Raw genomic sequence first — 71,488 nt, forward strand, 5'->3', positions numbered from 1 at the left:
AGAAAACCTCAGTAAAAACAATAGCCACTTTGGTACATAGTGGGTAATGTGACAAGGACTGTTGGGATTCCCATAAAGAGAACAGAGATGAAATTACATGTTCAGAGGATTCAGTACCAAACATTTCCATTGTTTTGGGGCTTGGTTTTGTTTGGTTTGGGGTGGGTGTTTTGGTTTTTTTAAATGATTGCTTCCTCTTATACTGTTGGCAGAGAGGTAAGTGCTGGAGCCATGAGCAGAGAGGACCAGTACCTGGCACCTGTGCTCCCACAAGCCAAGCTGCAGGTGCCCCTGGCTGCACATCCACTGACTGCCATGGCTGGGGGGGCAGGCAACACCCAGGCACAACCCCTTTGCAGCCCTGGTGAAAGCTTTAAAAATGCATCATCAAAGACTAAAGACTGGGCGACAGAGAATGAAATAACAGATTTCAGGCACAGAGAAGAATCTATAAAGGGAGGGGTGAAAACCGATGCAAGGATCACTAATAGCAGGTGGAAGGAGCTCCTTGCAGCAACTGGAGAGAGTGAAGCAGAGAGGGTTGCAGTATGGAAAGGCGAGAGCTACTGTGACCATCCTAGGGCTACACAAAGAGTCAGACAAGTAGGAAGGAGCATCAAAGGAGACAAACATCACTGAAATTTCGACTACGACCTGGGTCAGAACTGGGCTCACGTCATGGGTTGTCAGAAAGCAAGAACTCCTTAGTTGCAGGAACAGATATTTTGATATCTTAGGAATGTATCTGAATTAAGGAAAGTGCTGAGGTTTTGGGGTAACTGACTTCATCTTAAAAGCTACCTTGACTAAAGCCTCCCTGGATTTTTCCCCATGCATTGTACTGACTGTTCTGACATCTAATCCTTGTTCCTATAGCCAAGGACAGAGGGATTTTTCCTGAACAGATGTCATGGTTTAACCCCAGCTGGCAACTAAGCACCACACAGCCACTCACTCACTCACTCCCCCCCACAGTGGGATGGGGGAGAGAATCGGAAGAGTGAAAATGACAAAACTCATGGGTTGAGATAAGAACAGTTTAATAGGTAAAGCAAAAGCCACGCACGCAAGCAAAGCAAAACAAGGAATTCATTCACTACTTCTCATCAGCAGGCAGGTGTTCAGCCATCTCCAGGAAAGCAGGGCTCCATCATGTGTAACAGTTACTTGGGAAGACAAACGCCATCACTCCAAACGTCCCCCCCTTCCTTCTTCTTCCCCCAGCTTTATATGCTGAGCATGATGTCATATGGTCTGGAATATCCCTTGGGTCAGTTGGGGTCAGCTGTCCCAGCTGTGTCCCCTCCCAACTTCTTGTGCACCCCCAGCCTCCTCGCTGGTGGGGTGGTGCGAGAAGCAGGAAAGGCCTTGATACTGCTGAGCAGGGCTGTCACAGCAACAAAAACATCCCTGTTTTCGGCACAAATCCAAAACATAATCCCATACAAGCTACTGTGGAAAAAAGTTAACTGTATCCCAGTCAAAAGCAGCACAACAGACAAAGGAATGGTCTTGCAATATAGGTTCATCCCCCCTCTAAAAATGCAGGTTTGGCTTCAAACATGCCAAGGAAGAAATAATTGATTCTTTAAACCAACAGCCTTTAACATCTCCCACTATTATATCACATACTCTTCCTGAGGAGACCTGCCAGTTCTTTCCTAGCTCCTTTTTAAGTGTCCTAGAAGAAAAACACAAAGGGAAACATAATGAAGGAAGGCTGTGGGGAAACTCCCCTTTTCCCATTTCCAGAAAAGTGAATTCCTTGGGATCTTAGCTAATAATAATATAATCTTAACTCCTGCAAAAGAGTGAATTTCTTCTTTCAAAAATAAATAACATCATCTTGTTTCTATTTCTCATTTCCATCCCCAGAACAAAACCAGAAGTTCTCAAAAAGCTGATACAGTGTAAAATATCTCACCTGTACTCTCTGAACCAGAAAGAGTGATGTTGGGAAAGGATCTGAAAAGAGGGAGCAGGAATGAGGAGGGTGATTTGACCCAAGGCAACAATAATTCTCCACAGGAAATAGCTTTTGCACAAGCCTGCTGAAGCTATCCCTCATTCAACAGTACCACACTGACTCTGGAAGCAACCAGTCTCTCAGGAAATCATCACACTGAAGCCAATGGAAATATCACTGAGTAAGAACAACAGAGTGTTCCCAATATTGATTTTTGTATTGGCTTTCATGGACCTAAGACAGCAGATACCTGTAAACCTTTGTAGCAAGTTTACCAACAGGTATCTGTGAAGCTTTGTAACATCATACCATCTCAAGATATACAATATGATTTTTTTTAAAGAAGCTGCATTGTAAATTACAACATTTTTTATGTTTTTTTCCAGCCTAAAAACAACTGATCATGTCTCTCCTGTGAATTTGGAATTCTTTTACACCTTACCTTGTTTACTCACCTCTACATTCTTAAATGGCTACACTCTATTTCAGTTTACTGACTAATACTTTTTTTCACTTCGCCTGCAGAAAAGCAATGTAAATATAACTCCATGCTGAGACATTTAGAGTTCCAGGAACCAATTCAGCAAGAAGCTTGCATGTGTCTAAGTATGCTAATCATTCCTGGTTCAAAGTCAATGTTTCACTGCTTTGCTGAATTGAGATGCTAAACATAATCTTCAGAGGAACTTCCTTTAAGAGCACATACATCATTGCACTTCAGAGTCTTACTAACTATGGAGAGCTCAGAGATACAGGCAAGAGCATAGTACAGTACCCCACGCTTTTCCTTGCTAAAAGATAGAGGTCTATGCACAATCCACACAAAGACTTCACAAAACTCAAAGCAAAAGTGACTGACTCCTACTAAGTGATTTTAAAAGGAGCCTGATATAAATAAAATATGTCAGTTTGCATTTTTGTCCCAGATTACAGCCCCAAGTTTTCAAAACTTTTTTCCTCACCGCTGAAGATGATTTTCAGATGGGTAAGTTCACAGCTCTATTAGTCATTGTTATACCTATTTTTCATGTGAGCTATTTCCTCTAAATTTGTAACAAGTTAAGTCTTCTGCTCTGTGAAAGTATATTCATGAATGTCTCTTTCTGAACACAGAAAACCAAATAAATGTTTCTGGTTCCAGTAATAGTGAAGTTTTCCCAATGTAAGCCAGCATGTTTAAACATTACAAGCTGATGGTCAGCACACATTATAACTATTTTATGTAAAATATTTTAAACAAACATTGCTATAATTCCACATTCACAAGAAGGAGATAAAGAGTATAACTTAATTGTCTTTATATGACAAAGCACGCATAAGCAAGGAGCAAATTTATAGCCTAGTTGGTCTCATAACCAATCCCAATTACTGTGTGTCTCTGCTCACTCCACCAGAAACATCTGCCTAACCACCCAGGCTAGGGATAACCACTGCTATCTGACATTCCAGTGGTTTACAAGGACAATGCAATTACAGCTGCAAGTCTGCCATAAGCTAACAGCTGAATACATCACAGTCATTCAGACTGCTGAGATGCTTCTTCCTATCTTTAGTAACAGGTTAAGAGAAACATTTGGCCAAAAGAACCAAGCTTCTGCTACATATCTTGGAAAATTTGATGTTGTTTTGTTTTTTTTTTTTTTTTTTGTAACCAACTCAGCCTGGCAGAAGTTAAGTTTAATAAGCTAATGAATATTTCTGAATGACCTTCCTTATGTCTTACACTGACAGAAGAATACAAGTTCAGAAACATGGAAAAAACTCTTGGAAGAGAGAATCCAAATGGAAAAAGCTCACCAGCTTTGCAAAATATCACTACTTGTTCCAGTTGTCCCTCTGCATGGCTTACTCTTCTTAGCTGCTTTCAGCACACATTAATTACTTTCAACCCTGACAAATATGTTGCCCTCATGCTTTTATGATCTCCTAATCTCTCAGAAGGTGACACATTCTGAGATTAAATACACCAGGATCCCAGTGGCAGCATAATACAGATGCAGCTGTGATGAATGCCAATTAAAACAGTAACAGTTTACAATTACTTTTAATTAGTAAGTTTTAAACACTCTGTTATCAGGCTCCTCTTTGAAATATGCAGTTAGAATAGACTTTGAATTCATGACTCCTTACTTCTTTGAGTAGCTTTCTGCTAGAGAACTACTGCATGGAAGGCTTTAGCAGAAAAGCTTTACATGATCTGCTAGTATTTCCCTGAAAAATACTTCCTAAAGGATAAAGGAACTTTAGCTATGGAGGGAATTTGGGCACAGGGCACTGCCCAGATGAACTGTTCAACACAATTTGCCTACAATGTTCCCCATCTCCAATAATAAATGTTAAACTTTACCTATAAATATACAAGTTAAACTCTACAAGCAGGTATCTACAATAAAGTTTTGCAAATAACTGCCCAAAGAGAAGAAAAGTTAAGGTTGCTTTTAAGCCCCATTTGCTACATCTCAGACCAATTTTAGAAACAGGGTGTCTTCTCTCCTTGCACCTCAGCAAGAGAAGAGCCCCTGCTTAGGACTTGTTTCCATTGCACTGGGAGGTCTGCCTGAAGCATGTGGAGACATGCTGGCTGCACCTATCCTGGGAAAATAAACACTGCCAGGGATGCCACTAAGCCTAACCATTGATACTATTGTGCTGGGAGAACAGTCGTTGGCATGCTGGGACCTGTGCCATTCCAGGCAATCCCATCCCCACACAGGTGCAGGAGTCCATAGGGACCAGGAGCCACCCCCAAGGCTACATGCGTGCAGCCACCCTCTCTGGGAGGGAGTGGGAAGGATGTGGTCAAACAGCTGCAGTTGGCCCCCAGGCTAAAGAACAGACCTTGGCACTGGTTCACAATAATTCTAATAAGCACAGCAATTAGGGCCAGCTTTAACTAGATTGCTTGAGCAATGCAGGTAGTCTGGGCTCCAGCACAGGCTGGGCACCCGAGCAAATCCTCATGGGCCCCAAAAGACCTGCACTGCCCGGGGGGATACCTATGTTGCTACATTTTCACTCTGGTTCTTATCTAAATTAAGGTCTCACCCCTTGCCCACCAGTTGAGTCACCATAATACGCATACCATGGGATGCGGGAACAGCAGGTCCAGCATTGGATGCCAGTGCAGAGCAGAATGGCTACCCATGTCCCCGAAACACATGAATTCATACAAACCTTAATCATCTTAAATCAAAGAAAGGGAATGAATGCTCAAAACTGAGTTTCATGCAATGGCCCAGTCCTGCAGGGACCTCCTGCAGGTCCAGGGATGACCAAGGACATTCAACATCACACAGGATTGAGCAGCTGTAGCCCAAAACACAACTGCTTCCCCAGGCGTGCAGCCACTCTGGCGCATTTCCCTGGTATTCAGATGACTTGCAAGGGAACTCACTTCAACAGCACAATCTCCTCTGTTACTAATACTAAAGAAACAACTGCTTATTGCCTGAGCAGTCATACTGTGACTAAGAAATCATGTTTCATATTTCAAAGGTAACTTAGAAATTACAATTTGGAGTGCTTGACATCTTAAGAGATCTATACATCATGTTGACACATATAAACAAAATTGAGACCATACTGCATAATATCAAGCAGCTTTTTAGCTTGTTTTAAACAAGGCAACCTTTACAATGTAAAGACACACTTTATTTAGGTCTGAATGGGTCATTTTTCTCTTTCTATTTTTTTTTCCTGACAGCAGAAGTTCTTTTTTTTCTTCACCAAAAAGTTTTATCTCAAGCAGCTCCTAAACACTTGTGCTTAAAACTTTATGACCTCTATAGAAAAATATAATCAATTCTTAAGTTTTTGTAGTTTTTGTTAGATTTTAATAAAACTATGGAAACTTCCGTTTCCACAAAGTAAGAATGCGCAGGGCTCTCAGTAACCCTCCTTACCAAGAGACTCGCAACGATGGTGCAGGGAGAGGCAGGTACATTATTTTTGTGATTAAGAACTAGCAGGTTTACTCTCCATTTATTTCGACCATCCTACTAGAGCAGCTAAGACATCTGCATAACATTTCCTTTCACTATGGTTCACATGAGCTACATAACGCATATGTTAAAAACTGGGCTTTCAGTGGCTTTTAATAGCAAGGAAAAATAAACTCCTGCAGTATTACAGATACACAATCTCTGTCTTGGCTTCATCACCTGATGTTATTTTAGAGAAAATTAGTGGCTTTGCACTGACAAAACCCGTGCAAAGGAATAACGCATTGAGGTCATTTTATCCAATATGTGCAGTAAAGTTTTAGTTAATGAGCTTTTAGTTAAAATACTAGGACTCCATCTCACTGCATGTTAATGAAGTAACCAATACATTCATTTCAATGTGTCTTAGTCCCTGACCCCTAATAGAGGCACCACGTTGCATCCATTCCCCTAAACTTTCTGCCTGCTCTGTTCAGTCTGGGACCTGGGAATGTTTTTTTGTGATATGGCACATGGTGCATACAGCACTGTATTAGGCTTGCATGGCAAGGTTTTGGTAGCAGAGGGCTACAGAGGTGGTTTCTGTGAGAAGCTGCTAGAAGCTTCCCCTATGTCCGATGGAGCCAATGCCAGCTGGCTCCAAGACGGACTTGCTGCCGGCCAAGGCCGAGCCAATCAGTGATGGTGGTAGCGCCTCTGTGATAACATATTTAAAAAGGGGGGGGGAAACTGCTGCACAACAGCAGCCAGAAGAGAGGAGTGAGAACATGTGAGAGAAACAACTCTGCAGACACCAAGGTCAGTGAAGAAGGAGGGGGAGGAGGTGATCCAGGTACCAGAGTGGAGATTCCCCTGCAGCCCGTGGTGAAGACCATGGTGAGGCAGGCTGTCCCCCTGCAGTCCATGGAGGTCCACGGTGGAGCAGATATCCACCTGCAGCCCATGGAGGACCCCACGCCAGAGCAGGTGGATGCCCAAAGGAGGCTGTGACCCTGTGGGAAGCCCATGCTGGAGCAGACTCCTGGGAGGACCTACAGACGTGTGGAGAGAGGAGCCCACGTTGGAGCAGGTTTTCTGGCAGGACTTGTGACCCTGTGGGGGACCCACACTGGAGCAGTCTGTTCCTGAAGGACTGCACCCTGTAGAAAGGACCCACGTTGGAGCAGTTCATGGAGGACTGTCTCCCATGGGAAGGACCCCATGCTGGAGTAGGGGAAGAGTATGAAGAGGAAGGAGTGACAGAGACAATGTGGGATGAGTTGATCGCAACCCCCATTTTCCGTCCCCCTGCACGACTAAGGGGGAGGAGGTACAGAAAATCGGGAGGAAAGTTGAGCCTGGGAAGAAGGGAGGGGTGGGGAGAAGGTGTTTTAAGATTTGGTTTTATTTCTCATTATCCTACACTAACTTGATTGGTAATAAATTGTTGCAAGGAGCCACCCGGAGACGTGAGCCGAGTAACAACTGGACACCAATACGGTTAAGGTTGTTCTCCCTTTATTGCCCAAATAGCGTGCTTATATACTTTATTAAGCTAAACATCAGCTGTCCACGTGCCATAAGCTAAAACACCACTGGTTAATGTCTTCCTATCACGCTCCTGGCTCATCCTTCTGTTGGCTGCTCAAGCCTCTTCACGAGGCGTCCCGCGGTTGCTCATCTCATTCTTTGGCATCCAGGAGTTGTTTGTCAGGCCCTTCTTATCCTCCTTTTCCCAGCGTACAAGGACACAGCGTCCTTGTCCGTTTCAGCACTTTGTATGTTTATGCTTCGTTCCAGCTAAAGGCTGGATTTCTCACACGTCCTCGCTCAGCCAAGAAATCCCCAACAATTCCCCCTTTTTGTTTTAAGCAATCCAGGCTTGATCAATAACTTGGAATGCTATTTTTCTCAACAAGCTAAGTAAGGTGAAATTACTACAATATCTAGGATCACAATAACTACCACAATACCCATGCGACATAACCCTTTAAGCCAACCCGTTATCCCTAATGACCCAAACCATGAGGATTGTGAGGAAGGTGGACCATCCGTACATTCTTGTGCCGTCTTGCTCCGCGAACTCAGCCCAGCGATCGGTAGGTGTCGGCTCTACGTGGACGTCCCCACGGAGGCAACGATGGCCTTGCCGTACACCAGCCCAATGCTCTTCGAAAATCCCGGTATTTATACCTTTGCAGAGGAACGGATTTCAGCACACGTGGCCAGCGGGTGCCAAAATTCGCCTCGGTTGCAACATGGGGAGTCTATGACGCATGCGCTCGCTGGCCAGGCGCGCTGCACGAGTCATAGCCATCCTGTCTATTGGTTCATGGGCTTTGTGATGCGGTTGCAATGCACAGAGAATCTTGACCTGTTATGTTGGCCAAGGTGACCTACAAGATCTATGAACACAATTAATTAAACACAGTAAAAGCATCATTATACCTAATAAAATACACAAGAATAAAAGAAACCCCAATTTTTAACAAAGATACAAACCAACTCCTAAGTCCCCATCCCGCAGCTAAATGCTCTAAGCCGAAATGACAGCTTTCTTAATTGCGATAAAGCTCTTGCAGCTTCTTCTTGCCTCTGCAGTTCTGTTATCTTGTTTATTAATTGCTCCACTGTCCAAGTTCCTCATGTCCGTTGTTTTTCTGGTGGTTCAAAGTCCTTTCATACTGCAGCTGTCATGTACTCCGGTCCACTCATGTTGACTGCGGGCTACTTATGCTAACTCTAAATAATCAGGCTCAAAGAAATGTTCCCCATTTTCCATGAAACCTCCCACAATTCCCCCTTTTTTTTTTTTTTTTTGCAAGCCAAGTTACATGAAATGCTTTTGCAATCATACGTTCAACTATTTTTATGATACGTGGTACAATCATTACAACTGCTAATATTACAATTAAAATAACTAAGCCATGCATAAGCAAATCTTTCAACCATCCCGTAATTCCAAAACTTGTTAGCCATCCACTTAACCCTGTGTCAGTTATCGTGAGCCTTTTACTGTGAATCATATTGATATCGGGTGTTAGTAACATAAGTCGTCTGAGGCTACATGGCCTCCCGTTAAGTTTTGATGGAATTCCTCTCCCACGCTCTATTCTCTCAAATTAAAAATATCCCTGCAGGTAAAGCAGCTGGAATAGAAAAAAGAGTGTGATATTCTGGAATAGATATAGTTACACCAAGCTGTAGCATTTCTATATACAGGCAAAATAGCATTTACATTCTGACCCTTTCGAGTGGTGTTATAGATGTAATTAAACATCACACAGGCATTCATGATGACTGATCCTAACAACTCTCTCTTGAGGTTCTTGCATTACTTGAGGCAGGTGTGCAAAGAATTTACAAGATGTTGCACAACACTTTCCAAATACTGTGTTGTTTCTGTTGCAATTAAAATATCATCCATATAATGATATATTATAGCATTTGGAAATGCGTCTTGGCTCGGTTGAATAGCCGCAGCAACTACTATCTGACAGATAGTAGGACTATTCATCATGCCCTGAGGTAGCACTGTCCACTGATAACGCTGCATAGGCTTGGCATTATTTACACTAGGCACTGAAAAGGCAAAATGTGCACAATCATCAGGATGTAAAGGAATCGTGAAGAAGCAGCCTTTTAAATCAATTACTTGTAATTCCCACTCTTTAGGGATCATTGTAGGATTTGGCGTTTTCAGCTGGGTAATCCCCATTGGTTGTAACACTGCATTTATTGCTCGTAAATCCTGCAATAATCTCCATTTTCCCGACTTTTTTGGAATAACAAAAATCGGTGTATTCTGTGGACTAGTTGAAGTGACAATGTGTCCTTGCTGCAACTGCTCTTGAATTAATTTATGTACTTGTATCAATTTGTCCCCTTTTAACGGCCACTGATCAACCCAAACAGGCGCAGAGGTTAGCCACATAAGTTTGAGCAGGGGTTTTACATCAGTGACCCTTAGGATAAATTTGAAGTGACTGTGGTTAGGGTAATGTGCCATTGTTTCAATAAATCTCTGCCCCACAAATTTACAGATGAATCAAGTACATAAGGCTGAATCCACGCGTCATGGTTCTCAGGCCCCTTTACTGACAAAAGTTTGGCACTTCGCTTGGGCTGTCGAGTGCCTCCTATACCAACAATTGTAGAAAGAGCTATTTACAATGGTCACGAAGTTGGCCAGTCCTTTTTTGATATTATAGAAACGTCTGCTCTGGTATCTAGCAATCCCGAAAACCATCTACCCTCAATTTGCAATTTTAAAATCGGCTGTTGCTGTGTTATTTCCTGTGACCACAATACAAAAGGACTCCCGGTGCTATCAAAGCTACCGTCGCCTTGATTATTTTGCATGTTTTGAGGTACCCAACAAGGAAGCAATATTAATTGAGCTATTTTTGTGTTTGCCGGAATTGTACATGGAATTTGCATTGAAGCTAGCATGATTTTAATTTCCCCTTGATAATCTGAATCAATAACTCCAGGGTATACAATTATTCCCTGTGTCGTAGCACTAGATCATCCAATTATTAATCCTAACATGCCATCAGGCAAAGGTCCGAATATTGCGGTCCCCACAATATAAATTCTCTGTTCTTTTATTGAGAGGTCAGCTGCTGTTGCCAAATCCAGCCCAGCACTCCCTGTAGTTGCGGGCTGGAGGTCATAGATGGTTCTTGCGTGCTGCCTGTTTGTGTAGCAGTCCCATCGGTTAGCGGTGCCTCCGCTGAATTCCAGACCCTGTTGGTTTGCAGGGCACCGGGTCTCGTGCCCCTCCTGTAGTTTCCCTGGAAGAGATTACCTTCTTTATCAAATTTCGATTTGTGTTGATTCGCCCAATGATATCCTTTACTACAATGAGGGCAGAAGTGACTTACAGGTTTATCACATTTGGATTTTTGTCGTTTAGGACATTGCTTAGCCATATGTCCCAATTTTCCACACTCAAAGCATTTCACAGTAACTTGATGAACATTTAGTTGCTGTGACAGTGCAGCAGCTAACATGTTAGCTCTATGAGTTTCTGTCCCTATATTTTGACATATCTTAATATACTGCCCAATGTCAGTAGCTCTTCCTTTAACTGACTTCAGTGCAGCCTGACAGTCCATATTTGCATTCTCATAAGCCAATTGAAATAATAATACTTTTGCAGCTTCCTGATTTTCTACCTGCCATGTTATCGCAGCTTAAAGGCGATCAATAAAAGATACATACCGTTCCTGAGAGCCCTGTCGTATAGAGGCAAATGAAGTGGTACTTTGCCCAGTTTCAGGTACTCGTCGTATAGCCATGATTGCAATACGAGTAGCTTGATCGAAAACTTGCTTTGGCAAAGCTGCTTGTGCCTGAGGTGTAATGTAAGGGCCTGTTCCTTGTAACATGTTTTGATCTATAACTATCCCTGATGATAAGTTGTCCATAATTTGTTCCACTGACAAATCATTGTATTCTAATTGCCATACAGAATACTGAGCAGAAGTCAACACCATTTTCATAAGCAATTTCCAGTCCCAATGAGTCATAGTATAAGTTCCTCCAATTGCTTCCACTAGTCCCATTGTAAATGAATTGTGTAACCCATTTTCATGAATTGATTTCCGTAATTCTTTTATCATTTCATAAGGTAAACCATCATGCTGTGGTGGAGTATGGGGTTTGTATATAACCGGAAAAGTGAACATGGTATCACCTTGCTGTAGAGCTTTTTCTCGACAGCGTTGCATCAAGCTATGTGTATTTTTTCCCAAATCATTAAGTGAATTGTCACATTTAGTATCAAAGTCTGGTAAGGGTGGAGCTGAAGGCACTATAATGTTTTCTCCGCACCGCTGTAAAGCAGGAGCCACAGGATTAGACAGAGGCACGGAGTTAGAGGGATTAGTAGGAAAAGGAGATACAGGCAGTGCAGCAAAGCCAGGTTCTGTTTTAAGTTCTGCAAACCCTGGAGAGGGAGTACCAGGCGATTGGGGTGGGGGGGGGGGGGACGGCAGCGGCACGGCAGCGGCCGCAGCCGCGCAGAGGCCGCGGGAGGCAGCAGCGGCGAAGGGGGTGCGAAAGCGGCGGAAGGCAGCGGCGGGGCGGCGGGGACCTGTGTGCGGTGGTGAGGGTCGGCGAGCCCGCGGAGCCCGTGCTGCCTGCCCGCTGCCTGCCTGCCGGCGGGGTGTGTGCGTTAACGGTGTTAGTGCAGGCTGTGGTGGAGATAATGAGGGATATAAATCCGGCTCTTTTTCAGAGTCCACCCTGCCTGATACAAAAGAATTATTATCAGAATCAGAATCCTGCTCATTAGCGGCCTCCTTACAGACTGTCTCCTCAAAAGCAGTATCAGGCTGTATTGGTATGATTTTCACTGCTGGCTGTAAATGCACCAGCGCAGTATAAATAAATTTCCATGTCAACAACAAGGTTTTAGCAAGCATTCGCGAGTCATGTGGAGTTAAGGTTGACCCAGAAAATGTATGGGACAAAACTGCCTGTGTAAAAGGAGATGTTAAACCATACTGAGCAATTGCAACCTTTGCTTCTTTTATGATTTTCCAATCAAATGGAACCCATTGATTAGGTGCACCCCCAGCCCCAGCAATAACCGGAAACGCTGTGGGAGCTGCTATGATTTCTCCCTCAGTTAAGGCATCACGAATAATTCCTCGCCATCTATTCTGGGGGTCCGTTGTTTCTGGAAAGGTGGGGATCGGTTCCCTAGGAGGTGGAGAAGGTAGAGGTATAGGTGTAGGACAAGGAAGGGGCAGAGGTAAAAAAAAGAGGGTTTGAAGGAGGAGGAGGAGGAAGGGGGGGGGGGGAAAGGGGTGCATCAAAGGATACGGCTGGTGGTTTTTCTCGCTTCACAGCAGGCTCCAGCTGTGCCAGCTTTTCTATTACTGACTGCAACTGCTGCAAAGTGAGCTCCGGCCCCTCTTCGTGCTCTTGAGGCGACCCGGGCGTAGACGAAGGCAACGGAGGGTATATGCTAGGTGTAATTTGTTCATGTTGAGCGGCGATATCTGGGGGCTGTTTTTTCCTAGGCAGATTTTTACTCGCTTCCTGATTCTGTAGGGTTTCCTTTAAGCGTACGGTTAGGGAGGCTTGGGAACTGTCAGATGGCTGATTAATATCGGCAGTCCCAGGGAGTGGAGCAGAAGTCAAGGGCACAGGAGCAGGCAGACAAGCTCCGGAGAAGCCAAAAGTTTCTCTCGCTGCATTATGTTTTTCTCCCTGTGTTTCCCCTTCGCTTGTGGTTGGAGAGAGAGCAGCAAAAGCAGACACAGACGCTTTACGATCTGCTTTCATTTCTTGTAGAGTTGTCTTAATTAATTTCCATAAAGTTGCAAGACCTTTAACTTCTTTAGACCCATCACTAATTTCATCCCATAGGGAGGTTCCGATAGCTTCCTGGGTACTAAGCTCAAAAGCTGTACCCACACTAATTAAAGGTTTCTGTCCTTGTTCCATTGTAAAAGCCGCTTTAAACGTTACATCTTTCCACACTGGTCCCAGCTCCCGGGCTGTTTTACGCTCCTTGCCACCTTCAATCGTGTCAGCCCAGAGTAAATCCCCAACCTCTCGCCATTCTTGCGGACTGAAGAAAAGTGGAGCTGACTGGCACCGTCCCTTCTCTCGGGCCCACTTAATAAGGGCTTGAATCCCTTTAATATCTGCCTCGCGCCCTCTCTTGGAGAGGATACTTGCGAGGAGACGAACCACCGCCTCATCTTCCATGACGGTTCTTACCTTGGCAGAGGGTCGCTCAGCTGTGCGAACTCCAGGCTCCGACGCTTTACTTTGGCTCATGCCCACCTCTGCCTCTCACGTCCCCAGCCTCCCGGTATCACTCTTCTGTGATGCTTTGGAGGTTCCAGCAAGCTGCCCCGGCCTCCCGGTATCACTCTTCTGTGATGCTTTGGAGGTTCCTCCTGGTATCACTCTTCCGTGATGCTTTGGAGGTTTCAGCAAGCTGTCGGGTCCCTGCTCGGGCGCCACTTGTTGCAAGGAGCCACCCGGAGATGTGAGCTGAGTAACAACTGGACACCGATACGGTTAAGGTTGTTCTCCCTTTATTGCCCAAATAGCGTGCTTATATACTTTATTAAGCTAAGCATCAGCTGTCCACACGCCATAAGCTAAAACACCACTGGTTAATGTCTTCCTATCACGCTCCTGGCTCATCCTTCTGTTGGCTGCTCAAGCCTCTTCACGAGGCGTCCCGCGGTTGCTCATCTCATTCTTTGGCATCCAGGAGTTGTTTGTCAGGCCCTTCTTATCCTCCTTTTCCCAGCGTACAAGGACACAGCGTCCTTGTCCGTTTCAGCACTTTGTATGTTTATGCTTCGTTCCAGCTAAAGGCTGGATTTCTCACACGTCCTCGCTCAGCCAAGAAATCCCCAACAATAAATAAACGAGCCTACCAGGGAAGGAGCCTCGCTAGACCTACTGTTTACAAACAGGGAAGGACTGGTGAGAGATGTGATGGTTGGAGGCTGTCTCGGGCTTAGCGACCATGAAATGATAGAATTCTCAGTTCTTGGTGAGGTGAGGAAGGTGGTCAGCAAAACCACCACTATGGACTTCTGGAGGGCAAACTTTGGCCTGTTCAGGACACTGTCTGAGAGAGTCCCTTGGGAGACAGTCCTGAAGGGCAAAAGGGTCCAGAAAAGCTGGACGTTCTTCAAGAAGGAAATCTAAAAGGCTCAGGACCAGGCTATTCCCATGCGCCGCAAGACGAACCGCTGGGGAAGACGACGGGCCTGGCTGAACAGGGAGCTTTTGCTGGGAGTCAGGAAAAAAAGGAGAGTTTACCATCTTTGGAAGAAAGGGCAGGCAACTCAGGAAGAGTACAGGGATCTTCTTAGGTCATGCAGAGAGGAAATTAGAAAGGCAAAAGCTCAGCTAGAACTCAATCTGGCCACTGTCGCAAGAGACAACAAAAAATGTTTTTACAAATATGTTAACAGTAAAAAGAATCCCAAGGAGAATATCTGTCCTTTAATGGATACAGAAGGGAACGTAGCCACCAGAGATGAGGAAAAGGCTGAGGTACTTAATGGCTCCTTTGCCTCAGTCTTTAATAGTGAGACCAGTTATCCTCAGGGTACTCTGCACCCCTGAGCTGGAAGACAGACATGGAGAGCAGAATATACCCCCCTTAATCCAGGAGGAAATAGTTAATGACCTACTATGCCACCTGGACACTCACAAGTCTATGGGACCAGATGGGATCCATCCGAGAGTACTGAGGGAGCTGGTGGAGGAGCTTGCCAAGCCACTCTCCATCATTTATCAGCAGTCCTGGTCAACAGGGGAGGTCCCAGAAGACTGGAGGCTTGCCAATGTGACACCCATTTACAAGAAGGGTCGGAGGGAGGATCCAGGGAACTACAGGCCTGTCAGCCTGACCTCGGTACCGGGGAAGATTATGGAATGGTTCATCTTGAGTGCGCTCACATGGCATGTGCAGGACAACCAGGGGATCAGGCCCAGCCAGCATGGGTTCATGAAAGGCAGGTCCTGCCTGACCAACCTGATCTCCTTCTATGACCAGGTGACCCGCCTAGTGGATGAGGGAAAGGCTGTGGGTGTTGTCTACCTGGACTTCAGCAAGGCCTTTGACACTGTCTCTCACGGCATACTCCTTGAGAAGCTGGCGGCTCATGGCTTAGAAAAGTGTACTCTTCGCTAGGTAAAAAACTGTCTGGATGGATGAGCCCAGAGGGTTGTGGTGAATGGAGTTAAATCCAGTTGGTGGCGGGTCACAAGTGGTGTTCCCCAGGGCTCAGTACTGGGGCCAGTTCTGTTTAATATCTTTATCAATGATCTGGATGAGGGGATTGAGTGCACCCTCAGCAAGTTTGGGGATGACACAAAGTTGGGAGGGAGGGTTGATCTGCTTGAGGGTAGGAAGGCTCTACAGAGGGATCTGGACAGGCTGGATCGATGGGCCGAGACCAATTGTATGAGGTTCAACAAGGCTGTATTGGTTTTGTTGGCAAGGTTTTGGTAGCGGGGGGGGTTACAGGGGTAGCTTCTGTAAGAAGCTGCTAGAAGCTTCCCCTGTGTTCAAGAGAAAGCTAATACCAGCTCTGAGACGGACCCACCGCTGGCCAAGGCCGAGCCAATCAGCGATAGCGGTAACGCCTCTGTGATAACATTTTTAAGAAGGAAAAAAAAAAGTTGGGACAGGCAGATTCGGCAGCCGGAGAGAGGAGTGAGAACATGTAAGAGAAACAACTCTGCGGACACCAAGGTCAGTGAAGAAGGAGGGGGAGGAGATGCTCCAGGCGCCGGAGCAGAGATTCCCCTGCGGCCCGTGGTGAAGACCATGGTGAGGCAGGCTGTCCCCCTGCAGTCCATGGAGGTCCACGGTGGAGCAGATATCCACCTGTAGCCCGTGGAGGACCCCACGCCGGAGCAGGTGGGTTTCCCGAAGGAGGCTGTGACCCTGTGGGAACCCTGCGCTGGAGCAGGTTCCTGGCAGGACCTGCGGATCTGTGGAGAGAGGAGCCCACGGAGCAGGTTTTCTGGCAGGACTTGTGACCCCGTGGGGGACCCACGCTGGAGCAGTGTGCTCCTGAAGGACTGCACACCGTGGAAAGGACCCATGCTGGAGCAGTTCGTGAAGAACTGCAGCCTGTGGGAAGGGCCCACGTTGGAGAAGTTCGTGGAGGACTGTCTCCCGTGGGTGGGACCCCACGTTGGAGCAGGGAAGAGTGTGATGAGTCCTCCCCCTGAGGAGGATGAAGCGGCAGAAAACGACGTGTGATGAACTGACCGTAAACCCCATCCCCGTCCCCCTGTGCCACTGGGGGGGGGTTGGTAGAGAAGCCGGGAGTGAAGTTGTGCCCGGGAAGAAGGGAGGGGTGGAGGGAAGGTGTTCTGAGATTCGGTTTTATTTCTCATTACCCTACTCTGGTTGATTTATAATAAAGTGAGTTAATTTCCCCAAGTTGAGCCTGTTTTGCCCGTGACGGTAAGTGATGAGTGATATCTCTCCTGTCCTTATCTCGACCCACAAGCTCTTTGTTATATTTTCTCTCCCCTGTCCAGCTGAGGAGGGGGAGTGATAGAACGGCTTTGGTAGGCACCTGGCAACCAGCCAGGGTCAACCCATCACAAAGGCCAAGTGCCGGGTCCTGCACTTCGGTCACAACAACCCCATGCAGTGCTACAGGCTTGGGGAAGAGTGGCTGGAAAGCTGCCCAGCAGAAAAGGACCAGGGGGTGCTGGTTGACAGCCAGCTGAATATGAGCCAGCAGTGTGCCCAGGTGGCCAAGAAGGCAAATGGCATCCTGGCCTGTATCAGAAATAGTGTGGCCAGCAGGAGCAGGGAGGTGACTGTTCCCCTGTACTCAGCACTGGTGAGGCTGCACCTTGAGTACTGTGTTCAGTTTTGGGCCCCTCACTCCAGGAAAGACATTGAGTTGCTGGAATGTGTCCAGAGAAGGGCAACCAAGCTGGTGAGGGGCCTGGAGCACAAGTCTTATGAGGAGTGGCTGAGGGAACTGGGGCTGTTTAGCCTGGAGAAAAGGAGGCTGAGGGGAGACCTTATTGCTCTCTACAACTACCTGAAAGGAGGTTGTAGTGAGGTGGGTGCTGGTCTCTTCTGTCAGGTGGCTGGAGATAGGACGAGAGGAAATGGCCTCAAGTTGTGGCAGGGGAGGTTTAGATTGGATATTAGGAAAAATTTCTTTACTGAAAGGGTTGTCAGGCATTGGAACAGGCTGCCCAGGGAAGTGGTTGAGTCACCATCCCTGGAGGTATTCAAAAAGCATGTAGACAAGGCACTTCAGGACGTGGTTTAGTGGGCATGGATGATGGTTGGACTCGATGATCTTGAAGGTCGTTTCCAACCTAAACGATTCTATGATCCTATGATTCTATGAAATTAAATTAATTTCCCTGAGTTGAGTCTGTTTTGCCTGTTACAGTAATTGGTGAGTGATCTTTCCCTGTCCTTATCTCGACCCACGAGCCTTTTGTTATATTTTCTCTCCCCTGTTGTCCTAGTTTCAGCTGGGATAGAGTTAACTGTCTTCCTAGTAGCTGGTACAGTGCTATGTTTTGAGTTCAGTATGTGAAGAATGTTGATAACACTCATGTTTTCAGTTGTTGCTAGTAGTGTTTAGACTAATGTCAAGGATTTTTCAGCTTCTCATGCCCAGCCAGCGAGAAAGCTGGAGGGGCACAAGAAGTTGGCACAGGACACAGCCAGGGCACCTGACCCAAAGTGGCCAACAGGGTATTCCATACCATGGGACGTCCCATCTAGTATAGGAACTGGGAAGTGGGGGCGGGGAATCGCCGCTCAGGGGACTAGCTGGGTGCCGGTTGGCGGGTGGTGAGCAATTGCACTGCACATCATTTGTACATTCCAATCCTTTCATTATTGCTGTTGTCATTTTATTAGTGTTATCATTATCATTATTAATTTCTTCTTTTCTGTTCTATTAAACTGTTCTTATCTCCACCCGTGGGTTTTGCTTCTTTTTTCCCGATTTTCTCCCCCATCCCACTGGGTGGGGGGGGAGTGAGTGAGCGGCTGCGTGGTGCTTAGTTGCTGGCTGGGGTTAAACCACGACAGTCCATTTTGGCGCCCAACGTGGGGCACAAAGGGTTGAGATAATGACAAACCTGACCAGAGCTCGTTAAAACAAATTTGTTATAAGCATTCATTATATTGGTCTAATAGTCGCTGGTCATTATGTTGATTTATGTGTTCTTAGAGTTGTTGCTCTGGTTTTTAAAGTTCTGTTATGTATCACCTCGCATGCTGTATGTAGTCCCTCTTCTGCTGCTTATCATCCGTGGGAGGTGGATTAAGGTTTTCGCTTTGATGTATTGTATAACACTGGTTTATGGTATGATCAAGTCATCAGTTGTGGGATTAATCTGGTATTTGCACTCAGCGTTGTCACCTTTATACTGCGGGAGCCATCTGTGGGAAACTATTAATAATTATACCATTTACCTTTCCTCCTTGGAAAATCAGTCTATGAGTGGGATACCTTTCTTCCCCTCTCCTTTCTCCTTCAGTCCAGTTACAATGGTGTTTGGGAATTTTGAAAAATTTGAATATTCTTGGGATGTTGATACCAGTACGGTCCTAGCCCTACTGCTAGGAATTAGCATGCTCCTGAATGTGGTTCAGCTCTTGTTTAAGGTTAAACAACTATTTAAGAAGATCACCCAGAGATCTGCCCCGAGGCTGGATAATTATGAGTGGCAGGGTGTGTGGGGTAGTACAGGCAAGTACCTAGAGAAGTGGGCACCTCCAATGTTTTGGAAATTCACCCCTGAACAAGTGCAGAATCCAGAAGAACTAGTAAAATATTTGGAAAAGGTATGCTGTCACCCCGGCAGCTCCAGAGAGATACAAATCACTGCAACGTGCTGGGGCCTGGCCCATGCCTATCGAGCCCTGTTCGACACAACTCAGCACCCTCAAGGGGAAGAGAAGGTCTCTGGACCTAACAACAAAACGATGAGCACTGCGGTCACCCAAACCCCAGCAATGGGCGCTGCAGCCCCTCCAGCCCTGGCGACGAGCATTGCGGCCACCCAGACCTTGGTGACAGGCACCGTGACCCCTCCAGCCCTGGCAATGAGAACCGTGGCTACCCAAACCTCAGCAACAGGCACTGCAGCCCCTCCAGCCGCGGCAACGAGCACAGCAGCTACCCAAACCTTGGCAACGGGCACTGCGGTCCCTCCAGCCCCAGCGACGAGCACTGCTGCTACCCAAACCTTGGCGACAGACGCTGCTACCCAAACCTTGGCGACAGACGCTGCGGTTATCCAAAACCCGGCGAGCGATACTGCAACTGAACCAGCGGATCAACCTGCACCAGTATCAGTTGCCCCCGTACAGAAAAAGAAATATAAAAAATCAGCTCGCTTAGCAAAGGATGAAGGTGAACCAGGGTCATCACGGGAACAGGAGGAAGAGGCAGAACCAGAGGTAATAACCCGGTCCCTATCCTTGAGTGAGCTGCGGGATATGCGAAAAGATTTTGGCCGCCGTATAGGTGAGCATATTATCACCTGGCTCCTCCGATGCTGGGACAATGGGGCTAATAGCTTGGAATTAGAAGGTAGGGAAGCCAAGCAGCTGGGATCGCTTGCCAGGGAAGGTGGCATTGACAAGGCAATTGGAAGAGGAACACAAGCCATCAGCCTCTGGAGGCGACTCTTGTCAAGTGTGAAGGAAAGGTACCCCTTTAAGGAAGATGTTATATGACAATCAAGCAAGTGGACCACCATGGAAAAAGGTATCCAATATCTGAGGGAATTAGCTGTGCTAGAGATGATTCATCATGACCCGGACAACCCACAATTACCCAAAGATCCAGGCGAAGTCCAATGCACACGACCCATGTGGCGGAAGTTTGTACGGAGCGCACCATCGTCCTATGCCAACTCACTGGCAATAATGACCTGGAAAGACGAAGAGGAACCGACAGTGGATGAAGTGGCTCGCCAACCCCGTCAATACGAAGAAAATCTCTCCTCCTCCCTACAAGCCTACATTTCGGCTGTGGAGAAGCTGTCCGAGAATTTCCAGCAATTCAAAGAGGATATGTCCTATTGCCCACCTGTAAGGACCAATGTCTCAGCTATTAGGAGTGAGCGCTCCTCTGCCCAAGAGAGAGAATATAGAAGGTACACACCGCGAGGTGCCCTGTGGTTTTACCTATGTGATCATGGAGAGGACATGAGGAAATGGGATGGAAAACCTACCTCGGTCCTAAATGCACGGGTACGTGAGCTGCGAGGAAAAACCACCACAAAAGGGGATTCTACTAGGAAAAATGTCGCTCCAGTTTCCAAACAGAGTAGAAGGGCTGATCTCATTTCTGATCCTCTTGAAGGGACTCCTGAGCCAATTTTACGAGAAGTGAATACTGGACACTCTGGCCAGAATTAGAGGGGCCCTGCCTCCAGCCAGGTGGAGGAAAGGGATAACCGGGTCTATTGGACTGTGTGGATTCGATGGCCTGGCACGTTAGACCCACAGGAGTATAAGGCTCTAGTAGACACCGGCGCACAGTGCACTCTAATGCCATCAAGTTATAAAGGGGCAGAACCCATTTGTATTTCTGGTGTGACAGGGGGATCCCAAGAGTTAACTGTATTGGAAGCTGAAGTAAGCCTAACTGGGAATGAATGGCAGAAACACCCCATTGTGACTGGTCCGGAGGCTTCGTGTATCCTTGGCATAGACTATCTCAGGAGAGGGTATTTTAAGGACCCGAAGGGGTATCGATGGGCTTTTGGTATAGCTGCCTTGGAGATGGAGGGCACTGAACAGCTGTCTACCCTGCCTGGTCTCTCTCAAGACCCTTCGATTGTGGGATTGCTGAGGGCTGAAGAACAACAAGTGCCAATTGCTACCACGACGGTGCACCGGCAGCAATATCGCATCAACCGAGACTCTCTGATTCCCATCCACAAGTTGATTCGCCAACTGGAGAGCCAAGGAGTGATCAGCAAAACTCGCTCACCCTTTAATAGTCCCATATGGCCAGTGCGAAAGTCTAACGGGGAGTGGAGACTAACAGTTGACTATCGTGGCCTGAATGAAGTTACGCCACCGCTGAGTGCTGCCGTTCCAGATATGCTAGAACTTCAATACGAACTAGAGTCAAGGGCAGCCAAGTGGTATGCTACAATTGACATTGCTACTGCGTTTTTCTCAACCCCTCTGGCAGCAGAGTGTCATCCACAATTTGCCTTTACTTGGAGGGGTGTCCAGTACACCTGGAATCGATTGCCCCAGGGGTGGAAACACAGCCCCACCATTTGCCATGGACTAATCCAGACTGCACTGGAAAAAGGTGAAGCTCCGGAACACCTGCAATACATTGATGACATCATAGTATGGGGCAACACGGCAGAAGAAGTCTTTGAGAAAGGGAAGAAAATAATCCAAATCCTTCTGAAAGCCAGTTTTGCCATAAAAGAAAGTAAGGTCAAGGGACCTGCACAGGAGATCCAGTTTTTAGGAATAAAATGGCAAGATGGACGTCGTCAGATCCCAATGGATGTGATCAACAAAATAGCAGCTATGTCTCCACCGACTAATAAAAAGGAAACACAGGCTTTCTTAGGTGTTGTGGGTTTTTGGAGAATGCATATTCCAAATTACAGTCTGATTGTAAGCCCTCTCTATCAAGTGACCCAGAAGAAGAATGATTTTAAATGGGGCCCTGAGCAACAGCAAGCCTTTGAACAAATTAAACGGGAGATTGTTCATACAGTAGCCCTTGGACCAGTCCGGGCAGGACAAGATGTTAAAAATGTGCTCTATGCTGCAGCCGGGGAGAATGGCCCTACCTGGAGCCTCTGGCAGAAAGCACCCGGGGAGACCCAAGGTCGACCCCTGGGGTTTTGGAGTCGAGGATATCGAGTATCCGAGGCTCGCTATACTCCAACTGAAAAAGAGATATTGGCAGCATATGAAGGAGTTCGAGCTGCCTCAGAAGTGGTTGGTACTGAAACACAGCTCCTCTTGGCACCCCGACTGCCAGTGCTGGGCTGGATGTTCAAAGGGAAAGTCTCCTCTACACATCATGCAACTGATGCCACGTGGAGTAAGTGGATTGCACTGATCACACAACGAGCTCGCATAGGAAACCCCAGTTGCCCAGGAATTTTAGAAGTGATCACGGACTGGCCAGAAGGCAAAGATTTTGGAATGTCGCCAGAGGAGGAGGTGGCACGTGCTGAAGAAGCCCCGCTGTATAATAAACTGCCAGAAAATGAGAGGCAATATGCTCTGTTCACTGATGGGTCCTGTCGCATTGTGGGAAAGCATCGGAGGTGGAAGGCTGCTGTATGGAGTCCTACACGACAAGTCGCAGAAACTGCTGAAGGAGAAGGTGAATCGAGTCAGTTTGCAGAGGTGAAAGCCATCCAGCTAGCATTAGACATTGCTGAAAGAGAAAAGTGGCCAGTGCTCTATCTCTATACTGACTCATGGATGGTGGCAAATGCCCTGTGGGGGTGGTTACAGCAATGGAAGCAGAGCAACTGGCAGCACAGAGGTAAACCCATTTGGGCTGCCGCACTCTGGCAAGATATTGCGTCTCGGCTAGAGAATCTGGTTGTAAAAGTACGTCATGTAGATGCTCACGTACCCAAGAGTCGGGCCACTGAAGAACATCAAAATAACCAACAGGTGGATCAGGCTGCCAAGATTGAAGTGGCTCAGGTGGACCTGGACTGGCAACATAAGGGTGAGCTATTTATGGCTCTGTGGGCCCATGATGCCTCAGGCCATCAGGGAAGAGATGCAACATATAGATGGGCTCGTGATCGAGGGGTGGACTTGACCATGGACACTATTGCACAGGTTATCCATGAATGTGAAACATGTGCTGCAATTAAGCAAGCCAAACGGTTAAAGCCCCTGTGGTATGGAGGACGATGGCTGAAATATAAATTTGGGGAAGCCTGGCAGATTGACTACATCACACTCCCACAAACTCGCCAAGGCAAGCGCTATGGGCTCACAATGGTGGAAGCAACCACCGGATGGCTGGAAACATATTCTGTACCCCATGCCACCGCCCGGAACACTATCCTGGGCCTTGAAAAGCAGGTCTTGTGGCGACATGGCACCCCAGAAAGAATTGAGTCAGACAACGGGACTCATTTCCGAAACAACCTCATAGACACCTGGGCCAAAGAGCATGGCATTGAGTGGGTGTATCACATCCCCTATCATGCACCAGCCTCTGGGAAAATTGAGCGATACAATGGACTGTTAAAGACTACATTGAGAGCAATGGGGGGGTGGAACTTTCAAACATTGGGATACACATTTAGCAAAAGCCACCTGGTTAGTCAACACCAGAGGATCTGCCAATCGGGGTGGCCCTGCCCAGTCAGAATTTTTACATACTGTAGAAGGGGATAAAGTCCCTGTAGTGCACACAAAAAATATGTTAGGGAAGACAGTCTGGGTTACTCCTGCCTCAGGCAAAGGTAAACCCATTTGTGAAATTGCTTTTGCTCAAGGGCCTGGGTGCACTTGGTGGGTGATGCGAAAAGATGGGGAAGTCCGATGTGTGCCTCAAGGGGATTTAATTTTAGGTGAGAATAGCCAGAATTAACCTGTATGATATTAGTTGCTATATAACCCTGCTACTGTATGTTATCATTACTGTAATTGTTATATGCTATATCCATAGTACTATAGTAAGAATCACTTAGATCAAGCAAGAAAGAACTGTGATAAAACTGAGCAAAGCGCAGTAGTGATGGAACCAGAACTGACTCCAGCATGCAACAATCCAACGGTGCACACCATCCTCCTGCTGCGCCCAATGTCACCTGCTCGTCACACTGCACTGAAGCCCAACTCTGCTCTACCGACTGAGAGGACTTTGCACCATCCCTCCTGCCCAGAAAGACTGGTATGACAGATGGAGCCCAGAGTCGGGAACTAAATGAACTCAACGAACATTTAATGAACATAACCCATAAACTAAAGGAATGATATCTCTGTGTATGTATACATATATATATATATCATTGTTCATATGTCTCAAAGGGATGGAAAAGCTGATGATGATTGACCAGGATGTAACTAAAGGTATGGGAACTGAGCATGACGTCAATGGTATAGAATAAGGGGGTGGATACTGTCCTAGTTTCAGCTGGGATAGAGTTAACTGTCTTCCTAGTAGCTGGTACGGTGCTATGTTTTGAGTTCAGTATGAGAAGAATGTTGATAACACTCATGTTTTCAGTTGTTGCTAGTAGTGTTTAGTCTAAAGTCAAGGATTTTTCAGCTTCTCATGCCCAGCCAGCGAGAAAGCTGGAGGGGCACAAGAAGTTGGCACAGGACACAGCCAGGGCACCTGACCCAAAGTGGCCAACAGGGTATTCCATACCATGGGACGTCCCATCTAGTATAGGAACTGGGAAGTTAGGGCGGGGAATCGCCGCTCGGGGGACTAGCTGGGTGCCGGTTGGCGGGTGGTGAGCAATTGCACTGCGCATCATTTGTACATTCCAATCCTTTTATTATTGCTGTTGTCATTTTATTAGTGTTATCATTATCATTATTCGTCTCTTCTTTTCTGTTCTATTAAACTGTTCTTATCTCCACCCGTGGGTTTTGCTTCTTTTTTCCCGATTTTCTCCCCCATCCCACTGGGTGGGGGGGGAGTGAGTGAGCAGCTGCGTGGTGCTTAGTTGCTGGCTGGGGTTAAACCACGACACCTGTCCAGCTGAGGAGGGGAGTGATAGAGCAGCTTTGGTGGGTACCTGGCATCCAGCCAGGGTCAACCCACCACAGTCCTTTTTGGTGAGCAACGTGCAGAAAGACCCGGACAGTCACTTGCCTCCTGCATCCTCTCACTGAGGGGCCTGGGCTAGCCGGGACATACACATGGCAATGGGGTAGAGGGGAGAGGAAGGGAGGGCCCAGGAGAGATGGAGTCGGGGAAAGGCAGCCCCCGGTGCCGCTGGCGGTGCCCGGGTGGGACGAGACGGCAGAGACGGCCCCAGCGCGGCCCCCACTCCCTGAGCTGCCGAACCCCCAAGCAGCAGCCGTGGACGCCCCCGCCGCAGCAGGCAGCCACCCCCGGGAGCTGCTCGCCTTTCTCGGGAGAGAGGGACAAGCCGGTGTGCACACGTGTGAATACACAACCATAACCACACACATACACACACTCGGGGGGGGGGGATATTGCAAGAAATCCGCAGCCAGGTTACAATTTTTCGGGGGCAGCTCTGCCTCCGGCCCGGCCCGGCCATGCCCAATGCGGGTCCCCCCGCCCCCCGCAGCGGTGGGCTCCGGTGCTCGGTGCTGTACCGGCGCGGCGCGCTCCAGGAGCGAGCTGGTCTCCTGAGGGTTTCGCTGCTCCATCCCAGACCCCAGCGCCTCCCCCCTCAATATCAAAAAGAAAAAAAAAAAAAAAAAATCGGCCCAGAGCGGACGGAGCGCTTTATTGGCCGCCGCACAAACTCTGCGCGCTCCCCAGCCGCCCGCCCGGGCTTCGACGCGTTAATTTCATAGCACCGGCGACATGAGGACCTCATACCTCCGGACAACTGGGTGAGTCATAAATACAGGGCGCAGGGCTGAAAGCCGAGACTGTTTAACAGCGACTTTGCAGCGGCCGGGCTGTGCAGCGCGGGTGCTGGCAGGGGACCCACGCTGCCGCGCCAGCGGCACCTGCGGCTGGCGAGGGGCGAAGAGGGGGTGGCCTTCCCGCTGCCGTGCGTCTGTCCGTCTGCGGCGGCGAGCGGCCCGCCGCGGCCGGGGCCGGCGGTGGCCGCGGCGGGAGCACGAAGGAGCGGTGCTGGGGAAGGATGCGCCGCCGCGGCGCGGTGTTGGATTACCCCTGCCCGGCCCCGCCGCGACGGGGCCAGCGAGTGCCGCGGCGCTGCGCCGGCGTCCGCGCAGCGCACGATATGTCGGGCCGGTGACTTCAGCTGGGAGATATTTTGAGGCTCCGCGGGGTCCGGTGCAGGGGGCCAGCGTGTGTTTGGGTCTGAAAGCGAATCAGCGGAGGGCGCGTCACTGCCAAAGGGACCTATAAATCCATCTGCGGCGCCGAGTCGCCCTGGCAAAGCCCCCGCGTCCACGCGTCCGGCTCCGCGCTCCCCTCCGCCCGAGGGTGCGGCGCCCCCCGCGCCTCGCCCAGCTTCGCGCCCCCGCCCGCCCAGCCCCGCCGGCGCCCGGGAGCCGGGCGCGCCCAGGCCCAGCCGGGGCAGCCGGAGCGGGCGCTCCCCGGCACTGGCCTGTCCTCCCGCAGCTCCCGCCACGCTCCCCTCTTGGATCTAAGCTTTCGCCGCGACGGGCCCCCTGATCTGGAGGAGAAAGCCTCGTTGCTGCTGCTACCGGCTCTACAAATTCCAGCGCCGGCCTCTGATTCTCCCAGCAGGCTGAGGGGGGTGATTTGTTTATTTTTTTTTTTCCCTCCTCGGCTGGGGTGGTGTTTTTTTCGTGGTGGTTTGTTGTTTGGGTTTTTTTCTTTTTTTTTTCCTTCCCGTCGTTGCGTGCGTGTCGGAGCGGTGCGCGGCTCCCCGCGGTGCTGGACCAGCTGACGTTACAGGAGCCCTGATGTCTTCATCTGACTCCCCGCAGTTGTTGATGGAGTGTCTTTCTCAGATTTCCAGGCAGGGTCCCAAGAGCAGCACCCAGAGCCAGCTCCCGCTGCCAGGCGGCACTCCTCGCGGCTCGGGCCGCTCCCGCCGCTGTTGAGCGCTGCTCCGGGACCGGAGCGGGCAGACACCCCCGCGGCGCCGCTCCTGCCGCGGCCACAGCACCTGCGGCGGCGGAGGCCTCCGGGGCTTGTGCTGGCGGCTCCCCTCTGCCTCCATCCAGACTTGCGCCCTTGCCCCCCCCATCCCCATCCCCACGCCTCCACCCCCGCGCAAAGAGAGTCCCGGCGGTCGGCCCCCGACCTGGCCCACATGCATCGCCCGTCTGGCCACCCGGCTCCCCGGCGTTAATGTCCATCTCGGGTCCGACGAGACCAGCTCAGAGGTGAGGGCGAGGCGAGGGCCGCGGCGGAGTGGGAGAGCCGGGGCGGGCACCCTTCCCGGGGGCACAGGGTCGCCCCGCAGCCCCCCGGCCCCGGCGAGGTGCGAAGGCAGCGGCCGGCGGGGAAAGCGCGCACCGGGCGGCAGGCGCCGGCGGGTCCCGAGCAGCAGCCGAGCCCCTCCGGGCCGCGTCGAACCGGGCTGGGGGCAGCTGTCATCCCCGGGCGGCGGCCATCGGGGTACGTGCCGTGGCTGACTGCGGGCGGGGCGACCGGAAAGGGAGAAAAGAGGGAATGAGAGAAGAGAAGGAAAAGGAGAGAAGAGAAAAGAGAAGGGAAAAGAAAGAGGAAAAGGAAAAGGAAGAAAAAGAAAAGGAGGAGAGAAGGAGAAGGAAATGAGAAGGAGAATCAAGAAAGAGGGAAATGAGAAGGAAAGGGAAAAGGAGAGGAAAGTGTTTCCATTTCCCTTTCCTTTCAAAGAGGAAATTGGAAAGGAAAGGGGAAAGGGAAAAAGGAAATATGGAAACAGAAGGGGAAAGGGAAATGGGAAAAGGAAAGAAGAAAGGGAAAAGGAAAGGAAAAGGAAGAGGATAGGGAAAGGAAAAGGAAAGGGGAAAGAAAAGGAGATAAAAATGAAAGGAAAGGAAAAGAGGAAAAGGAAAGAGAAAAAGGAAATAAAAGAAGACTGGGAAGAGGAAAGGAAAGGGAAAAGGAAAATGAAAAGGGGAAAGGAAAGGAAAAGGAGAGGAGAAGGAAAAGGAAAGGGTAAGGAAGGTTTGCCTGTAGCATGGCAAAGCCATGCAGCCCCGCACCCCAGTCCACCCTGGCCCAGCCCAGGGACAGGTGCCCTGGTGCTGCCCAGGTGCTGGGGGAGGATGAGCACAAGGTGACCTGGCTGCCAGCACAGGGACATGGTCACACCCCCACGTCCCTGATCACAGGCTCCTGGGACCTGCCTGCCCACATCCCCCAAAGCAGCTTGCTTGGGCATAGAGGGGCTGGAGGCCACTCTGCATCGCCCTCTCCCACACTGCTCGTTCACTGGAGAGAGCCCATCTCCCTTACTCTGGGAGGCGATGGGGATGGGAAGGTGAGCTGGGCACAGGTTGTTTCTCCCTGCTCTGTCCCCGGGCCTGGCCAGGGTGGACCAGGCTGATCTAGGGTGTGAGGCTGCACAGTTTTGTCTCAGGGCTGGCAGGGAAGGGGGCAGGACTGGGGGAGCACAGCAGCTGAGAGCTAACCCTGCCTCACCTCTCTGCCAGGGGCCCGTGTTGGAAGGAGATCTAAGATGAAGTTATGGGATGTTGTGGCTGTCTGTGTGGTGCTGCTCAACACGGTCTCTACCTCACCCCTGCCCACTGGTAAGATGCCTCCCAAGGGGCCCCCTTCAGTGGTAGAGGGGCCTGAAGACGATCTCTCCCCCATCAGCCTGCTGCCTCCCTATGCTGTGCAGAGTGACTGTAAGAAACATTCCCCTTTGTAGCCACCACTGTCTTGCTACACCTGCTCCCCTTTGCCCAAGCATCAGGGTGAAGAAAGGACCCCCCCACACTTTCTCCCCCCTTCCCCCCCCACTTTCTGCCCCCACTTCTCCCCCAGGCAGGGTCAGTGGTTCTGGTCTGGCTCCAGCAGCTCCAAACCAAGTCATTGTCCAAAGCTTGGGATTGGCAGTGGAAATGCCCCTCTTCCCTCCCACCTCCAGCCCTACCTTTCTGGTGGTCATAAGATCCCTCTGGTTGAAAAACCCAGAGAGATGGGAAAGTTAGTTGTATGCGAAGGAGCCAGGAGGAGGATCAGGTACATACACCTCCCACTGCAGGCACTGAACCTCCTTCCCCACTGCTTTAAGCTCGTCTCTGTGCTCAGACCTGCCAATGCAATTATTCACTGTCTGTAGTAGGCACAAGTCCTGATGGAGATTCGGCTCCATGGTGGGAGGCACTGTACACATCCTGGAGTGCTGCTGAGTTTCATTAAATCCTCCTTGGATCCTGATCTCGAAATTAGTGTGTCCATGTGGAAATTTACAGAAGAGTAGTGGTGGCAGGGTTAGGAGCTTGATGCAGAGCAATCCACATGAACCGGCTCACAGTAAGACAGCTTACAATCCAAATGACAGATAATAATAATGCCTTGCTAATAATAGGTCTCCTACAATAGCAGATACAGGATTTTCACAGCAGTATGTGGGTGTTATGCTAACACCAGTGGCTTTTTAAAGTGAGAGTTAATATGACTCAGTAAGAAGTGGCAAAATACTCACATGAATTGTGGAGATACTCACTTAGCAAAGGCACAGATGCAGCTCAGAGGTTGCTCCCTTTGCCCTTGCTCAGCCCTCTCTGTTCAGCTCGTTGCAGGATGCAGACAGTATCCAGTAACTGGAATTCATTTTTATCTCCTTATCTGGAGGCATGTCCTTTCCCTGTGCCTGCTGTGGCTCCAGCCACGGGCAGCCCCACTCTGGTTTCTCTTGGAGCAGCTGGACTAATGCAGTGTGGAGGCGCCGAGCAGGGAATCGTGTGCCATGACTCCACTTTGCATCCCCTCTCCAACATCCATTTCCTCTTCTGTCTGTCCCCATGCACACATATCTATGTCCTTCCCCATTTAGTCTTCTCTATTTCCTTTTCTTGCTTGTGTTTTTCCCCTGCTGGAATCTTTCCCAGGCTGACGCCTTGTCCCAGCCCAGCCCAGTCTCCTGCTGTTCGCAGACCAGCAGCCCTGACGTCCTTTCAGCCCCTCCACGCAGGGAGGTCAGCCAAAAGTGCTTCCTCCCAGGGCTCCAGCCTGCCAGGGCTGCAGGGCTGTCACACATGGTGATCTCCATGGCAAGCTGTGTGGCGGGGAAGGTACAAGGACACTGAGCCATCCTACGAGAGGCAGTGATCAACTTTTCAGGCCACTGTACTGGTCCCCTCTGCACGGGCTTGCTGCAGCGCTGGTGGGAAGAAGAGCATTAGGGGGAAAGCAGAGTGGGTGGGAGAGCATTAATGCTCTGTCTTTCCAGGGTGGGAGTATTTGTATGATCCTGCTTTTATGTTGAAACTTACTTCTGGGAATGTGGTTCCTGGTGAGCTGATTTCTCCACAGTAGCTCAAGGGCACAGGTAGCAGTAGCAGTCTTGTCTGTTCCTAGTGTCCAAAACTTCTCATTGTTTCCTCCTTTTTTTTCTGTGGATTGGGTAAAGAAGAAGTGGGAAGAAAGATGACCTGTGTTTTACCTGAGCTATGGTAGTATCAATAGACAGCCTCTTCCAGAAATCTCTGTTTCCAGGGTACAGATGTAGGCTTTGCTAAGCAGAGCTGGGTCACAGGTTATCGCCCAGGATGATAGTCATTTCAGAAAGGGATGATAGTTTGGTCTCGATCTCTTAATGATGTAGATCACAAATAGATGGGCCTGGCTACAAGGGGAAAGTAAACAGTGCTGTTCTTCACAACAGAAATCAGGGAAAATCCAGGGAGTTCCTGTGATCTTTACACAGCAGTGGTTTACACAGCACCCGTGCCTGAAAGTCAGAAACTCTTCTCTATTACGTTGCCAAGTCAGATGAGTCAGGGGAGACCTGCAGAAAGGTGGCTGTACGGAAGCAGTGAAATACTTTGATCCACTTTTATGCCGGTTTTAGTTGATTTAAAAGTGTGTGGTGTCTGGAGAGCAGTCTGCAAACACAGAGCCCACGAGGCTGATCCTGTCCAGGCACATCGCTGCCTTCCTGCCGCAGCAGCACTTTGTTCGAGTCACTACTGTCAGTGTCTTTGACATATTTGTTTCTCCGCTTACCATTTGGTGGCACACACCCTTCAGCACGCGAAAGATGTAGAATGACATACACAAGAGGAGTCACTTCTACACCATGTAGACTTCCCTCTCCGAGGTTTCTCTTACAAGCAGAGGGCAGTATGACACGAGCATGCAGGCATGCTTGCAGCTCCCCGGCTCATCTGCTGGTGGACCTGCCATGTATTAATATATCTGTGGATACTGTTGGTCAGCTGCTTTGCCGAGGGCCTTTACAAGAGGCAGCTCACAAAGCAGTGGGAGCGCCATCATCACCCATGTTGGCTCATCTGCATAGGGCAGTGTGTGGGTGCTGAGCAAGACTGGGTGCTGTGTGCGTTCAAAGAGGGGTGCACTGCTCTCCCCTAAAGTGATCCCCACACAGACTGGGTGGGGAGTAGCAGTTGTGCTCTGAGGTGTGCATTGCTCTTACTCCAGGGAGGTCAGGTCTCCCATACACCACTGGCAGTGGGGGTTAGTAGGGTTGTGAGATCTGTCCCACTCCTAGGGACAGGCCAAACACCTTGCTGGAGCACAGATCTGTTTTCCCAGGCCCTCTACACCTTTTTGTGTTCTCATTTGATGGGACTTCTTTCTCTGCAAAGTGCTCTGAGGTCACCTGATGCTACCCCATCTCTTTCAGATTGGCTCGAAACCTTCCTTTGTTCCAGCCTACAGGCAAGGTCCTAACCTCCCAGGCTTATCAGGTGTAATGTGCTGACCTTTGCTGTTCAGGGCAGTAATTGGAGATGGTAGAGGGTGTTGGCAATTGCAGTCTTCTGCATTTTTTACTTGACTGGACGCTGGAGTGAGAGTAGCCTCCATAAATGTAGTGCATATGAGATTAATCCAGTGTTTGTAGGTGTTTTGGGCATCAGTGTTCATGGGATAGCTTATTTCACATGAAGAAGAGTAGCTGTAGCATTTGTAAAGTTAGAAAACCCTTTCTTTTCATCATGCTACAGTCTGCTGGGGAAAGGACACAATTAGCTTAAATAGCAACTGTGAACAAATATAAACCAAATTACTATAAGCTAAAAACTAAGTCAGCAGCTTCAGAAGCATGACAGTGCAGAGGGAGCCAAACACTTGGTTTGACTTATATGCAGTTCCCAGTGAATACATTTTGTAACTTCTTGCTGCTGTATGGCCATAATCAACATGTATGTGAGGACTGGAGTATCCTAAGATCCAGGATATGATATACAGTCTCTTGATCAAGTAGGCATCTTTAGTAAGAACTAGCGGTATGCATGTATAATTAAATGAAAAATCTCACTATAGGCTTTTCCCTCTTAATAGAAGGAAAAGATGTTTCTTTGCATTTTAATGACTGAGTTACTCCATGGCCACTGGATGGTCATTTGTTGTTGGAGCTCCTTTGGTATGTTATACCATAACACACTGTGTTATGTGTGCATTATACCTCTATTAAACATTCTTCATACCCCTGCTAAGGGGTATTTAATGTTAAGTTACTGCATTTAGCTGCAACATTATCAACTAGTATGGAAGGTATCTAGAATAAACAGTGATATTGTAGGGCTCTTTAAGGCAAAAAATTATTAAATTATATTTCCAAATTAATGCATTTCCTTCCCTACAGTATTTATTAGGCACATTCAGTGTTACGAACCAGAACTCTCACATTTCTGTCCAGGCTTTCCTGCTCAACACACTTATGGTGTGGCATATGCGCTTTAGTCTAAGATGCCCAGAAGCTACAGAGGTAACCTGCCCATGCACAGTAAATCCAATGCATTGGAGAGGTATCTGCCACACCAAGCAGGTGCCACACTGCGTCATTTGATCTGTGTGTATCCAGTACAGCTGGTGCATCCAGCCAGTGTCAGACCGAGTGTGCGTGTGTCCCTGGGCCAGCATATATATATATACAGTAAAGTTTGTTTGCATGGGCATGCCCAGGTTATCTAGGCTTTTAGAAATCTTAAGCATTCAAAGTCACCTTTTTTTAAAGGGCAAAATTCTAAAAAAAGAAAGAACAGGACACATCTGGGTAAATCCACGTGCATTTAGCCCTAGAAGCCAATTTCTCCACAGTCTCAGGTATAACTACTGAATATACTCCTGTGAAGGGTGTTCTGAGACTTAAGGAGGAAAGGACTGAAATGCAAGAGAATATGGTTTTATTCTCATGTTAAAAGTTATCCTTTGTTTAAAGTTTTATGTCTTTGCTCCTTTTCAATTTAGAGACCTCAAAAATTTCTCAGTTGAAGTATGGATCCTTTTAGATGTTTTGCAGGTGTGGGTTGCTAGATAATATACCTGAACATGCTTTTCTTGGTCACCTTTCATAGGCCTCTTCAATATATTTTAGAAATCCCCATGTTCAGGGTCTGCAGATGACAAGCTGCAAAACCTTTCTTGGAAGGCTAAAGAATTCAGCTGTGTAGTGACTATTGATGAATCGATGGGGGAGGCATTATTTGTCCACTAGAATAGGATCCTCAGGTTGATAGGTTGTAATGTCTTTGTAAATTAGAATCATAGAATCATAGAATTGTTTAGGTTGGAGAAGACCTTCAAGATCATCGAGTCCAACTGTAACCCAACACCACCATGCCCACTAAACCATGTCCTGAAGTGCCTCGTCTACATGTTTTTTGAATACCTCCAGGGATGGTGACTCAACCACTTCCCTGGGCAGCCTGTTCCAATGCCTGACAACCCTTTCAGTAAAGAAATTTTTTCTAATATCCAATCTAAACCTCCCCTGCTGCCACTTGAGGCCATTTCCTCTCGTCCTATCACTAGTTACTTGATAGAAGAGACCAGCACCCACCTCACTACAACCTCTTTTCAGGTAGTTGTAGAGAGCGATAAGGTCTCCCCTCAGCCTCCTTTTCTCCAGGCTAAACAGCCCCAGTTCCATCAGCCACTCCTCATAAGACTTACTGTTCCTGATTAGGACTGCATAAAGTAAGTTTAAAATATTTAAAGTTACAGAGGTTGAGAGAAGCCATTGGGGGCATCGAGTCCCATCCCCCATAACTGCAGATGATCAGGGATGGATATCTAGTGCAAATATCCAGTCCTTATCCCCCACGCACACTACCAAGCAACTGCAACTTAAAACTTGTAGTACATAGGCAAACCCCCATATAACTGCACTTGTTGAGGAGTCTCATACTTCTGAGGTAATAAGTTAATGACAAGTAAAAAATGAGGAATACTAAATAGTGCAACATAACCAGGATCATCAGACATCTAAATAGGCCACTGCCACATTAGCACTGGTAGAAATGTTGACACTGCACAATTGTAATTTTTGACAAAAACAACTGTAGTTTCCAATCAAGTAATATTTGGTAAGGGGAACCAAAGGAAAGATTTCAATGATTCTTGGAAATCCAGTCCTAATTACAAAGAGAAGAAAGAAAACAGAATCAAAAAGATTTATTTGAGAAAGGTACAAAGCATTAAGACACAAAATACACATTAGAGTATGTCTGTTTTTAAGATCAAGGACAGAAAATGAATTATGTAAGACATTTCAAATATCAGCATTCTTTTTAAGGAATAAAGCCACATTGTATGACACTAGTAGATATTTAGGCTTTTGCCTAGTCTGTATGTATTGGTACAGCACTTAAACTGAAACCTGCAGGTACATTTCTTTGAAGTCAGTGGAACTTGTACAAATGCTTTAATTATTATTCAACAGGAATAGGCTTCAAAAGAAGCAAACACTGAAATCAAAATACTTGTTTTCCTGAGCCTGGGCCAGGCAGTGTTATAGCAGGTATGCCAAAACTTCTCAGGAGGCCATGTTTTTAGAGGCAAGCTAGTCATATCCACTTTAACTAACAAGCTACATACAAATATCTGAACTACCTCTGCTCCCATCCCAAGTGTGTAAGATTTCTTTGGCAAAACCATCAATTACTCAGGAAATTTCTGACAGGGAGATATGGATCCAGCATATCAGCTGGGAAGGGGGCAGAGCTCTTTGGAGCCTGGCTGCCTCTGAGCAGCTGCCGATGCCATCTGACAGGTCATGGTCCACACATCCCAGCGTGAGACCTCCTGCAGCGGAGCACATAGCACCTGTCCTAGAGCAAGGGACTGATTATTATAATAAGAACATTTTCCGAACTGCAATATTAAAACTTTTCATATTGTTCCTATTGTAAACAGGTTGAAATGCAGGTAGTGAAAGGTGACTGACAGTAGAAAAATGCATATTATTTATAGGTCAGATCAAAATCTGATAGCAGCAGAGATTGTCACAGTAGGGGCATCAGCCATGGTTTTTCCCAGATGGCTCTGCTTTACTGCCCCAGGGAGTAAATGCCCCATGGGAGATGCAGTGTAAGAGCACAGGCAGCCCAGGAACAATTGCTTGATTGGAGTAGGGTTGAGCTGTTGTTGCAGTGACACTTCTGCTGTTATTTCTGGCTGGCACTAAGGTGGGGCTGGGTGACTGATGTGGGGGTTTACTGATGTTGTGCTAGGGCTGGGCTGGATCACTTCTGCACCAGGAATGCTAAAGAGAATTTCTTTTTATTACCAACAGTATTTCCTCCGTTAAAGTCTCAGTGCCGTGCCTGTTAGCTGGCTGCATGCCTTCTTGCTAATAGAGGTCACAGGTTTCAGGTCCCAGTCATACATACTCATTTGAGGCTCTTGCAGGGATGGGACAGAACCAAATATTAAGCATAAACCCAGGTTTTACTGGGAAGCTGGAGATTTATTCAGCATGGTATGGATTTGGAGGGGTACAAGGCCTTAGTGAGGAGACATGGTGGGCAACAAGGCAGGTATGTGCTTCACCCAGGTTTGGCTCCTGCTCAGTCAGTGGCTTCAGGCAGGGCACTGCCACTTTTTCATTTTCCCCCTTTTACACTGTTTATGCCATAACTTCTTCAGATGCAGAGACTGCCTCGTCGGCGCTCAAGTACCCACACAGCCCCTTACAATAAGGCCCTAGTGCAGACAGGCTCCTGGCAGCTACTGCAGGAGCTGTCACAAAACCTCAAGAGCAACTGCTGAAAAGCTGCCTGCTCCTCAGTGCTTCAGAGCTGGCTTTTCAAAGCTCTGAATCAGAGGCAAGACCACATCCTCTTGCTGCTCCTTTGCTGCTTGACTGCCAGGTGAGACACCCCTTTGCCCAGGGGCCAGAGCAGAGATCCAGCCCTAGGTGCCAGCCCAAAGTCAGGCAGGATCTGATGAACAACTCCTGCCTGGACCAAAGAACAAGAGAACTCTTGTGGACAGGTCAGCTTGCAAGGCAGCTTCCTTTACTTCACTCAATTCATCTGACCTTGCTTTTTCCCTCTGTTATCAGGTCATTCCCCCAACTGGCAGCAATTATGATGGTCCTGTTGTTTCTCCCCTTTCTTCTCCTGGTAGGAACCAGTATTTCATACCTGCGAGAAAGCAGGCAAAGGATGCAAGGGGAGGCACTGCCAAGCATGACAGTGTGAAAATACTAAGTACTCTACAGATTTGCCATTATGACCAACACATGGGAAGCAGCAGGGTTAGCTAGTGACCTACAAACACAAAACTTGGCCACTCCATTAGGAACAAGCACACCAGATAGGTTAACCCTGTGCCTTTTTCCAGTGCTGCCTTATTGTACCTGACTGGTGTGAATGGCCCTGGAGTCATCCTCCAGGTTACTTAGCACTTTACCTTGATGAGAGACAAGTGAGACACCAGCTCCATTTCTAAGGGCTCTCTGAGTCGGAGGGAAGGACGCAGTGTTTTCTGGGAGCTGGCAAGGCAGGGGGTGAGGTAGTGAACCAGAACTGTATTAAACATTTAAAGATGAGCTGACCCTGGTGTGTTTGATGCTCTATTTACTAATGGACACAACTGACTGGTTTCCATTTCACTCTTAGCCTCACAGATTTTCATGCAAGGCATGAAAGCAAAGTCATGCCTCAGAGAGGTGATATTTTAATTGTTTAAATCCTGAAAACTTTTCAGTATAACTAGCTTTAACACCTGCCTTTGCTTTGATGCCTACATGATGGGCTTTGTTTTTCATGAAAAGTATTTAATTTTTAATAAAATAAATGTTTTATCCCCACCACAGTTCACACCTTTTTACTTTACAAAGCAGACTGATCATCACATTGGTAATTTTAACCTCACTAAGGTCACACTTCTACAAACAGGTTACTCTGAGGGTCTCCTAAAGTATGCCTTTGTGGTGTGAGACCGGGAGATTCTGTGTTTGGATAGGGCTTGTCCACTATAATAAGTACCTGAAAACATTATTGCAAAGCAAGCTGTCGTGGTTTGACCCCAGCCAGCAACTAAGCACCATGCAGCTGCTCACTCACTCCCCCCCACCCAGTGGGATGGGGGAGAAAATCGGGAAAAAGAAGCAAAACCCACGGGTGGAGATAAGAACGGTTTAATAGAACAAAAAAGAAGAAACTAATAATGATAATGATAACACTAATAAAATGACAACAGCGATAATGATAACACTAATAAAATGACAACAGCAATAATGAAAGGATTGGAATGTACAAATGATGCGCAGTGCAATTGCTCACCACCCGCCGATCGACACCCCGCTAGTCCCCCAGCGGCGATTCCCCCACCCCCACTTCCCAGTTCCTATACTAAATGGGATGTCCCATGGTATGGAATACCCTGTTGGCCACTTTGGGTCAGGTGCCCTGGCTGTGTCCTGTGCCAACTTCTTGTGCCCCTCCAGCTTTCTCGCTGGCTGGGCATGAGAAGCTGAAAAATCCTTGACATTAGTCTAAACACTACTTAGCAACAACTGAAAACATGAGTGTTATCAACATTCTTCACATACTGAACTCAAAACATAGCACCGTACCAGCTACTAGGAAGACAGTTAACTCTATCCCAGCTGAAACTAGGACACAAGCTAAATACAAAAATAATTAATGAATAAATGGTATACCACAGTCGTCTGCATAAGCAGCAAAAAATGAGGATGATTCATTGCACTCACAGATAGAGGAACATTAATTGTATATTTCCCACTAGCAAATGATCTAAGAAGAAACATCTTTGTGAGTATAACTTTGGAGGAAACTTTAAAAACAACCAGGAAAGAAAGAAAATTAAAATATTTTAGGTCCCAGATTAAAGTACCAGAATTGTTTTGAAAAAGGGCCATTTGATCCTAGCACAGATCTGGATCTGAATTTTATAAATAATGCTTATCATTATAATGAGCTGGATTAACCTCCTTGAACTTTGAAATCATACTTTAAACAAGAGTCTGAATGCTGCTGTTTGAACTTCTCTAATTGAAAGACAGTTGTGCTTAAGTGAAATATCCTGGTAATTTTATTAAATGTTTGGCCTGAACTTTTGATGTAGTAGCTATGCAGTCCCACAAATGCATGCATAAAAGCTACAATGTAAAATAAAAAATTAATTTTATCATTTTTAGTATACCTTATGTGACTTTTATTATATCACTTTAACTCAGGATATGCAGTGCCAAATGACACTGCAGTGATGTAATTACATTTTCCCAAGATCATCATATAAAACTATTCCTTAAAGTACAGTTTCCAATAACTTAAAATATCAAGTTTTATGAGATTTAAAAAAAAGGAAAACCCACTTATATAAATTATTATTTTGCAATTAATAGAATTTAAGCTTTTCTTGTAAACTATAATAGGCAGCATGGTCAGAAGAGACTGTAGTTAGCCTTTTACATCCATAACCAGGTACCAAAATGAGTAACTGGATTTTTTTCTCAAAAGCTGGAGATCCATCTGTTCCCACTGAAATCAATTTGTGGTCAGGTACAAACTGATGGTTTCTTGCTCTACCCTTGCTAGGTTACTGCCACTGCAGGGGAATATTTGGCTTTAAAATAAATCTGTTGCTAGTGAAATCAAAGGAATAGTTTTACAAAAAGTAATTGTGGTCACATTTGAACAGACAGAAATAAATTGTCCATTTTTCCTTAATGGAAACTGTTTTCTTGAGAATGTGATGAGTTTGGTTTGGATATTTGTTTAGATCTATTTTATGTAGAAGTATGTCTGAACACTGTATAATTTATTCTTCTAAAAAGCGCAGGCATCAGATCCCGATCCTGCTGGCACACAGTGTCTCTAATTAATTGGAAATGCAAAAGCAGGCTTTGGGGGGTTCGCAGTGGGGAAGATGCCCAGAGGAAGGCACGTTTCCCTGGATGCCCAAAGCAGAGCTCTAGGGTGGCTTTCTACAGAGGTTGGTGGGGAGCACCACAGGTGTTTGGCTGCAGGAACCTGCACCTGTACACGCTGCCAGCTCTTGCGGTGCTCAGGGGACAGGGACTGTGCTCGGGGGCAGGCAGGTCAAAGCCTCAGGTTCCAGAGAGCAGCAGTGAGGCGAGAATTTCAGTTTGCATTCAAGACGGGTGTTCCTAACCTGAAAGGTTGGGTCAAAACTATGATCTGAGTGTGCCCTAAAGGTTCAGAAAGCAAGCAAACGATGCAAATGTTCTTGGTTTTTTTAAATGTCTTTTAAATGAGTCACATTTCTTTATTTTTGTTTGACTCCTGGAGTTTTGGATGTTTGGTGTTGACCAACTCTGTGCCCAGCCTGGTCACTCTTCTGGATTCCTATGTTCACCAGTCCTGTGATGTTTCGTTCTTTCCTTCTTTGCTTTTTTATTCATTTTCTGATCCTGTGAAAAACTCCTGGCAGATCAAGAGCCCTGGTTCAGCTGAACATGGAAGACCAATGGGGGCTGTGAGCCTTTTTGCTATGCTGTGAACAAGATACACAGAGGCCCTGTGCCCCCTGAGGGAGGATTTTACATTTCCAGGATGTAGGGTCCTTTCCCTCAGGGAATGCCTGCTTTGAGGTGCATCACACTCATGTATGTGTGAACCAACCTTCACTAACCTATATTGAGCACGTGCTGTTGTGGGCTATCCTATCCTATCCTAGGTGGCTTCAGATTTTTAAATTCTAATTCCTTCACACCCTGGAGCCAGGGACTACTGCTCAGAGATCTTCACTGCCTTTATTGCCATAGTATCTGAGCATTTTCTGCTGGCATTTTGTATGTGTGTACGTGTAAATGCAACACACATATACACACATCCAAACTGTATATTTTATAAGAAGGGATAATAGTATGTTCATTTCCCAGGGATGTGAAATCCCCACAGAAAGCTCTGTGTGCTGCACAGTCAAGTCAGTATAGTCCATGCAGTATTAGAGTAGCGAAGATGCCAGGCTGTTGACCTTCATTCTGAGACTATAAACAGTTTCTAAACAGTGTTTGAGACAGAGGGGTAACTAAGTAAAACAGATCATGGCTCAATCAAGTGGTTTTATTCAGGTTACAAACCAGCACTCGATACCAAGGCATCCCTATGAGTTCAGTGGTGTTCCCTAGCCACGCAGCTCGGCTCAGCACCCTCTTCACCCCCAGCAGCACTTACTGCAGCGCAGAGACCAAACAAGTGCTCAGCAGGCAATGGCTGTGGTGTGGGGAGGTCTCTGGGCATCCCTGGAGCACATCTACCAAGTGCCCATCAGGCTGGGGTGGTCCTGCTGTCAGTCTTCTCCACCTTCCCTGCTGTCCATTAGCCTTTTATGGTCTTTAGTCCTTGGTCAGTGGTTATTGCTTATTCATATATGATGTCTGGTGGTAGCTTCCTTAGCATTTTTCTCTAGTGCCTTGTTTCAACCCATCACGCCTTGTGTTAATGCTGGCATTTCTGCTTGGCTGCCCAGGGTCCTACTTCAAGAGTTTTTTTACGGCATTTTGTTTCAGGCTCTCAGGCTTTGCACCCATACTTATTGAACAACCGAATATCCCTACTGAGTCATGACTGGCACCTTGGCATAGGCCACTAAGTCAACTCTCACTTCACTCCTGACTGTCAAGGTTTCCTTCAAATCCCTGCGAGCCACTCTTAGTGAATGTTTGTAGTCACATTGATGACTACGCTTCGTTAAGCAGCAGAAAATTAGCACCAAGCCACATACGATCAGTATGAGCCCCATTGCTTGGGTCCATGATTCAGTGGTTGCTGGGTCCAGCTGTGCTTGACACAGTACCAAGAGCACAGGCCCACACCACTGAGTGTGTGTTGAAACTCAGCTTTTTGGGATTGTGTTGAGGATGGTTGATTGTGGGGGATTGGAGGTGTTCCTCAAACAGTGCTAAATTTTGGAAGCAAACTTGGGGCACATTGGCAGTCCAGTTGGAATATGCCAAAAAGTGCATCAGTGCATTGATCATGACTAGTTTGGGGCTCCACAGGTAGAGGGTGTTGTTGCTTACAACAACTTGCAAGGACTCACTGGGTAGCCCAGTAATGCAGCTGCCATTGTGGTTAATGTCATGTACACATAGTCCTGTAACAGCATGTGTGGTTGTAGGTGGGCAGACACTGACCAGGGTCGATAGGTCCAGCACATTTCCTTGAGAGGGGCTCTATGCCCACCCACCGGTTCTCTAATATCACCCATGTCCCTTGTGTCTCCTCAAGTGATATAATCTCCAAATACTGGGGGTCACTGCAGGAGTTCTCTGGACAGATTTGGATATCTGTTTGGGATATTTTCCAGTCCCCTGGGCTGAAGGGGACCTCTACCCTGGAGACAGAAAATTTGCATTTATCTTACTCATAGTGCTGGCATCCCTCCTGGCGAATCTCCCATGTGGCCTGATGTTGCAATAGGGGATGAGCTGAGTAGGGATCCTTGGCTCTGTTAGATGTATCAGCCACGCACGCTTCATCCCAGGTTACAGCTTGGAGTGCTTCTTGCATGGTTTGTGTTAGAGCCCCAGTGAGATTAGCAGGATCAGCCACGCTGCCAATTACCCCATCTTCTGGTTGCAGTAAGTCCATGTGTGTAGGTAGAGCTCCTCTAGTTGGATACCCCGTTGGCTTGATTACTTGATCTACTTTTTCCCCTACTGCTTCCACCTTCTGCTGTGTTGACATCCCATGCCTGCATTAGCAGCGTTGCATAGGGCTCATCTATGGTGTGTTTCCTCCACCTTAAGTATCATACGCCACTTGCAGCACAGAAGGCTCTCAGCAACATTAGCTCCCTTGGTGCAGTTGGGGCAGTCATCACGCGTGGACCAGGATAGATGTCAGTGTGGGCTCCAAGCAGGGACACAGTCCACAACATGGGCCTTTCCCCCTCTTTATCTACCCTCCAGGGCATACTTGGATTGGCTTGGGCAGGACAGTGCTTGGACCCTATAACTGTCTGATTAATATTTAACCAAAGTAGACTCCTGCATATAGCACTGTTGCAGGGGTAGGTGACATTTTTGCACCTGAATTGCAAGCAGTTTAAAAATGATGTGTCTAGTTGGTTTGTTATTTCTTCAGGTAATCCACAGTTTTGTCTCTCCCTTCTTAGGTGGGGGAGGAGGACTTACTTCCCTCACTGCAAAGGCAGCATACCAGATTTGGGATAAATATGAGGCTGAAGGTTGCAGACAAGAGTCTTCATGTATAGGTTGGGTTTCTCTGTAACAATCTTCCAGCTCCTTCCTGATGGTTGTGTCACGAATGAGATTTTGTTACACGGCTTTGGTTTAGCAGCAATTTAAGATTTATTAATATTTTTTAGATAGATCACAAGATTAGGTTGTATGACTTTAACAGTACTTAATTATGAACCAATTTAACAGAGTGATTCGATGGAATCTGTTACAATCAGATTTGCGACTCAGTTAAAGATTCGAAAATGGCAAGGATCACCCAAAACTTACAGCAGGGCTGTACACAAATGGAGGTTAAATCAAATCACACACACGCACAGACAGATAAAACAGTTCTGAACCACACAGACAGAAAAAATAGTTCCAAACCAAATCACAGAGAGATGGGCAAAATAGTTCCAAACCAAACTGCAAATGCACATGCACAGATACAACCCACGTGTGCGCACACACACACACAGAGGTTAACCTATGATTAAGATTTCCCTCTCGTGAGTTTCACGAATTACTCACTTTTATGTGCCGGCATTCATCAACGGACAGTCAGTAAACCTTGTGAAATCTGGCCTTTAAGTCCTTGCAAAATCTACCCTGAGAGGCGTCCCAGCTCAGGGGGAGATACTGGGTCACACAGCCCGCTGCAGTCCCAGAGAGCTCAAAGGGTCTCTCCTTGGATGGCTATTTATAGGGTCTCGACATGATTGGCTTTGGTCATTATTTTACATTCTGGCCACAATTTGTGCTGAGTCATTCTGATATACAATTCAGGCAGCAGATGGCCCAGGTGTGGCCAAAGAGTGCCTGACTCCCAAAAGTCTCTGCACTTGTAATCAAGATAACAGCACAATGGGAGGTTTTCCCAAAGCATGCATGGCTTATCCTGAGATCTCAGAGTGGCCTGGGGGGCTGCACCACCACAGGTTGACCCTTGCATGGATTTCATTAAATCCTGGTATACTTCCCTGATGGTTGTATTTCACTCTCCATAGCCAACGTCTCATTGTGTCATATTGTTGCTAGAAGTACTAGGCCAGAAATATGTGACAGAGGTGTGGGCTGGGGTAGTTACAATAGTATGAGGGGGTAATTTGAAGGTGAGAGCAGGGAATGGGACAGCTAGAGCCATCTCCTCAGGGCCACATCATTCCCCTATTGGGTTATAAGCTAAGAAACCTAGCTTCTGCGTAAGAAACCTAGAAACCAATCAGTCCCACAGCAACAAGAACAAGTGCCTCCTGCCAAACTCCTCTCCATCTGTATCTGTGCCAGGGCCAAGGCTGTACTTCAGCGATGGGGGCTGTGCCAGCTCCACGTGGATCATCTTGCTTGCTTGAGTCTAGCAAGGTACCTACTCCTTCTTGCTTTTAAGGAACGTAGCCCACCCAGCGCCTTGACCTGGACCTTGCTCAGTAGGGCAGTATTTGTATGGTGTAGGCAGACCAGCCTGTCCTGCAACAGAGCCAGGTGGTGCATCCAATGGACACATGAGGCTGAAGGTTGCAGACAAGAGTCTCCACGTATAGGTTGGTGTGGTGGGTTGACCCTGGCTGGGTGCCAGGTGCCCACCAAAGCCGCTCTATCACTCCCCCTTCTTAGCTGGACAGGGGGGAGAAAATATAACAAAAGGCTCGTGGGTCAAGATAAGGACAGTTTAATAAAGTGAAAGCAAAGGTCGCGCGCGAAAGCAAAGAAAAACAAATGATATTATTCTCTACTTCCCATCAGCAGGCGATGTCTGGCCACTTCCTGGGAAGCAGGGCTTCAGTACGCGTGGTGGTTGCTCCGGAAGACAAAAATGCCTTCCCCTCCGCCTCCCTTTACTTAGCTTTTATATCTGAGCTGACGTCATATGGTATGGAATATCTGTTTGGTTAGTTTAGGTCAGCTGTCCTGGTTATGTCCCCTCCCAAGATCTTGCCCTGCCCCAGCCTGCCATTGAGGGAGGGGGCAAAAATGTTGGGGAGACAGCCTTGATGCTGTGCCAGCGCTGCTCAGCAGTAGCCAAAACACTGGTGTGTTATCAACACCTTTCTAGCTACTAATGCAGAGCACAGTTCTATGAGGGCTGCTATGGGGACTATTAACTCCATCTCAGCCAGACCCAATACAATCTCCACCCCTTATTCCATACCAATTGCGTCATGCTCAGGTCCCACATAATTTAATACAGATGTCTTCTAACCATGCCATTGTATTTAATTCTCATTACTGAAATCCCTTCTTACCAACACTTACAACTGAAACTACATACTTAAACCACTTTTATACCCAACATACAGATTTATATATTCTTAATAACTACTATCCCCTGTCCTTTAAGAGATAGATATTCCATGGGCTTCTTCCACTCCTCCAGATGTTCACACACAGGTTATGACTTAGGCCCCATCCATCAAGATGAGTGGTCAGGGCAGGAGAAGCAGTGTGTTCGATCGTTGGGCACCAACACCGGCTTGGTTTGGGTCACCGATGCACTTGTCTGGTTCCTTGCGAAGTTCACTCCTTTGCAGTTCAGGTCATTCCTGCTACATTACTTCCTACAACATACAACTCACATCACAGATTATTTTTCCCCCAAGGTTAAATGTCCTTGAGGCACACATGGGGTCTCCCCATCCTTCCGCTTTACCCACCAAGTACACCCAGGTCCCTGAGCAAAGACGATCCCACGAATGGGTTTGCCTTTTCCCATGGGAGGAGAAATCCACACCGCCTTCCCCAGCCACTTCCCCATGTGCACTATGGGGACCTTATCTCCTCCCACAGTATGTAGGGGTTTTGTTTGGGCAGGACCAGGACGGTTAGCAGATCCTCTGGTGTTAACTAGCCAAGTGGCTTCTGCTAAATTTGTATCCCGATGCTTCCATGTCCCATTGCCTAGTGCTCTCAACATAGTCTTCAACAGTCCATTATATCTCTCAATTTTTCCAGATGCTTGCGGGTGATAGGGTATGTGGTACACCCACTCAATGCCATGTTTCTTTGCCCAGGAGCTTATGAGGTTATTTCGGAAATGAGTCCCATTGTCTGGTTCAATTCTTTCTGGGGTACCATGTCGCCATAAAATTTGCCTTTCAAGGCCTAAGATGGTGTTTCGGGCAGTGGCATGGTTTACAGGGTATGTTTCTAGCCAACCAGTAGTTGCTTCCACCATCGTGAGTATGTAGCGCTTGCCTTGGCATGTTCGTGGCAGTGGTCCAATGTAGTCAATTTGCCAGGCCTCGCCCTATCGAAAACCCAGCCACCGCCCTCTGTTCCAGGGAGACTTTACTCTGGTGGCTCGCTTGATTGCAGTACATGTTTCACATTCATGAGTGACCTGTGTGATGGCTTCCATGGTCAGGTCCACCCCTCGATCATGAGCCCATCTATATGTTGCATGTCTCCCTAGATGTCCCGATGTTTTGTGAGCCCATCGAGCTACAAATAGCTCACCCTTACGCTCCCAGTCCAGGTCCACCTGAGCTACTTCTATTTTGGCAGCCTTGTCTACCTGTTCATTATTTCGATGTTCTTCAGTGGCACGGCTTTTGGGCATGTGAGCATCTACATGACGTACCTTTAAAGTCATGTGTTCTACACGGGCAGCAATGTCCTGCCACAATGCAGCTGCCCAGATGGGTTTACCCCTGCGTTGCCAATTGGTCTTCTTCCACTGCTGTAGCCACCCCCATAGGGCATTAGCCACCATCCAGGAGCCAGTATAGAGGTAGAGTACTGGCCACTTTTCTCGTTCAGCAATGTCTAGGGCTAGTTGGATGGCTTTCACTTCTGCAAACTGACTTGACTCGCCTTCTCCTTCAGTGGCCTCAACGACTTGTTGTGTGGGACTCCACACAGCAGCTTTCCACTTCTGATGGTTCCCTACCACACGACAGGATCCATCAGTAAACAAAGCATAACGCCTTTCGTCTTCTGATAACTCATTATATGGTGGTGCCTCTTGGGCACGAGGTACCTCCTCAGGCGTTGCTCCAAAATCTCTGCCTTCTGGCCAGTCCATGATCTCTTCCAGAATTCCTGGGCGGTTAGATTTCCCCAGTCGAGCTTGTTGTGTGATCAATGCTATCCACTTACTCCATGTAGCGCTGGTTGCATGATGTGGAGAGGGGATGTTTCCTTTGCACATCCAGTGTAGCACAGGCAATCGTGGTGCCAAGAGGAGATACGCTTCTGTACCAACAACTTCGGAAGCGGCTCAAACCCCCTCATATGCTGCTAGTGTTTCTTTTTCAGTCGGGGTGTAGTGGGCTTCTGATCCTCGGTACTCCCGGCTCCAAAACCCTAATGGTCGACCTCGGGTTTCTCCTGGAGTTTTCTGCCAGAGGCTCCAGTTGAGATCATGCTCCCCAGCTGCAGTGTAGAGTACATTTTGTACATCTGATCCTGTCCGGACAGGCCCAAGAGCTACTGCACGAGCTATTTCCTGTCTATATGCTCAAAGGCTTGTTGTTGTTCAGGGCCCCATTCAAAATAGTTCTTTTTCCGTGTTACTCGATAGAGAGGGCTCACAAGCTGACTATAACCTGGAATATGCATTCTCCAGAACCCCACAAGGCCTAGGAAAGCTTGTGTTTCCTTCTTGTTAGCTGGTGGAGACATAGTTGCTATCTTGTTGACCACATCCATAGGGACATGATGGCGTCCATCCTGCCATTTTATTCCCAAGAACTGAATCTCCTGTGCAGGTCCCTTGACCTTGCTTTTCTTTATGGCGAAACCAGCTTTCAGAAGAAACAGAATTATTCTTTTTCCCTTCTCAAACACTTCTTCTGCCTCGTTGCCCCACACGATGATGTCATCTATGTATTGTAGATGTTCAGGGGCATCGCCCTGTTCCAGTGCCATTTGGATTAGTCCGTGACAAACGGTAGGGCTGTGCTTCCACCCCTGGGGCAGTCGATTCCAGGTGTATTGGACACCTCTCCACGTGAAAGCAAACTGTGGCCTGCACTCTGCTGCCAAAGGAATGGAGAAAAATGCATTGGCAATATCAATTGTAGCATACCACGTGGCTGCCTTTGATGCCAGTTCTTATTGGAGCTCTAACATGTCTGGTACAGCAGCACTCAGTGGTGGTGTCACTTCGTTCAGGCCGTGATAATCTACTGTTAACCTCCACCCTCCATCAGACTTTTGCACTGGCCATATGGGACTATTAAAAGGTGAATGAGTCTTGCTGATGACTCCTTGGCTCTCTAGTTGATGAATCAGCTCACGAATGGGAGCCAGGGAGTCTCGGTTTGTGCGATATTGCCACCAGTGCACCGTCCTGGTAGCGATTGGCACCTGCTGTTCTTCAACTCGCAGCAATCCCACAATGAAGGGATCTTCCGAGAGGCCAGGCAGGGTAGATAGCTGTTTGATCTTCTCTGTGTTTACAATGGCTACACCAAAAGCCCATCAGTACCCCTTTGGGTCCTTGAAGTACCCTCTCTTGAGGTAGTCTATGCCAAGGATACAAGTGGCCTCTGGGCCGGTCACAATGGGGTGCTTTTCCCACTTGTCCCCTGTCAAGCTCACTTCAGCCTCCAATACAGTCAATTCTTGGCATCCCCCTGTCACTCCAGAGATCCAGGTGGGTTCTGTGCCCCTGTACCCTGATGGCACCAGCGTACACTGTGCACCAGTGTCTACCAAAGCCTTATACCTCTGTGGGTCTGATGTGCCAGGCCATTCAATCCACACAGTCCAGTATATCCGGTCATCCCTTTCCTCCTCCTGGCCGAAGGCAGGGACCCTCTATTGCTGTTCCTCATCAGAGTATTCACTGTCTGACCCTTGCGGTGCCAGACCAGAAGTCCCCTCACCAGAATCAAGGGAGGTGGTTTCAGTTCTTCTATGCCTGGAGGATCGCTGATTGCTTTCTTGGGCCTCTACAGCAACGACACTGACAGCCGCCTTCTTGGGTGACCCCTTCTTAACAGCTGTCTTCCCTCTCAGTTCACGTACGCGGGCTTCCAGCTTAAAGGTGGGTTCACCATCCCACTTCCTCATGTCCTCCCCTTGGTCACGCAGGAAGAACCAGAGCATACCACGTGGCATACGCCTTGGGCTCCCTTTCCCTCTGACCGGAGCAGGAGAGGACTGATTTCTTGGAGCATCCCTAACAGCCAAGGCACTGTCCTGTAGGGATGAGGAGACACAGAGATTTTCTTCAAAGTTTTGGAGCCAAGATGACACTTTCTCCACAGTTGGTGTTTCCATATCTGGGCAATACATTGCTGCCAAGCTGTTAGAATACGACGCTGGGGCACCTTGAATCACCTTCCTCCACATGGCCTGTGTGCACAGGACATCCTCTGGATCTTTTGAGACTTCCTCATCATCTAGATCACTGTAGATGACTTCCACCACTGCTAACTCTCTCAGGTACTGGATGCCTTCATCTGCGGTAGTCCACTTTTCTGAGGAATTCACAAGATCTTCCTTGAATGGATATCTTGCCCTCACACTTGAGAGGAGCTGGCTCCAGAGGCTGCAAATTACTGCTTCTTTTCCAATTCCTCTTTCAATTCCCCGGTTTCTAGCGAGGGATCCCAGCTGTTGGGCTTCCTTGCCTTCCAGTAGCTGACTGTCGGCCCCATTATCCCAGCATCGGAGCAGCCAGGCAGCGATCCGCTCACCTGGCTGGCGGCTGTAGTCTTTCCGCAAGTCCCGAAGTTCTGAGGACGTCAGGGACCGGGTAGTTTCCGCTTCCTGTTTAAGTTCCTTCACTCCTTCCTCCAATTTCTTTATTGAAGGACCAGCTTCTAGATTAAGGCTTTCCTCTTCTTCTTCTTCCCTCACTAATCGATGTTATGGACCTGTTGATCTCCTTGTCCACTGTTTCTTTTTCACTACTGGGGCAATTACTGTGGTGGTTGTTGTTGTTTGGGTCCCTATCTCAAGCATGGTGTCCTCAGATGCAGTCTGGGTCCCTGCCTCAACCGTGGTCCTCTGAGAGTGTTGAACTATGGCTCGGTAGGCATAGGCCAGGCCCCAGTACAGTGCGAGAAGCTGCTGGTTTTCATTGGGATAGGCAAGGCACCTTTCTATCAGGTGGCGGCGCCAGTTTGCCAGGGTTGCTTGCCTGTTGGGGTGTAAAGTCCCAGATTATGGGAGGTGATAACCGTCCTAGGAATCTGCCCAAATCCTTCCATATACCCTGCCACCCAGGGACCGGTCGCTTGAGGGCACATTTCAGTATTGCCTCACCCGAAACTTGTCTTCTCTTATACCAGGATGAGACCAGATTCCACAATACCCATAATACACCACCAGTATTAATTATTAGTATTGAACAACTCACATAAGGGTGAACAAGGACCTCAGGAGCCTGCATAATAAAACCATTCACATCAATGCCTGGTAGGGAGAGGGAGATGTGTTCCCTCATCTCCTCCACAAGATAGCTCCCAAGATATCACAAGATAGCAAAGCCATCAGTGCCAGGACAAAGCACATAGATATTATTTGTATTAGCATGTTCCCGAGTTCCTTCATTCTCCCCACAAGATAGCTCCCGCAGCACAAAAAAGCCATCAGTGCCAAGGCAAAGCACACAGCCATTATTTGCATTACCATGTTCCCAAACTCAGCAAGGTAGAGATAAGCAAGCAGCCAACAAGCTCCGTGACCTGCACAGGAGCTTGCCACTTAATAACTAGCTATGGCACGCTTAATGCAAAACTGCCATTGTCTTGTCCCTGTTCGGGCGCCAAAAAGGACTGTGGTGGGTTGACCCTGGCTGGGTGCCAGGTGCCCACCAAAGCCGCTCTATCACTCCCCCTTCTTAGCTGGACAGGGGGGAGAAAATATAACAAAAGGCTCGTGGGTCAAGATAAGGACAGTTTAATAAAGTGAAAGCAAAGGTCGCGCGCGAAAGCAAAGAAAAACAAATGATATTATTCTCTACTTCCCATCAGCAGGCGATGTCTGGCCACTTCCTGGGAAGCAGGGCTTCAGTACGTGTGGTGGTTGCTCCGGAAGACAAAAATGCCTTCCCCTCCGCCTCCCTTTACTTAGCTTTTATATCTGAGCTGACGTCATATGGTATGGAATATCTGTTTGGTTAGTTTAGGTCAGCTAGTCCTGGTTATGTCCCCTCCCAAGATCTTGCCCTGCCCCAGCCTGCCATTGAGGGAGGGGGCAAAAATGTTGGGGAGACAGCCTTGATGCTGTGCCAGTGCTGCTCAGCAGTAGCCAAAACACTGGTGTGTTATCAACACCTCTCTAGCTACTAATGCAGAGCACAGTTCTATGAGGGCTGCTATGGGGACTATTAACTCCATCTCAGCCAGACCCAATACAGTTGGTTTCTCTGTAACAATCTCCCAGCTCCTTCCTGATGGTTGATCCTTGCATGGATTTCATTAAAACCTAGTATACTTCCCTGATGGTTGTATTTCACTCTCCAACTGACTCTCCAGCTGACCCAAATGAGCCAAAGGTGTATTCCATACCATATTATGTCATGCCCAGTATATAAACCGGGGGGATCCAAGCTACCCCCTTCCAGTAGGTATGGCTCATAGTGGGTATTTTGGTACCTGCTACAGAGTTAATGACAGACGAGTGCAAGAAGGGTGCACTTACCATTGGTTTCACAGGCTTATGGGGCTTGGCACAAGGTCCTGCTTTGTTCAGGTCCCGTATAGCTGTATAGGTAGCAGCCATCCCTCCTTCATGTCTTTTCACAGTCACTGGTCTGGGAGATTGTTGCCATTAGCATTGGATACTTGTAAAACACAGTGGAATTCACTTTTCCCAGTCCCAAACTCTACAGTTTATAGAATCCCACTTCCCATGTGTCACCCTCGTTATGTGACGGTACAAGATTGCCTGTAGACTCTTTTACCAGTCTGCACTATTTTGCTGGAGCTGTCCATGAAAAACTGTATACTTCTGATCCATCCCAATTTTATCATGGAAGGGGGCTTCTAGGATGTGGCTGCTTTGGAGTGGGGTCCATATTCCTCCTTAAGTACAGATGCACTGTTTTTCAGCTGGTTTTTGCACTAACAACAGAGTTAACATCCTGCTGCCCCCCATCTCCTGCATATTTGGTGCTTCTGTTGAGGATATAAAGGTGCACCTTTGCTAGGCAATGGGAGGCAGCCTTGTGTCTTCTTCTCTCCTGTTAACAGAGTCCATGCCACGGCATGTGGGCTGGGTACATTTGCTGCCTGGTCTCCCATCAGGGCTCCTGTCTGTTATAGTGCTTATTAGGGAAATGTGATGCTGAGCCTTTGCCTGAGGAGCTGTTCCTATCTCAGCACCTGACCCAGTGAGAGCCTTTGTGGCTCAGTGGAGGTACCAACCCCCAGCCAGGCACACTCTGTCAGGTATCACCTTTCCCAATGTTTGCAGTTCCTGGGACATTCGTAGGCGTCCTTCTGGAGATGGAGCCCCCTTACCTGCAGGGCCAGGTGTGTGACACTGGTCTGTTACGTGGGTGGGCACTTAGGAGTTAAGTACAGAAAGAAGCATCCTCTTAGGTCTTCATGCAAAGGAAGTGAATCCTCAAAGACTCGATTTTTGGCACAATAACTGAGAAAAAAAAAATCTCAATACTGCAATGTTGTTTACATGTTTAAGAGACAATCATTAATAATATAAGGGCACCAACACACAGGCGCCTGACAGCCTGACCCTCCATTAAATCACTGTATTCGCTAAAGCAGATCACATTGAGGGATTTAGTCCATGGGAAGTTTAAAGATTTCAAAATGTGATTTTATTCCAAATCATGATGAAAAGCTGCAATCTCAGAATGTTTCAGAAGAACACATCCAATTTCACTCAATTTGAAGTGGTTCATTCTGCTAGTATCAAAACATTTCATTGACTTCAACATTTAATTTACTTGAATAATTTATCTCTGGTAGAGTATATATCAAATGAAAAATGAAATAGATATTTTAATTTCATAAAAAGGAAATGCATTAATAACATTTCCCTTGAAAATTAACATAATACTTCTATTCTGATCTATTTCTACTCGATCTAATCAGCATCTTGTGATATGAAATAGTTCCATGAGAAATTTTTCAAAAGCTCTGATAGTAATTAACCCCTAAAAGCATTAAAAAAAGCAGGCATTCAGCCAGGAATAATAGCTCAGCCTGGCACCCCAGGAAATTCCTCCTTCTGTCCTGCCCAAAAACCTTATCAATAGGTGGCTTTGGCAATACTAACCACTGCTGGTGTGAAAAGACAACAATTAACAATTATAATCACAAAATTGCTTTAAAGAAACCTCGTCCTTTTGCCGCTTTGCTGGGAAGAGCCTGTATAACCTCTCTACAGTAGCTTCATACACCCATTAACTAATATTTGTATCATGACATGCTTTTCTTTCCCTTGATTTTAACAGGGCTCATTCAATATTGAAAGGCGTGCCAGAGTGCTACCAAGCATCAGCAGACACCTACAGAAATACATACATATCTCATTTCTTTTCCCCCAAATGAGTTTCCATGATGATCTAAACCATTCCAAATTCTCCCTTATTTCTGAGGGTCCTGGGCGCACTCTCTGAAGTAATGGGCAGGGGAGCTTGCATGTGTCTAACATTTTTTAGCCACGAATGGATAAACTTCCATTAATGACAACTGACATGTGACAAAGCCTTTTCTCTCTTTCCCAAACAGCTAATATGCCAGAGGATTATCCAGATCAGTTTGATGAGGTAGTGGACTTTATTCAAGCCACCATTAAAAGACTGAGGAGGTCGCCGGATAAACAGACTCCAATTTTTTCTAGGCAGGAGAGAAACCGGCAAAACACAGCCACAAACATAGAGAATTCCAGCAAAAAGGGAAGGAGGAATCAAAAGGGCAAATATCGAGGATGTGTCTTAACAGAAATACATTTAAATGTGACTGACTTGGATTTGGGATATGAAACCAAAGAAGAGCTAATTTTCCGGTATTGCAGTGGATCTTGTGATGCAGCCGAGACCACGTATGACAAAATTATAAAAAATTTAACCAGAAAGAAAAAACTAGTCACTGACAAAGTAAGGCAAGCTTGTTGCAGACCCACAGCCTTTGATGATGACCTGTCCTTTTTGGATGATAACCTGGTTTACCACATACTGAAAAAACATTCCGCAAAAAGGTGTGGATGCGTCTGACTGCTGCATGCTGGAGGCACACATTCCTGCTATGATGCAAAGAGAGGGACCAAGGTTCCTGGGGAAGTGTCTGCTCAGAGTGGAGAAAAGAGGACCAAGAATGCAGAACAAGGGGTTGTGGGAGACTGGGGTGTGGGGTGCGAGGCAGCGTAAGAGGATAGAGGCTTTTGAAGTCCTACGGGAAAGTAAATAAAAGCTCAGGTGGAGATGCCGATGGCTGGATGGTGTGCACACTCCCTTTCCCATTTGGCGCAGTCCACCATCAGTGAGACTTGGATCCATGAGGAATGTGCTTAAAAACACAACCCTGCTGTACCACACTGTGTTGTAGTTATCCCATCCATGCCAGGAAGCTTAGCTGAGAAGTAGCTTAGGAATACCTTACTCATCCCCTGCGCCCTCAGCTTTACTGAAAGACACATTGTACTATTGCTCATTGAAGGGTGGTTCCTAAGCACTTAGGACAACTTCTAAACTATAAGATTAATCTCGTAAGTAAGATGATATTGGACAAATATCAAAATTCCCAGGCTTAAGTTCTCTAGGGCCAGTATCAATACAAAGCAAAACAGTTCCACTTACTGGTTAAGTTTGGTTATTTCCATCTCATGTTTCTTCAAAATGAGTGTAGGATTTCATTCTTCTGCTATCTATGAAAACAAGTTGAGTTTTTAAGCACTTCTTCCTAGTATAGTAAGAGAAATAACAAGCCTGGCCAGCACAAAACATGTTTCTTTTGGTTTACAAAGGACTAACGTCACTTGTGTAACTACATTTCTCTTTGGTCATTGTGAGTGAGCAGAGACTATTTGATGCAATGCATCCGTTCAGAGACATAAATATACAGAAGATATTTATTGAGCTTAAGTTATTGTTATTTATTACAGTTCAGTAATGAGTCTCCTTATTTATTAACATTTCTTTTCAAAGGTGCCAAACTAGAAGGTGCTTGGAAGATACAGAGAGACAATTAAGTTGTGAACAACGGTCTATGTTTTTGATTGAAAGTGTTAACTTGAATGCAAAAAATCACTTACTTTACCTTTTTTCTTTTAAACAAAATCCTGATTATGTTCACAAAATGTTGTGCCAAAGTCTGCAGCCCTTCCTCCTGTTCACTAATACTTTTGAAAATTACTGCAGTCATACATGCACAGGAGCAGCAATGGCTCTGCACGAGTGAGGGTCACAGGACTTGGCTCAACATTAGCAGTTTGTTATAAAAACTAATTTTAGTCATATTTTAAATGTAGCCACTTTTTTTTCTCACACTTTTTGCCAACCGACCTCATATAACTATTGACAAATGGAAAATAATCACATTTAGCCTTATAATTTCTTGTTATATTTATTTAAGCTTTTCCTTCCATATTTCCATGTAGAAGAGGTTAAATTCCTCTTACTAGTTAGCCCTGGATTTAATATAGCCTGTAGGTAAACAATTCTGTTAAATAACCAAAGTGTTTTGTATAATTTGCTGAAACATTACAGGATCGTACCCACACAGGAGAACAGTCTGAGTTTCCTTAGGATGAGGGAGGTTGTACAGCAAAGGCATTCATACCTGACCGCTAATGCAAGCTCTTGTTCTGGAGACTTTTTTCCCAAAGGAGCAGCAGTGCAGGTCACTAGGCATACCTGACAACCAGTGAAGCATCAACTCCCACAAAAACAACAGGAAGAAAAAAAATCCCTACTGAAAAACAAAAAATGATGGTCGGTCTGACCTTTTATCTCATGCATGCAATGGCTCTCCATACTCATTTTGCTCTGGGCCCCTCGGGGCGTCACAGAAGGGTCTAGTAGTCAAAAAAAGTCCAGAACAGGCATAGGAAGACGTACCAGGTGTATGAAGTGTAATTCAGCCCCAACCTCTGCTGCTTTCCTGGGCTGATGGAGGGCAGCCTTGGAGCCTGCCCACAGGGTCCATGTTTGCACTGCCATGGGGACACCTTGCCCTCCACATTGGGCAGGGGTGGTACAGCTGATACCACCGCCAGCATTGGCATGATTTGGGCAGTAAAGGCCTGCTAAGCCAAGAATCAGCTGCACTGCTGGGCAGTTAGTCGGGTGCAGCGCTCAGAGGTGTGCTTTCACTGGCTCTGGTACGGCCCTGGTTGCTGAAAACTTGCCCCAAAGAATTTTCTGTGCAGCTTGAAGAGACTGCAACCAAAGCAAATCACTATGTTCAAAATACAAAAGGGTAAAGTTTGTGATTTTTTTTTTTTATTTTTTTAGACCTTACTGAAAACAGGAGTGTGCTTCTCTGGAGTTTTTTACTTCACCAGCGATTTATGTCTCAGTCATTTGTGTTAATCAACCAAAGTTCTCTACAGACTTTATTTTTGTACAATATTCATTTTATAACTTTTTACAAAATAAAACTAATTTCTATTGTTACCTGGTGGTTGCTTGTGCTTCTTCCACTTTTTGTACCACTTCCAAGTTACAGTATCACCTGGTTCCCAACCCGCATGGGGCAATGCTCAAAAAACAGCAAGTCCTTTACACAGGGGAGCTTTCCTCTTCCATCTCACCCCGGTCTTTAATGTGGATCAGAGATGCCTGTAGCTTCTTAGCAGAACATAACATTAATGAGTGATGTGACTACAATAAGCGACTCCAAAATACATGGTAAGCAATGGCACAATAAGCGACCCAGTGGCAGGCTTGAAGCCTGGTGTTACCCAAGCTGTCCCTTGCCCGTGCAGGGCTGTGGTGGCTTTGTGGTGGCCTTGGCTATGCAAAGCCATAATTCCTGCACTCAGAGGAGATTCACATTTTGCTTTTCTAACCCCAGTGTTACAACAGTTGGGCTAAATTCCATCCACTTTGGCAGTCCTTTTCCTTTCATTTTTAAATAGGAAAATACAACTTGAGGACTTTTCCACCACCGTCATGGAAAAGATGAGGGCAGGTTTTTTGGCTGTGGCCGGCAACATTTTCTCAACTGTTTTATGTTAAAAGTGCTGCAGTTCCTATCAGAGTCGATAAACACACATAGAGTTACAAGTTTTGACAATGGGCTCTGTACTCCTCAAAACTGCTACAGAGAGGAAGAGGGAGCACCTGAGCATTGAGTCAGTGAGCAGATCAAACACTCTCTTAATGTACAGCATATGGATGCCTTGGTTTCGTTTGTGCTGAGCGAGGCCACACAAGCAGCTCTAGCCCAGCCACTAGAACGCAAAGCAAAGCTCACAAGCACTGCTTTTGAAGCACGTGGTATTGAAAGGATTCCTCCTCACATGCCACCACCTCTGCTCCTTGCAGCAAAAGCCCATCCACCATGCACAAAGACTGCTGATTGCAGTCTGGTTGAATATGGCACACATTAAGCATTTGGCATGAAAATGACCTGCAGCTTCATGTTCAGCAGAGGTCATGCACTTTCCCAAGAGCTGGAGGGAGCATCTATGTAAAACACAACTGTGAGGTGCTCTGAAGATGAATCATCTCTGATCTTATATCCCAAACCTCCCATCTTCTCTTATGTGGATGGGGAAGCATGAGGCTAACGCTGAAGTTCTGCTTGGCCTTATCAAAGGCTTCAAGTGGGCCATGTAATAGCTGGCAGGAGCAGGTTTGCTTGCATGGAGCTGTTTCACCCTCCTTCCCCAACCTTCCTGGTGAGGATAATATTGGAGAGAGCAGATGAGGTTTTGCCATTGCAACCCCAGGCTTGCCACTGCTGGGCTGGCACCTTCAGCCTTATTTTCTGGTTAAAGTAAGGATTGCAGTATTTCCCTGACATCCTGCATGCATTAAAGCAGCTTGAACTCTTCAGCTGGCAGATTGTATAAAAGATTTCAAAAAGGGCTTAAACTTTTATTTGTCACTAGGTAGTGCCAGTGCTGGGAGAGATGGTATGTCACTGCTTGTGTAGCAGAGACAGCACTATCCTGGGCCCCTTCTGGAAGGAGAAGACTGGTCCCAAGTTAAATTATTTACAGGGGAGAGGATGGACGAAAACTCCATAACCATTTACACTTATTTGATCTTAAAATCAGGAGGATGTTAAGTTTTATTACTTGACATCTTGATAAGGATTTTTTAAATTTATTTTGCTTTGGGTTTTGTTGCATCAGTTAGCATTGTGCTGTCAGACAAGAAAGGCTGATGAGAGACTTGGGATGTATTATGAACATGTCTAAGGAAAATGCAGGTATTTTGCAAGAGGGCATATTTAGTGATGCAACCTGGAAATTTGGCCGACCCTCAGAGAGTCCCCTCCAGCAGAAGGGATTGTGGCCATGTACATCCCACAGGCAGGGCAGTGAGACAGAAATTGTAATAATAGCAGGTCCTTCTGCAAGCTCTCTGTGCACTCCATCCCACAGCTGTCTGGTGGTGCTGGTCTCAGCGCAGAGAGGATGAAGTAGGCAAAACTGTGTTTGATTTTGGGTTGTTTCACCTCTGCCCACAAAAGGGGAGAAAGGCCAAAGGCAGCCAGTGCCTTGGTCTGGAACAGCGCAGGAGGAAACCAGCAGCAGCCTCGCTCCTTGCAATCTGGATGGCTAACCAAAAATACAGAGGAAAATATCAGAATGAAGAAAACAAATGGAGCTGACACATTGTATAAATAGGTCTTCAAATGTCATGCATGGCTGGAACAAAGATGTTTTGTTACAAAGCAGGAGACAGCTTGAAATGGCTCAGTAATACACATTGAGAAGTTTGCTTATTTGGAACAGAGCTCTTCTAATGAAAAGGTTAATTGTGTTGCAATGGAAAAGAAAAAAAGGCTAAGCAGAGGCCAGGCCTGCACTTCTCACCCTAACAAAATTTCCCACTGGCTTGAAGTGAAGATTTTCTATAGCAAACATCACAGGACTGAACTACTAATGTTACAACAAATTATACAGTAGTTATATTCATGGGTCAATAAAAATAGCTAAACAAACCATATATTCTAGCAGTATTAATCCCAATGGCTTTCAGAAGAGCTGCAGCAGCAGCCAGAGAAAGAAACACAGTGCTCAGCTCAGCCTGATGCTGGGAAGTTTCCTTGCACACGCACCAAGCGCCGGTACTCGAGGTCAGCAGAAACATCTTCACTCACCATTGGCTTTTTCACTTAGAAACTGTGGCATTTTGTTCACTTCTCCCCAAAAGGGTCACTCACAAGTGTAGAAACCTTTCTGCTTTGCAGCTGAAGAAAAGGCAAAGAAAATGATGGGCTTTTGAAGGCTGTGAAGAGCTGCTGTAATTACCCACAGGACTGAACTTTTGTGGGCAACTTCTCTAGCTTTTTTGACAGCAATCCCAGCCCCAGGCTGCAGGTGCAGGTTTCCTCCCGCTGCTCCCAAGCCTTTGGTTTCCTGTCTGCCAGCACATTGGATGAGGAACACTCCCTTCTCTGTCACCACAGGAAAAATACAAACATCAGTCCCTGGCCCAGAGCTGCATGCTTTATCCCCAAGTGGTCCTAGGAGGTCTAAAGCCACCAGCGTTCACACCAGAGCTGCTCCATTGACTACCAAGGAATTACTCCAGTTTTACAGGAATGTAAATAAGTGCATTAGAGCTGTTGATTTTGTTGGCAGTATTCACATAAAACTACAAAGACTGGATCCTTGTACAATCCTCCTAGTCTTTTTGCTTCTGTTACTCCCAAGTTTCTCTTACTAATGTGTACTCAACTTGTTTCATGTGTGTCCTGGTTTCAGCTGGGATAGAGTTAATTGACTTCCTAGTAGCTGGTACAGTGCTATGTTTTTGAGTTAGGTATGAGAAGAATGTTGATAACACTGATGTTTTCAGTTGTTGCTAAGTAATGTTTAGACTAAGTCAAGGATTTTTCAGCTTCTCAAGCCCAGCCAGCAAGAAGGCTGGAGGGGCACAAGAAGTTGGCACAGGACACAGCCAGGGCAGCTGACCCAAAGTGGCCAACGGAGTATTCCATACCATGTGATGTCACGTCTAGTATATAAACTGGGGGGAGTGGGGGTGGGGGGATTGCTGCTCAGGGACTGACTGGGTGTTGGTCGGCAGGTGGTGAGCAATTGCATTGTGCATCACTTGTATATTCCAATCCTTTTATTATTACTATTGTCATTTTATTAGTGTTATCATTATCATTATTAGTTTCTTCTTTTCTGTTCTATTAAACTGTTCTTATCTCAACCCGTGGGTTTTGATTCTTTTTTTCCCGATTTTCTCCCCCATCCCACTGGGTGGGGGGGGGGGAGTGAGTGAGCAGCTGCATGGTGCTTAGTTGCTGGCTGGGGTTAAACCATGACAAAGTGTCCTGGGATTTCCAGAGCTTCAAGACCTTTCACTGTGCTCTTACCATGTTGCTAATTCCTCCTTCTTTTCTCCCTCTCTGTTGCTGCTCTCCATGGCTTTCTTTTCCTTGACTGTCTCATCACTCCCACATTAATCTCTGGCATCACAGATGCTATAAACATGTCCAAATATTCCCTTATTTCAGGTTAAAATCATTCCCCTCTGAGATACAAACAGGGGTCAACAGGCACTCCTTGTTAGCATTTGGTATTATTTTTAATAGCAGTTTTATTCTGGAGATGAAACATTTCCTTAAAAAACACTCCACAGCTTAGAGATCAACTTTGGATAACTCTGACTTTCAAAAGATACAGAGACTCCTTTCCCACAGGAGTAGACAGGTCCTTTGTGGGTGAGAATGGCTGCACAGCCAGGGCAAGGGTGAAAATCTCCCAGTACCCAGTCTCTGGCAGTGGAAAGGAAAGAATAGAATAAAAAAGCAAATTCGGAGTGATATTTTCCCTGGAAACTCCACCCCACTTCCAACAATTTGAAGTTCAGGAATTTTCTAAGCCAGATGTTTTATCGGTGTCTAACAGCCCTTGGCAGGTCTGTCTTTCCCTGGGAAGGCACCCACCCTCCTCTTCTGTGAATTTATTCTTTTGGCCTCCCCTGTGCTCCGGGGCAATTTAATTCTGTGCAATGCAAGCAAGTGCTTCTCTGCTGGCGTTAAACCTCTGTTTCATCAATTGCCTGCTCATTCCTGTGTCCTGATAAGTCGCCAATACTCCTCCACCATTGTAGTCCCCTTGGGTTTCTCCAATCTGAGGAGCCCTCATATCTCTCACAATATATCATATTTGTGTCTCCTTTCTCTCTCTCCCCCAATTGGACCACATTCCTCCTGAGGGGAAGATGCTCCCATCAGGATGCTAGATGGGAGCAAACCCCGGATTTCCACAGAGGCACATTGATATTTTCTGTTCTGCTTTCCATTCTTCTTCCAATAATTCCTTTCAGGTGCTGGATAGGGAAGTCATCAGACACATGACTTCAGAGGCAACATGTTGCATCCTTTTGGGAATCCCCTTCATTTAACATCGAACTTTTTGCTAAATATCAGGTATGAACCTGACTAACTCCAGTTGTGTCAGTCTATACAAGATATCTGGCAGCCAAAATAAGATTTCATCTTACTGATGTGAAACCATTGTGCACAGTAGCTGTGGAGCCAGAAGGCATTGCCCCAGGGCTGTGCCACTGTGCAGTACCAACAGATACCCACCTCCCAGAGCTGTCAATCTATGAAGACCCCAAGTCTCCAGGTTTGTGGCAGCCATCTGACTTGGGAACAAATCTTGTGTCTCATTGCTCACAAAGTTAAAGGGATCTTGTCTTCCAGGAGCTACCCAGAGGGCTGCCCTAAATCAAAAAGGATTGTAGACAATGAGTTGGTCCTTCTTGAAAACAGTAACTACTGGAGGAAGGGATATGGCAGTAGCCCAAGGACAGGCAACTGTGACCAAGTGCTGCTGCAAACAAGGGGTTCAGGGAGCCCAGAAATGTGGCACAGGCCGTCCCCCCAAGCTGCGATGATCTGATGATCAGTGGAAAAGTGTTTCTATTAGACCAGGAAACAAGTGGGTAAATGCAAAAATGTATCCAAAAGAGAAAGTTACTGTGGCTCCTGCATGGACCAGGTGCCTACTGTGATGAAGAAATAAAGATGACCTAAGGGGCAGATGTTTAGGAAGAGCTGAAGAATGTCCCACAGAAGTTTTGTCCTGGTGTTTATATAAGAGCTCAAATTCTGTTACCAGCAAATCTTTTCCTGTCAAGGGTATCTTGTTTCTTTTCAACTACAAATGGGAATCTCATTTAAAAACCCATAGCAAGTCAGTGAAAGAGATAACGATGCATTTTTGCAAGGAGTACATAAACCTCTGTATTGGGTTTGTGTGGCAAGGTTTTGGTAGTGGGGGGGTTACAGGGGTGGCTTCTGTGAGAAGCTGCTAGAAGTTTAACCCTATGTCCCATGGAGCCAATGCCAGCTGGCTCCAAAACAGACCCGCCGCTGGCCAAGGCCGAGCCAATCAGCAACAGTGGTAGCGCCTCTGGGATAACATATTTAAGAAGGGAAAAAAAAGTTGCGGTGAGGCAGTAACTGCAGCTGGAGAGAGGAATGAGAACACGTAAGAGAAACAACTGTGCAGACACCATGGTCAGTGAAGAAGGAGGGGGAGGAGGTGTATTGGGTCTGGCTGAGATGGAGTTAATTCTCCCCATAGCAGCCCTCATAATGCTGTGCTCTGCATTGGTAGCTAGAAAGGTGTTGATAATACACCAGTGTTTTGGCTACTGCTGAGCAGCGCTGGCACAGCATCAAGGCTGTCTCTCCAACATTTCCCCCCTAACCCCTCACTGGCAGGCTGGGGCTGGGCAAGATCTTGGGAGGGGACATAGCCAGGACAGCTGACCTAAACTAACCAGACAGATATTCCATACCATATGACATCAGCTCAGCTATAAAAGCTAAGTAAAGGGAGATGGAAGGGGAGGCATTCGTTATGTTATGTTTGTCTTCCAGAGAAACCACCACGAGTACTGAAGCCCTGCTTCCCAGGAAGTGGCTAGACATCGCCTGCTGATGGGAAGTAGAGAATAAAATCTTTTGTTTTCCTTTGCTTTCGTGTGCGACCTTAGCTTTCGCTTTAATAAACTGTCCTTATCTCGACCCACGAGCCTTTTGTTATATTTTCTCTCCCCTGTCCAGCTGAGGAGGGGGAGTGATAGAGCAGCTTTGGTAGGCACCTAGCGCCCAGCCTAGGGTCAAACTACCACAGACCTTTTTGGTGCCCCAACAGGGACATCACAATGGCAGTTTTGCATTAAGCGTGCTATAGCTATAGTAGTTATTATGTGGCAAGCTCCTGTGCAGGTCACAGAGTTTGTTGGCTACTTTGCTTATGTCTATTTTGCTGAGCTTTGGAACATGTTAATGCAATGTGGTGGGTTGACCCTGGCTGGATGCCAGGTGCCCACCAAAGCCGCTCTATCACCCCCTTCTCAGCTGGACAGGGGGGAGAAAATATAACAAAAGGCTCGTGGGTCAAGATAAGGACAGTTTAATAAAGTGAAAGCAAAGGTCGCGTGTGAAAGCAAAGGAAAACAAAAGATTTTATTCTCTACTTCCCATCAGCAGGCGATGTCTAGCCACTTCCTGGGAAGCAGGGCTTCAGTACGCGTGGTGGTTGCTCCGGAAGACAAAAATGCCCCCCCTTCCATCTCCCTTTACTTAGCTTTTATAGCTGAGCTGACGTCATATGGTATGGAATATCTGTTTGGTTAGTTTAGGTCAGCTGTCCTGGTTATGTCCCCTCCCAAGATCTTGCCCTGCCCCAGCCTGCCATTGAGGGAGGGGGCAAAAATGTTGGAGAGGCAGCCTTGATGCTGTGCCAGCGCTGCTCAGCAGTAGCCAAAACACTGGTGTGTTATCAACACCTTTCTAGCTACCAATGCAGAGCACAGTTCTATGAGGGCTGCTATGGGGAGAATTAACTCCATCCCAGCCAGACCCAATACAATCTCCACCCCTTATTCCATACCATTTGCGTCATGCTTAGGTGCCACATAATTTAATACAGATATCTTCTAACCATGCCATTGTATTTAATTCTCATTACTGAAATCCGTTCTTACCAACACTTACAACTGAAACTACATACTTAAACCACTTTTATACCCAACATACAGATTTATATATTCTTAATAACTACTATCCCCTGTCCTTTAAGAGATAGATATTCCATGGGCTTCTTCCACTCCTCCAGATGTTCACACACAGGTTATGACTTGGGCCCCATCCAGAATAGTTCTTTTTCCGCGTTACTCGATAGAGAGGGCTCACAAGCTGACTATAACCTGGAATATGCATTCTCCAGAACCCCACAAGGCCTAGGAAAGCTTGTGTTTCTTTCTTGTTAGCTGGTGGAGACACAGCTGCTATCTTGTTGACCACATCCATAGGGACATGACGACGTCCATCCTGCCATTTTATTCCCAAGAACTGAATCTCCTGTGCAGGTCCCTTGACCTTGCTTTTCTTTATGGCGAAACCAGCTTTCAGAAGAATCTGAATTACTCTTTTTCCCTTCTCAAACACTTCTTCTGCCTCGTTGTCCCACACGATGATGTCATCTATGTATTGTAGATGTTCAGGGGCATCGCCCTGTTCCAGTGCCGTTTGGATTAGTCCGTGACAAATGGTAGGGCTGTGCTTCCACCCCTGGGGCAGTCAATTCCAGGTGTATTGGACACCCCTCCATGTGACAGCAAACTGTGGCCTGCGCTCTGCCGCCAAAGGAATGGAGAAAAATGCACTGGCAATGTCATTTGTAGCATACCACGTGGCTGCCTTTGATGCCAGTTCTTATTGGAGCTCTAACATGTCTGGTACAGCAGCACTCAGTGGTGGTGTCACTTCGTTCAGGCTGTGATAATCTACTGTTAACGTCCACCCTCCATCAGACTTTTGCACTGGCCGTGTGGGACTATTAAAAGGTGAATGAGTCTTGCTGATGACTCCTTGGCTCTCTAGTTGATGAATCAGCTCACAAATGGGAGCCAGGGAGTCTCGGTTTGTGCGATTTGCCACCAGTGCACCGTCCTGGTAGCGATTGGCACCTGCTGTTCTTCAACTCGCAGCAATCCCACAATGAAGGGATCTTCCGAGAGGCCAGGCAGGGTAGACAGCTGTTTGATCTTCTCTGTGTTTACAGTGGCTACACCAAAAGCCCATCAGTACCCCTTTGGGTCCTTGAAGTACCCTCTCTTGAGGTAGTCTATGCCAAGGATACAAGTGGCCTCTGGGCCGGTCACAATGGGGTGCTTTTCCCACTTGTCCCCTGTCAAGCTCACCTCAGCCTCCAATACAGTCAATTCTGGCATCCCCCTGTCACTCCAGAGATCCAGATGGGTTCTGTGCCCCTGTACCCTGATGGCACCAGCGTACACTGTGCACCAGTGTCTACCAAAGCCTTATACTTCTGTGGGTCTGATGTGCCAGGCCATTCAATCCACACAGTCCAGTATATCTGGTCATCCCTTTCCTCCTCTTGGCCGAAGGCAGGGATCCTCTATTGCTGTTCCTCATCAGAGTATTCACTGTCTGACCCTTGCGGTGCCAGACCAGAAGTCCCCTCACCAGAATCAAGGGAGGTGGTTTCAGTTCTTCTATGCCTGGAGGATCGCTGATTGCTTTCTTGGGCCTCTACAGCAACGACACTGACAGCCGCCTTCTTGGGTGACCCCTTCTTAACAGCTGTCTTCCCTCTCAGTTCACATACACAGGCTTCCAGCTTAAAGGTGGGTTCACCATCCCACTTCCTCATGTCCTCCCCCTGGTCACGCAGGAAGAATCAGAGCGTACCACGTGGCATACGCCTTCGGCTCCCTTTCCCTCTGACCAGGGCAGGAGAGGACTGATTTCTTGGAGCGTCCCTAACAGCCAAGGCACTGTCCTGTAGGGATGAGGAAGTACAGAGATTTTCTTCAAAGTTTTGGAGCCAAGACGACAATTTCTCCACAGTTGGTGTTTCCATATCTGGGCAATACATTGCTGCCAAGCTGTTAGAATATGATGCTGGGGCACCTTGAATCACCTTTCTCCACATGTCCCATGTGCACAGGACATCCTCTGGATCTTTGGAGACCTCCTCATCATCTAGATCACTGTAGATGACTTCCACCACTGCTAACTCTCTCAGGTACTGGATGCTTTCATCTGCGGTAGTCCACTTTCCTGAGGAGTTCACAAGATCTTCCTTGAATGGATATCTTGCCCTCACACTTGAGAGGAGCTGGCTCCAGAGGCTGCAAATTGCTGCTTCTTTTCCAATTCCTCTTTCAATTCCCCGGTTTCTAGCGAGGGATCCCAGCTGTTAGGCTTCCTTGCCTTCCAATTGCTGACTGTCGGCCCGGTTATCCCAGCATCGGAGCAGCCAGGCAGCAATCCGCTCACCTGGCTGGTGGCTGTAATCTTTCCGCATGTCTCAAAGTTCTGAGGACGTCAGGGACCGGGTAGTTTCCGCTTCCTGTTTAAGTTCCCTCACTCCTTCCTCCAATTTCTTTATTGAAGGACCAGCTTCTAGATTAAGCCTTTCCTCTTCTTCTTCTTCCCTCACTAATCAATGGTATGGACCTGTTGATCTCCTTGTCCACTGTTTCTTTTTCACTACTGGGGCAATTACTGTGGTGGTTGTTGTTGTTTGGGTCCCTATCTCAAGCATGGTGTCCTCAGATGCAGTCTGGGTCCCTGCCTCAACCGTGGTCCTCTGAGAGTGTTGAACTATGGCTCGGTAGGCATAGGCCAGGCCCCAGTACAGTGCGAGAAGCTGCTGGTTTTCATTGGGATAGGCAAGGCACCTGTCGTGGTTTCAGCCCAGCTGGTAACAAAGGACCACGCAGCTGCTCGCTCACTCCTCCCGCCCCCTCCGGTGGGATAGGGGGGAGATGGAGGAGAGAAAAGAAAAAAAAAAAATGGAACCTCGAGGGTTGAGATAAGGGCAGTTTACTGGGACAACGCAAAAAAAGTTACAACAACAACGACGGTACTAATGAAAGAGTATACAGAAAAGAGTGATGCACAGTGCAACTGCTCACCACCCGGGACCCGACGCTCCGCCACTTCCCCCACCGAAAGTCGAGAGAGAAAGAGCAGGAGAGCCCTCCCCCCGGCCTACTCCCCATATATATACTGGGCATGATGTCACATGGTATGGAATAGCTCCTTGGCTAGTTCAGGTCAGCTGCCCCGGCTATGCCCCCCCACCTCCCAGGTTGCCGTAAAAATTAACTCTATCCCAGCTGAACCCAGGACATTATCCACCCCTTACTCTATACCATCTACATCATGCCCAGATCTTACATTTTCCAATCAACCACTACCACTTTCCTTGTCTTATATATATATATATATATGTATATGGACCCCCCCCCCCACACATACAAATAGTATTCCCTCAGTCAATGGGTTATCCCTCCAATGTGTCCATCAATTTTATTTAGTCCATGACTTTGGGGCTCCATCTGTTGTAACACGTCTTCAGGATAAGAGAGATGGTGTGAGGTGTTGGATTGTTGTATGCTGTCTCTGGAACTTCTGGCTGGTACATTTGATGCAACCCACACCCTTGGTCTGCAGGTCGAAGATGTTGATCTTGAGGAAATTGCTGGGCGCCAGTTCAAGTTCTATCACTGTTGTTCTTGGCTCAGTTTCAAAGTCCATCCTTCAGTCTTTTGGGTAATTCTTACAGTAATACCCTTGATATGGCATATAGACACTATAGATACAATGACATACATTGGCAGGTTATTTAGCAGTTAAATATCATACAGCCTAGTTCACGGGCTATTCTCTCCCAAAATCAAATCTCCCTGAGGTACACATCGAACTTCCCCATCCTTCTGCATCACCCACCAGGTGTACCCAGGTCCCTGAGCAAAAACAACCCCTTGGATGGGTTTGTCTCTGCTTGAGGAAGGACTAACCCAGACTGTCTTTCCTAACATACTCCTCATGTGCACTACAGGAACTTTATCCCCTTCTACAGTATGTGGAAGTCTTGGTTGGGCGGGGCCCGCCCGATTGGTGGATCCTCTAGTATTAACTAACCAGGTGGCTTTTGTTAAATGTGTATCCCAATGTTTGAAAGTTCCACCCCCCATTGCTCTCAATGTAGTTTTCAGCAGTCCATTGTATCGTTCGATTTTTCCGGAGGCTGGTGCGTGATAAGGGATGTGATATACCCACTCAATGCCATGTTCTTTGGCCCAGGTGTCTATGAGGTTGTTTCGGAAGTGAGTCCCGTTGTCTGACTCGATTCTTTCTGGGGTGCCGTGTTGCCATAAAACTTTCTCTTCAAGGCCCAGGATAGTGTTCTGGGCAGTGGCATGGGACACAGGATATGTGTCCAGCCATCCAGTGGTTGCTTCCACCATTGTAAGCACATGGCACTTGCCTTGGCGGGTTCGTGGGAGTGTGATATAGTCAATCTGCCAGGCCTCCCACTGTTTATATTTCAGCCATCGCCCTCCATACGACAGGGGTTTCAGCCACTTGGCTTGCTTAATTGCAGCACATGTTTCACATTCATGGATAACCTGTGCGATAGTGTCCATGGTTAAGTCCACCCCTCGATCGCGAGCCCATCTATATGTTGCATCTCTTCCCTGATGGCCCGAGGTATCATGGGCCCACTGAGCCATAAATAGCTCACCCCTACGTTGCCAGTCCAGGTCCACCTGAGCCACTTCAATCTTGGCGGCCTGATCTGCCTGCTGGTTGTTTTGATGTTCTTCAGTGGCCCGACTCTTGGGTACATGAGCATCTACGTGATGTACTTTTACCACTAGCTTCTCTATCCGAACAGCAATATCTTGCCACAGTGCAGCAGCCCAGATGAGTTTACCTCTGCGCTGCCAATTGCTCTTCTTCCATTGCTGTAGCCACCCCCATAGGGCATTTGCCACCATCCATGAGTCGGTATAGAGATAGAGCACTGGCCATTTCTCTCTTTCAGCAATGTCTAACGCTAGCTGGATGGCTTTCACCTCTGCAAACTGACTCGATTCACCTTCTCCTTCAGCAGTTTCTGCGACTAGTCGTGTAGGACTCCATACAGCAGCCTTCCACCTCCAATGTTTTCCCACAATGCGACAGGACCCATCAGTGAACAGAGCATATTGCCTCTCATTTTCTGGCAGTTTATTATACAGCGGGGCCTCTTCAGCCCGTGTCACCTCCTCCTCTGGCGACATTCCAAAATTTTTGCCTTCTGGCCAGTCCATCATCACTTCCACAATTCCTGGGCGACTGGGGTTTCCTATGCGAGCTCGTTGTGTGGTCAGTGCGGCCCATATCTCTTTTTCAGTTGGAGTATAGCGAGCCTCGGATCCTCTGTATCCCCGACTCCAAAACCCCAGGGGTCGGCCTCGGGTCTCCCCAGGTGCTTTCTGCCAGAGGCTCCAGGTAGGGCCATTCTCCCCAGCTGCAGTGTAGAGCACATTTATAACATCTTGTCCTGCCCGGACTGGCCCAAGAGCTACTGCATGAACAATCTCCCGCTTAATTTGTTCAAAAGCTTGTCGTTGCTCAGGCCCCCATTTAAAATCATTCTTCTTCCGGGTAACTTGGTAGAGAGGACTTACAATTTGACTGTAATTTGGAATATGCATTCTCCAAAAGCCCACAACACCTAAGAAAGCCTGTGTTTCCTTTTTATTAGTCGGTGGAGACATAGCTGCTATTTTGTTGATCACATCCATAGGGATCTGACGACACCCGTCTTGCCATTTTACTCCTAAGAACTGGATCTCCTGTGCAGGTCCCTTGACCTTACTTTCTTTTATGGCAAAACCAGCCTTCAAAAGGATTTGGATTATTTTCTTCCCTTTCTCAAAAACTTCTTCTGCCGTGTTGCCCCATACGATGATGTCATCAATGTATTGCAGGTGCTCTGGAGCTTCACCTTTTTCCAGTGCAGCCTGGATCAGTCCATGGCAAATAGTGGGGCTGTGTTTCCACCCCTGGGGCAGTCGATTCCAGGTGTACTGGACACCCCTCCAAGTGAAAGCAAACTGTGGCCTGCACTCTGCTGCCAAAGGAATGGAGAAAAATGCATTAGCAATGTCATTTGTGGCATACCACTTGGCTGCCTTTGATTCCAGTTCATATTGAAGCTCTAACATATCTGGCACAGCAGCGCTCAGCGGTGGCGTGACTTCATTCAGCCCACGATAATCTACTGTTAGTCTCCATTCCCCATTAGATTTCCGCATTTGCCATATGGGACTATTAAAGGGTGAGCGAGTCTTGCTGATCACTCCTTGGCTCTCCAATTGGCAAATCAGCTTATGGATGGGGATCAGGGAATCTCGGTTGGTGCGATATTGCCGCCGGTGCACCGTCGTGGTAGCAATTGGCACCTGTTGTTCTTCAACCTTCAGCAACCCCACAACCGAAGGGTCTTGAGAGAGACCAGGCAGGGTAGACAGCTGTTCAATCTCCTCCGTCTCCAATGCAGATATACCAAAGGCCCAACGGTACCCTTTTGGGTCCTTGAAATATCCCCTCCTGAGATAATCTATACCAAGGATGCACGGGGCCTCTGGGCCAGTCACAATGGGGTGTTTATGCCACTCATTCCCAGTTAGACTCATTTCAGCTTCCAATACGGTTAGCTCTTGGGATCCCCCGTCACACCAGAGATACAGATGGGTTCTGCCCCTTTATAACTTGATGGCATTAGGGTGCATTGTGCACCAGTGTCTACTAGAGCCTTATATTCCTGTGGGTCTGATGTGCCAGGCCATCGAATCCACACTGTCCAGTAGACTCGGTTGTCCCTCTCCTCCACCTGGCTGGAGGCAGGGCCCCTCTAATCCTGGTTAGAATATTCGTTACTCACTTTTCGCACACGTGAATCAGAAGACCCTTCAAGAGGATCAGAAATGAGATCAGCCCATCTACTGTGTCTGGGGGACTGCTCACAGGAAACTGGAGCAGCAGTTTTCCAAGAAGAATCCTCTTTTCTGATTGCTTTTTCTCGCAACTCCCGTACCCGTGCATCCAGGACTGAGGTAGGTTTTCCATCCCACTTCCTCACGTCCTCTCCATGGTCATGCAGGTAAAACCACAGGTTAGCCCGTCGTGTGTACTTTCTCTCTCCTCTCTCTTGGGCAGAGGAATGCTTACTCCCAATAGCTGCGATGCGGGCCTGTACAGGTGGGGAGGAAGACATATCCACTTTGAATTGCTGGAACTCTCGGGACAATTCCTCTACAGCCGAGACACAGGCCCGTAGGGAGGAAGAGAGACTTCCTTCGTATTGCCGGAGTTGGACAGCCAATTCATCCACCGTTTGTCCATGGCCTTCTTTCCAGGACATTACTGCCAATGAGTTGGCATAGGTTGGTGGTGCACTTCGTAGAAACTTCCGCCACATGGGTTGTGTGCATTGGACTTCATCTGGGTCTATGGGTGACTGCGCATTTTCTGGATCATTATAAATCACCTCCAGCACGGCTAATTCCCTCAGGTACTGGATACCTCTCTCCATGGTGGTCCACTTGCCTTGGTGACATGTAACTTCATTCTTGAAGGGGTATCTTTCCTTTACACCTAACAGAAGTCGCCTCCAGAGGCTGAGGACTTGTGTTTTTCTCCCAATCGCCTTGTCGATGCCCCCTTCCCTAGACAGAGATCCCAACTGCTTGGCTTCCTTACCCTCTAATTCCACACTACTAGCCCCATTATCCCAGCATCGGAGCAGCCAGGTAACAACGTGCTCACCTGGGTGGCGGCTAAAATCTTTTCGCATGTCACGCAACTCACTCAGGGATAGAGATCAGGTAATTATTTCAGGTTCTGCCTCTTCCTCCTGTTCTTGTGATGACCCTGGTTCATCTTCATCCCTCACTGAGCGAACTGATTTCTTTGTGTGTTTCTTTTTCTGTACAGGGGCGACTGAT

At 47.3% G+C, this 71,488-nt stretch overlaps 2 protein-coding genes across 3 annotated transcripts; one reads left to right on the forward strand and one right to left on the reverse strand.

The window, feature by feature from the left end:
• Window positions 1–25,831: 25,831 nt before the first annotated feature.
• Window positions 25,832–27,422, reverse strand: LOC121233002 (serine/arginine repetitive matrix protein 1-like). Its single transcript, XM_041121556.1, has 2 exons — window positions 27,310–27,422; window positions 25,832–26,393 (listed from the first exon to the last, which is right to left on the reverse strand). Exons 1-2 carry the CDS (start codon window positions 27,362–27,364, stop codon window positions 25,960–25,962), a joined length of 489 nt encoding a protein of 162 aa, XP_040977490.1. The 5' UTR covers window positions 27,365–27,422; the 3' UTR covers window positions 25,832–25,959.
• On the forward strand, window positions 27,348–53,731 carry LOC121233001 (glial cell line-derived neurotrophic factor-like). Of its 2 annotated transcripts, XM_041121554.1 has the most exons (3): window positions 27,348–27,391; window positions 28,649–28,846; window positions 53,247–53,731. In XM_041121554.1, the coding sequence occupies exons 2-3, from the start codon at window positions 28,675–28,677 to the stop codon at window positions 53,729–53,731; spliced, it is 657 nt and encodes a 218-aa protein (XP_040977488.1). In that variant the 5' UTR covers window positions 27,348–27,391; window positions 28,649–28,674. The 2 variants fall into 2 exon arrangements, with proteins under 2 accessions (XP_040977488.1, XP_040977489.1); XM_041121555.1 differs by lacking the exon at window positions 27,348–27,391 and having other exon boundaries at window positions 28,060–28,747.
• Window positions 53,732–71,488: the final 17,757 nt, after the last annotated feature.

Source organism: Aquila chrysaetos (genome assembly GCF_900496995.4).
Source record: "Aquila chrysaetos chrysaetos chromosome W unlocalized genomic scaffold, bAquChr1.4 W_unloc_3, whole genome shotgun sequence".
Taxonomy (NCBI): Eukaryota; Metazoa; Chordata; class Aves; order Accipitriformes; family Accipitridae; genus Aquila; species Aquila chrysaetos.

What these genes read in the sequence shown, in the direction of transcription:
- LOC121233001 (XM_041121554.1), top strand. Translation starts at nt 28,675, where the DNA reads ATGAAGTTATGGGATGTTGTGGCTGTCTGTGTGGTGCTGCTCAACACG. An exon ending in CTATGCTGTGCAGAGTGACT is followed by an intron (nt 28,847 to 53,246) that starts GTAAGAAACATT and finishes TTTCCCAAACAG; the next exon opens with CTAATATGCCAGAGGATTAT.
- LOC121233002 (XM_041121556.1), bottom strand. Translation starts at nt 27,364, where the DNA reads ATGGACATTAACGCCGGGGAGCCGGGTGGCCAGACGGGCGATGCATGT. An exon ending in GGGCGATGCATGTGGGCCAG is followed by an intron (nt 26,394 to 27,309) that starts GTCGGGGGCCGA and finishes ATTCGCTTTCAG; the next exon opens with ACCCAAACACACGCTGGCCC.